Source organism: Pristiophorus japonicus, chromosome 20 (assembly GCF_044704955.1).
Source record: "Pristiophorus japonicus isolate sPriJap1 chromosome 20, sPriJap1.hap1, whole genome shotgun sequence".
NCBI classification, from domain to species: Eukaryota; Metazoa; Chordata; class Chondrichthyes; family Pristiophoridae; genus Pristiophorus; species Pristiophorus japonicus.
Window position 1 is genome coordinate 55,637,818 of NC_091996.1, and position 72,089 is coordinate 55,709,906.

A 72,089-nucleotide genomic window follows, 5' to 3' on the forward strand; every position below is an offset into this window, starting at 1 on the left:
ACATTATCATACAACAGTTCCCCTTCGTTGTACATTACAATCCCATTCTCTGGTCCCTTAGTAGTTATGGGACAAGGCAGTTCCTCGGGCAATGTAGTGGTTCTTATGGGGTGCGGTGTTGGAGGGGGTGAGAAACATACATACAATGATATTGCAGCCACCCCCGCCTCCTCGTAATACCCACAGAGCCCCATTCCCTTCTTGCGGATGACCGATTGCTGGGATTGTCCCGGAGGCGCGCAAATTATGCCGAAAGTACATTCATCGGGCCCTTTGACATCCCTCCATTTAATGCACCTGCTCCTTATACCCATGGAGCACTGTACACATACTCTTATTCTTATTAGGATTCTTATTAGGATTCACTTGTAACCATGCATTAAAATAAGTCCTGTCCTTGCTCCAGTCCTTGGCTGCTGGGATGCACATTCCGTCCGTTAAATTAAACAAGACTCCATAGTTCATGTAGTTGTTTATTTCCAGCGTGATCTGCTGTCCGTCGGTGTTGCCCAGGGTACGTGCATGTCGCAGGGCTATCCATATTACGAGTAGCGCCGTTCGTATTCCCATTCCGGTAAGTATTATCTGTAATTTTAAACAGACGGCCTGGTCGTCACCAGGGGTTAAGTTTTTTGCTCTATGAGTGTCCCTGTCACCCTGCAAAATCAGAAGCACAAGGTTATAATCGAACCACTTAAATATTACCCAAACTCCTATTATGACCAAGGCCAAAGCTATTCCTCCAAACATCGCTGTCTGCTTTACCGTTAGGTTGGGTTTGTGGACTACACCTACCCACCATGGGGTACATTGGCTCTATTGCCATAGGTGATGGTGCTATGGCTGCGCACTGCACTATCCGTCTAGTCCTGTTATCTCTTCCAGCCTGTTTATCTTAGCTTTTAACTCTTCAATTTGTTTTATTGAGTATCTATTTCTTTATTGTATCAGGCAAGTATTATTACATAAGCTAGTTCTGTTTTTATTTTTGTTTCCTCTGTTAGGTGAGTCTTTTTTTTTCTATTAAGAAATCCAAATTAATAAGTTCAGTATAAAACGGCTGTCAATGGAAAGGGTTAACTCCTTTCCAGGTTTGTAAGAAGACCTGATGTCATTACGTGACTTCACGTAATCATCTGAAAAAAAAAGTCTTTGTGCCTTCAAAACTGGCTTCGAAATTAGGAATCCGTTAAACAGCATAAATCATTAGAGTAAACTCCAATGTTTTCTTAACTTCTAAATTCAAGTACTTGCCAAAGAATTTTTTTTTAAAATTGTTTTAAAACGAGACCACACATACAATAGCAATTTTGTTTACTGAAATTCAATTCTGTTTTTTTTTATTTCTCTCTTTCTCCTCGTTATCTTCAAAACCCTCCTGCTTGTTTAGACTGTTCGGGACATTTTTGATAAACACTGTCCATTTTGGAAATCTTTTCAAACTGCATTGAAACTTTTTCATAATTTAAAATTCGAATCCATGTAGAGTGTTTTTTACCTATTCCAATTTTTTTTTTCTTCTAATTAAACCAATATCTTTTTCACAGCAAACATCAACTAGTATTTAGTAAGTTATGTCTTTTTCCATTTAGTCCGTTACATCTTTTTTTTTCTTTCTTCAAATTAGGTTTTGTATTTTACACGGAGGGTTCGTAACTCCATAAAGTTGTTAATTTAAAATCATTTGTTTACTTTCAAAGTGGCGTCTTTATCTTTTTCTTTTTCTCCATAACTGGAATGGAGTCTAGCTTTGAGAGTTTGAGGGCTGCCTTTCGTTATCTCAAAATGCTCCAGTTTCAAAGTCGTTACTAAAGCTTGCTGTTTTTAACATTTTCCAAAAGTCCCTTTTACACCTTCGCAGATAGCTCGCCACTCGCCCAGAAGTTTGACCTGATCAGATTTAATTTAATAATTTTTTTTTGAATCCACCTCAGTATTTTCTGTGCCTTCTCTGAATATCTCAAAATCCCAATTCAAACTTTGTAATTTCAATCTTTATTTAAAATTTTTTTTTTTGCTAGAAGCTCTTTTTTTTTTAAAGCATTCTTTATCTCATTCCGAGACTAAATTTATGTCTTTCAACCCAATCAATCATTGCATGTTTTCTTTCGGCAAGTAAGTGAGCGTGTCAAATAAATCTTTTGCTCAACAAACCTATCCTTTATACATTTGTTTACTTTCCTAGCTCCGTAACTTATCATCCGAATAAATCCACGCCTGCGTTTCTAACTTAAATGCCTTACAACTTAAACATACAGGACAGCACTACAAAGGGTTAAAAAAAGACTTTCACTCTGTTTCTAAAATAAACAGACACTTGCATTCCTCTTCCAACCAGGCTTTCGGAACATGAAAACATAAAAAAATTCATTCCGCAGTCAAAAATCACACAGGCACTTCTCACTCAACGATCAGACATTTACAACAGTCTCTCTTCTTGTTTTGGCCGGATCTGTTTTTGGATCCATGACCTTTCAGGGAATTCGTAGTTTTATCTAAATAATTCCTCAAATAACTTTTGTAGTGGACTACCGGTATTGGTTTTTCCGTTCCTTCACCCACCATTCCCTTTGCTTTGCTGGTAGTTCCTGAGGATTCCACTCTGCTTTAATCATTTTTTCGATGAGCTTCTTTTGTTTTTCCGCCAGGTGGCGGGTAAGCGACCCTTCTGGTCCCCACTCGAGGTTACTTGTTTTCATGGCCATTCCTGGGTAGGACTAGTACCGTTAGGAATCTACTCTCAGAGGTCCGCTTTCTTTCTAGCGCGACTTGTAGTAAACTGTCTCTTGGCTACTGTCAGGTCACAAGTTCTGCTGTTACACAAACTTATACAATTCTTAAAAACGCGTTTAAGCAATTCCCGCAGTGCTTACGTTAACCTTAACGACTACCTACCACCGCTCGGCCCGTTGGTCCGACCCTGTTCACAGGTTTGGATTCCGTTAGCCGCTGTACACCACTTGGTTCTACCCTGGGGTATTTCAAATTACACTACTGGGTCCGGAAGATGTCTCTCGGAATCACGATCCCACGGTCTAAGTGTGTTCCCTACGCCTACTTGGTTCCTGGCCGTCACGTGGGACAAAAGTCCTCTTAATTCAGGCTCAGGCTAGGCGTTTGAGATATTAGACCATCTCCTCATGTCGATCAACCAGCTTCCACCTTCCGCACCCTTTATACTGAAAAATCGTTTTTTTTTTATACTCACCCGGGTTTTTCCAAGGGCGTCCAGCAACTCCGGGAAATCCCGTCGACTACGCCACTGTTAGCGTTAGTGTTTTCTCTGAAGAATCACTCAACACTCAGAGTCGGTTTCAACACCTGGCGGCCTTTATTACGCTCAGCGGGGAGGAAAACTCAGGACCGTATCCAGGTTTCTCTCCACAGAACAAAGGGTTACATGCACCTTTATATGTTTCACAACGGTTACAAACAGTTTACTACAGCTACACAGCCCATCACGGCTGGACACAAGCCAATCACAATGATTATAGATTACATATAGGTTCTTTTAACCCAATAGAATTCCCCTAGTGTCTCGGGAACCATATGTTCGATTATTGTCAGCTTGGGCTGATTGATGACTTTACTATAGGAGATAGGTTCTCTCCCTAGTTCTTTCATCTGGGAGAAATAATTGGTTTATAACCTTGTTTACAGGAGATGGTTTCCCTCTTATCTTTCTTCCTGGGGAATTAATTGATTTATGGCCTTGTTCACAGGGGATGGTTTTCCTCTTATCTCTTTCTTCCTGCATCCAAGGCATTCCTATTGTGGGCCTCACAGGGTTATTGCTCGGTCATTGAACATTCAACAGTTCACAGCTTGACTACCTGATTTCCCATCATGCCTGGGCAGCCATTTTATGTGTGGCCACTTTAAACTTATATGCGTTTAGATATATCTAGCAGGTGCCGAATGCCTAGTGTTCTGGTATATTCTAAAGGTGCTTACCTCCTACAACAGCCACATTGGCTGGAGGTAAACTTTTCTCAAAATTTGACCTCACATCTGCGTATATGACGCAAGAATTGACCGAGGAATCCAAGCTACTCACCACCATCAACACACATCGAGGTCTTTTCATGTACAATCGATGCCCATTCAGCATCAGGTTGGCAGCTGCCATATTCCAGCGCAACATGGAGAGTCGTCTCAAGTCCATCCCGGGGACGGTTGTATTTCAAGACAACATACTTATCACGGGCAGAGACACCGACTCCCATCTCCGTGATTTGGAGGAAGTACTAAAGCGGTTGGATCGGGTAGGCCTGCGAGTCAAGAAATCCAAGTGCCTGTTTCTCGCACCCGAGGTTGAAGTTTTGGGCAGAAGGATTGCCGCTGATGGAATCCGCCCAACAGACTCCAAAACAGAAGCAATTCGCCTGGCACCCAGGCCCCGGAATGTCTCAGAACTGCACGCCTTTCTCGGGCTACTCAATTACTTTGGGAACTTTATGCAGAACTTAAGCACGCTGCTGGAACCTCTCCACGTGCTACTCAGGAAGGGGTGCGATTGGTTTTGGGGAGACGCCCAGGAACGCGCCATCAATAAGGCATGCAACCTTCTGTGTTCCAACAGTGTTTTGACTTTCTTTGACCCAGGTAAAAAGCTAGTTCTCACATGCGATGCGTCAGCGTATGGGGTCGGGTGCGTTTTGCAACATGTCAATAGTGCGGGCAAATTACAACCCATAGCTTATGCCACCAGGTCACTTTCGCGGGCGGAGCGCAGGTACAGAATGGTGGAGAAGGAGGTGCTCGCGTGCGTGTACGGTGTCAAAAAGATACACCAATACCTTTTTGGGGTCAAGTTCGCATTGGAAACCGACCACAAGCCCCTCACGTCCCTCCTATCCGAGAGCAAGGCAATAAATGCCAACGCCTCGGCGCGAATTCAACGGTGGGCACTCATGCTGGCGTCCTACGACTATACCATAAGGCACAGACCAGGCACAGACAACTGTGCCGACGCGCTCAGCAGACTACCCCTGGCGACCACGGAAGGGTCTGACGAACAGGACTGTGAGATAGTCATGGCAATCAATGCCTTTGAGTCCACAGGTTCACCCATGACAGCTCGCCAAATCAGAGCCTGGACGGCCAGCGACCCCACGTTATCCTTAGTAAAAAGATGTGTCCTAACCGGTGACTGGGCAGAGGCTCGCGATGCCTGCCCCGAGGAATTAAAACCTTTTCACAGGCACATGCATGAGCTATCACTACAAGCAGACTGTCTGAAATGGGGCAGCTGAGTAGTCATGCCTCTGCGAGGCAGAGAGGCATTTGTCCGGGAGCTCCAGCGCGAGCACCCGGGAATCGTTCTCATGAAGGCCATAGCCAGATCCCACGCCTGGTGGCCTGGTATTGACGTGGACTTGGAGCTCTGCGTCCGAAGGTGCACCATTTGTGCCCAACTCAGCAATGCCCGCAGGGAGGCTGCACTGAGCCCCTGGCCTTGGCCTACCAAACCATGGTCGCGGGTGCACATAGACTATGCGGGCCCATTCATGGGCAAAATGTTCCTCGTATTTGTAGATGCATTTTCAAAATGGACCGAATGCACCATTTTAAACTCGAGCACAACCTCCACCACTGTGGAGAGCCTCGCAACCATGTTTGCAACGCACGGACTCCCTGACAAATTAGTCAGTGACAATGGTCCGTGCTTCACCAGCGCAGAATTCCAAGACTTTATAGTTGACCACGGCATAAATCACATCAAGACGGCACCGTTCAAGCTGGCCTCCAACGGCCAGGCAGAGAGAGCAGTGCAAATCATTAAACAAGGCATGCTTAAAATCCAAGGTCCCTCGCTGCAGGGTCGCCTGTCGCAACTGCTATTGGCATACAGATCTTGTCCGCACTCACTGACTGGGATCCCTCCCGCGCAACTGTTGATGAAAAGGACTTTAAAAACAAGGCTCTCATTAATCCTCCCAGACATGCACGAAATCGTTGAGGCAAAGTGCCGTAAGCTGACTGAGTACCATGACAGAAATTCGAGGGGGGAGATGGAATGAGATAGGGGACAAAGTGTTTGTACTAAACTATGGCAGGGGTCCCAAATGGCTTGCAGGGACAGTAACGGGCAAGGAAGGAAACAGGCTACTGGTAGTACAAAGGGACAATGGCAAAACCTGCCGGAGGCATGTAGACCAAGTCAAAAGCAGATTTACCAACAACGCTCGGAACCAGAGACAGACTACAATGTGGAACTCGCACCACACCTGGTGGACAGACAGAGGGAACAACCTGATCAAAGGGCAATCCCAACGGACAGCCCAGGCGAGTCAACAATAATAATACCAATCGAAACAGACAGCCCAGACGAGATACCAGCAACCACACCCAAAGAAAAACAGACACTGAGGCAAACAACTGAACCACAACTCAGACGCTCCACGCAAGAGCGTAGATCACCTGAGAGACTGAACCTATAAAGACAATAAGACCTTGGAGGAGGGTGATGTCATGTATCTTACATTATTATATATAACTGTATCCTAACATGCTATACATGACTGTAATAAGATATGACCTGTAACCACTAGCATACCTTACCACCATGGGTGCACTTGCAAGAGACAGGTGTATAAGGACAGGTCTCAGGCAAGTGCAGCATTCCAGAGCTGCAGGTCCAGAGTGACCTTGACTTCACTATATGCCTCGTGTGAATCTGTACTGAGGGGACAGGACTTTACACTTATGTAATTAGGTTGTGTGAAACTATAATTATTTATTCAGGGAGCAATATGTATGCACAGTCTAAGTTTTCAGATTGTGCACTTTTCCCTTGCATCACTGACTGTTTTTTTGCCAGAGAGTTATATGGGGCCGGATTTTCGGCTTTCGAGGTTTTTTGGCGAAAACGGGAGCGATACGTAAAACTTACTATTTTCGTTGCGCTACCGTTTTTAGGCCGAATATTACTCCGTGGCCGGGAGCTCTGCAAGAGAGGACTTTGGAGGGGGGTGAAAAAAATAATAATTCCAAAACACATTCCAAAAACATTTCAAAAGCATTTACAAGACTCTTAACTATTTAACTGCTGCAAAAAAGTTAAAAAAATAAAAACTTTTAACATTCCTTTTTTGTAGGTTTTCATACTTACCGCTGCTGGCGGGGCTTCACCGATAGGTTTGACCTGTCGCTATTCTGGGCGCGGCGTATGGGTCGGGGAAGCGCTGCCACAAACAGGTACCGAGGATCCTGCCCGGGCTTTGTGACCAGGTTTTCGCTGCGGAGGGTCAAATCGCGGCGAAAACCCAATCGCAAACCTGTCGAAAATCTGGCCCCGTGTAGTGCTTATTCAGCTAACATTGCCACATTGTAAAGCAGGTTCAGGTGTAAAACTGGTACTCATAACTTTGGAGTTCAGCTTGTGATCTGACTCACAAGTCAGATCTAGTAGCAACCTCACATTGCTTTGCACCAGGTACAACATGTGCAAAGCCACATATTAAAAATTGCCCAGGCTTTTCAGTATGTTCCTGGGAAATTTATACATTTTTCACCAATCCTTTTAACCTCACGAGAATTCCGACGCAACCACCTGCACTGTCCTAACATGAACAGTTATGAAGCAGAGCTCCTTCATCACTGAGCTTAATGAAAAGCACAGTTGGCAATATATCTTAGCTCTGCTGGCTGAGCATTGCATTCTGGAGATTGCATCCCTTTGGATGTAGTAATACTAACTGGCTCAGAAAGTGACATTACCTATTCTACTATAAGCCCACTGACACTCACAGCTACCTTGATTAAACTTTCTCCCACTCTGCTTCCTGTAAGGACTCTATTCTATTCTCCCAGTTTCTCCGTCTCTTGTCGCATCTGTTCTGACAATGCCACTTTCCACACAAGTGTTTCTGATATTTTTTCATCCAGAGGATGGTGGGGCTCTGGAACGCACTGCCTAAAAGGGTGGTAGAGGCAGAAACCCTCTGTCGTGTATTCCACTGTCATTGTAACCCATATATAAACTGACCTAAGTTGTTCACTGTGAGAACATTGACCACTAGGTGTTGAACTTGTGGGAGATACTCCTAACCTGGACTTTCAGGTATAAAAGGGGAAGCTCCACCCACCTTCATCACTTCAGTGCTGGCTAATAAAGGTTACTGGTCACAGAGTGACCTTCTCTCAAGTATGGGCCTCATGTGCATTTATACTGTATAGTAAGGACATATTATTGGCGACAAGAAACTGGGATTTAAACCACGTGAACATGGCCACTAGCAGCACAGATGAGAGGTACTGTGTTGGTGATGATTGGGACGATTTTATTGAGAGACTACAGCAAAGTTTCATCACTAAGGAATGGCTGGGACAGGATTCGGTCGACAAATGCAGGGCTCATCTCCTGATGGTTTGTGGATCCAGGACGTACTCCCTGATGAAGGACCTTCTAGCGCCAGAGAAGCTAGTGGACAAGACTTTTGAAGAGCTCAGCAAGTTGATCGGGGAACACTTTAAACCGACGAGCAGCATGCACATGGCGAGACACCGGTTTTACACGCACCGGCGGCGAGAAGGGCAAAGCGTTCCAGACTTCATGGCAGATCTCCAGCGACTGGCGAGGCTATGTAAGTTCCCAGATTTCATGCAGAGCGGAGATGCTGCGAGACTTTTTTATTGAGGGCATCGGGCACATTGGGGTCTTCAGGAAACTGATTGAGACCAAAGACTTGACTCTGGATATGGCGGCTTTGATGGCCCAGACATTTATCTCAGGGGAGGAAGAGACTAGAATGATGTTTGACAAAAATCATGGTTTAAATACAGCAAATGGACAGGGAGTCAACATTGTTAATGCGGCACACAGTTCTCCAGGTAGACAGGGGCAATCGGACATGCCTGAGCATGTAGTCGAACCCAAAGGGGGAATTCAACAGACAATGGCTAGCTGAACGGCGATTCATGCCATCGCAAGGGACAATACGGCCAATAATGGGGCCATCAACACCTGTCAAAGGTGTGCTTAAGGGCAGTTACAGAGACAGTCAGAGACAGTTACAGAGACAGTGGCTCATGTTGGAGGTGTGGAGGCAAACACACAGCCAGAGCTTGCAGGTATCAGCAATACACCTGCAGAAACTGCAACATCAGCGGTCACTTGGCGCATATGTGCAAGAAGCCTGCAGCCAGGTTGATGTACAAGGAAGACGGGGACGATGTAAGCCCTACGAGGCCAAATGGACACTGGGGGAAATCGCTGGAAGCTGAAGTTCAGCGAGTTCATGTCAAGCACATGTACAGTTCATACACCAGGAGGCCACCGATAATGATGAAAGTGCTCTTCAATGACATCCCAGCATCAATGGAGCTAGACACAGGGGCCAACCAGTCCCTGATGACTATCAAACAGTTCGACATGTTGTGGGAGTCCAAGGGCAGGAGGCCAAAATTATTGCCAATTGACTTACAGCTACGGACATACACAAAGGAGATCATTCCGGTGCTAGGCAGCGCCACGGTAGTCGTGACCCACAAAGATTCGGAGAACAGGTTGCCACTCTGGATTGTCCCGGGGGACGGTCTCGCACTGCTGGGGAGGAGTTGGCTGGCTGTCATGAACTGGAAATGGGGCGATGTCAATGCAATTTCTTCTGTGGAGCGAGTATCATGCTCACAGGTCCTGGACAAATTTGACTCACTATTTCAACCCGGCATTGGCACTTTCATGGGGACCAAGGTAGTGATTCACATAAACCCGGACGCCAGGCCAGTACACCACAAGGCCAGAGTGGTGCTGTACGTAATGCGGAAAAAGATAGAAGGCGAATTTGACCGCCTGCTGAGGGAAGGCATTATCTCACCAGTCGAATTCAGTGACTGGGCGAGCCCGATTGTGCCAATGCTCAAGGCGGATGGGTCGGTCAGGATATGTGGTGATTACAAGGCCACCATCAATCGGGTGTCACTCCAAGACCAGTACCCGCTACCGAGAGCGGAGGACCTCTTTGTGATGCTATCCAGTGGCAAACATTTTTCCAAATTGGAGCTGACCTCAGCTTATATGATCCAGGAGCTGGCGAGTGAGTCGAAGAAGCTGACCACCATCATGACACACAAGGGTTTTTTTGAGTACAACAGATGTCTGTTTGTGATTCGCTCGGCCGCCGCGATCTTTCAACAAAATATGGAAAGCCTCCTCAAGTCGATTCCAAGGACAGTGGTTTTTCAAGACGACATCCTCATCACGGGTTGTGATACTGAAGAACACCTCCACAACCTGGAGGAGGTGCTACGCAGACTGGATCGGGTAGGTCTGCGACTGAAAAAGACGAAGTGCGTCTTCCTAGCTCCAGAGGTAGAATTTCTGGGGATGAGGGTAGCTGCAGACGGGATCTGACCTACTGCGTCCAAAACAGACGCAATCCAGAGAGCACCCAGACCCCATAACACAACGGAGCTGCGTTCGTTCCTGGTGCTCCTGAACTATTTTGATAACTTTCTTCCCAAATTGAGCACGCTGTTCGAGCCGCTACACGTGCTCCAACACAAAGGTCGCGAATGGGTCTGGGGGGACAGCCAGGAAAGGGCTTTTGATAGAGCACGAAATTTGTTATGCTCCAACAATCTGTTAACGCAAATGACCCATGTAAGAAACTTGTTTTAATGTGCAACGCGTCGTTCTATGGGGTCGGGTATGCGTTGCAGCATGTTAATGCCAAGGGTCAGTTATAGCCGGTAGCTTATGCCTCCAGAAGTCTGTCCCAGGCAGAAAGGGGCTACGGGATGGTAGAAAAGGAGGCGCTTGCATGTGTATATGGCCTTGTAATCACCACATATCCTGTAAAAAAAATGCACCAGTACCTGTTTGGCAGGAAATTTGAGCTGGAGACAGATCACAAACCCCGAACATCCCTTTTGGCCGACAACAAGGCCATAAATGAAAATGCATCAGCCCGCATACAGAGGTGGGCACTCACGTTAGCCGCTTATGACTATACAATTCGGCACAGGCCGGGCACTGAAAACTGCGCTGATGCACTCAGCAGGCTCCCACTAGCCACCACCGATGGGGCAACCGAGCATGCTGCTGAGATGGTTATGGCTGTTGAAGCTTTCGAAAGCGAAGGTTCACCCGTGATAGCTCGTCAGATTAAAGTCTGGACAAATAGAGACCCGCTACTGTCTTTAGTCAAGAAATGTGTCCTGACTGGGGACTGGGCAGCCACATACGGGGCATGCCCTGAGGAATTCAAACCATTTCACGGGCGCAAGGATGAACTCTCGATTCAGGCCGATTGCCTACTATGCGGAAACCGAGTAGTCATGCCCCAGATGGGCAGAGAGGCGTTCATCAGAGAACTCCACAATGAGCAACCAGGCATTGTCATGATGAAAGCAATTGCCAAGTCACACGTTTGGTGGCCAGGGATAGATGCAGACCTGGAACTTTGTGTTCGCAGGTGCAAAACATGTGCCTAGCTGGGCAATGCGCCCAGGGAAGCCCCCCTTAGTCCCTGGTCCTTGCCCGCCAAGCCATGGTCACGCATCCATGTCGACTACGCAGGTCCTTTCATGGGAAAAATGTTTTTGGTTGTAGTAGACGCCTACTCCAAATGGATCGATTGTGACATTCTCAATTCAAGCACATCCTCTGCCATGATAGAAAGTCTACGGGCAATGTTCGCCGCCCATGGTCTACCGGACATTTTGGTCAGCGACAATGGCCCGTGCTTTACAAGTATTGAATTCCAGGACTTCATGGCAGGAAATGGTATCAACCATGTCAGAACGGCACCATTCAAGCTGGCCTCAAACGGCCAGGCGGAATGAGCAGTGCAGATAATCAAACAGGGGATGCTCAGAATCCAAGGGGGTTCCCTACAAAGCCGCTTATCACGCCTCCTGTTGGCCAATAAATCCCGACCACACTCACTCACAGGGGTCTCACCTACACATCTGCTAATGAAAAGGACGTGCAAAACCAGGTTATCCCTTAGACACCCCACCATGAAAGAAATTGTTGAGAGCAGGCACCAGTCACAATGTGACTACCATGACGGGAATGCGAGGGCGCGATGTATTGATGTCAATGACCTTGTCTTTGTCCTCAACTACTCTGCAGGACCTAAATGGCTCGCAGGCACTGTGATTGCCAAAGAGAGGAATAGGATTCTGGTAGTTAAACTGATCAATGGATAAATCTGCCGCAAATACGTGGATCAAACAAAAAGGAGGTTCAGCAACCCCATAGAAGAAACAGAAGAAGAACACATTGTTGAGTTCACTCCACCACAGGTGATCGAACACCTGAACCAAGCAGAGGAGAGCCCAGACACTGTGGGCAGTCCGGACAGGCCTGAGGCAGCGCAAACAGCAAACACTCAGGCCAGCGCCCAACAACCGGAGCCCCAACTCAGGCGCTCTACAAGGGAGCGTAAACCACCAGACTTAACCTGTGATCCCAATAAGACTTTGGTGGGGAGGTGATGTCATGTATTCCACTGTCATTGTAACTCATGTATAAACTGACCTAAGTTGTACACCATGAGAACATTGACCACTAGGTGGCGAACTTGTGGGAGACACTCCTAACCTGGACTTTCAGGTATAAAAGAGGAAGCTCCACCCACCTTCATCACTTCAGTGCTGGCTAATAAAGGTTACTGGTCACAGAGTGACCACCTCTCAAGTATGGGCCTCGTGTGCATTTATACTGTATCATAAAGACATATTACCCTCATCACATTTTAACAGTACATGAACATGCATTTGAAGTGCCGCAACTTACAAAGCTACAGACTAAGAGATGGAAAGTGGGATTAGGCTGGAGAGCTCTTTATCAGCCAGCGTGGACATGATGAATCAAAATGGCCTCCTTCCGTACTATAAATTTCCATGATTCTATGATTCTATATCTTCCTTTTTCCTCAACCAAGGATTCCCCTCCACCATGGTTGACAGGGCACTCACCCTTCCCCTCTCTCACCGAACCAGGATAGCATTGTCCCCTTGTCCTTACCTTCCACTTATTGATATTATTTAAATGGAGAAAAATTCAAAGAGCTGCAGTACAGCGGGACCTGGGGGTGCTTGTGCATACAACAGAAAAGGATAGTATGCAGGTACAGCAAGTGATCAGGAAGGCCAATGGAATCTTGGCCTTTATTGCAAAGCGATGGAGTATAAAAGCAGGGAAGTCTTGTTACAGCTCTACAGGGTATTGGTGAGTCCACACTTGGAATACTGCATGCAGTTTTAGTTTCCATATTTACGAAAAGATATACTTGCTATGGAGGCAGTTCAGAGAAGGTTCACTAGGTTGATCCCGGGGATGAGTGTGTTGACTTATGAGGAAAGGTTGAGTAGATTGGGCCTCTACTCATTGGAATTCAGAAGAATGCGAGGTGATCTTATCGAAACATATAAGATTATGAGGGGGCTTGACAAGGTGGATGCAGAGAGGATGTTTCCACTGGTGGGGGAGACTAGAACTAGAGGGCACGATCTTAGGATAAGGGGCCGCCCATTTAGAACTGAGATGAGGAGAAATTTCTTCTGTCAGAGGGTTGTAAATCTGTGGAATTCGCTGTTCAGAGAGCTGTAGAAGCTGGGACATTAAATAAATTTAAGACAGAAATAGATTGTTTCTTAAACGATAAGGGGATAAGGGGTTTTGGGGAGCAGGCAGGGAAGTGGAGCTGAGTCCATGATCAGATCAGCCATGATCTTATTGAATGGAGCAGCAGGCTCGAGGGGCCTTATGGCCTTCTCCTGTTCCTATTTCTTATGTTCTTATGTTCTTATCCAATCAGCTTCCACATTCAACGGATCATCCTCCGCCATTTCGGCCACCTCCAGCACGATGCCTCCACAAACACACCTTCCCCTCCCCTCCTCTTTCAGCATTCTGAAGGGACCATTCCTCCGCGACACCCTGGTCCACCCTTTCATCACCACCAACACCGACTCCCCTTCCCATGCAAGTGCAGGAGTTGCAACACCTGCCCTTTCACCACCTCCCTTCTCACTGTTCCGGACCCCAAACACTCCTTCCAGGTGAAACAGCGATGCACTTGCACTTCATTCAAATTACGATCCTATATTCATTGCTCACGACACAGTCTCCTCTACATTGGGCACCTCATCTTTCTTTCTTTTGATTAGGCACTTTACACCCTTTCCAGATTCAACATCAAGTTCAACAATTTCTGATCATAACCATTGCTCCCATTTTATCAGACAGCAGGTGCTTGTAATGATTATGCTGTTGCTGTTTACATCACCTCTAGACCTAGCTTTTGTTTCTTTACTTGTCACATTAACACCCGCTTTGAGAAAGGGCAAGATCAGCAAATGGAGATTAAGCAGTTGCCACTATGCCTGCTTCACACAACAATTTTTCAAAAGCTAACAACTTTTGTTGGAACAGTGCCAAATCATCCACAGGTGGAAAGAAAGAGAGGAAAGGGAAGGGAGAAAGGGGAAGGTTGGTGAGGGGGCGGTGGGAGGGGGGGGGGGGGTGGGGAGAGAGGGGAAAGGGAAGAGGAAGGGAAGAGGAATAGAAACATAGAAAATAGGTGCAGGAGTAGGTCATTCGGCCCTTAGAGCCTGCACCACCATTCAATAAGATCATGGCTGATCATTCACCTCAGTACCCCTTTCTTGCTTTCTCTCCATACCCCTTGATCACTTTAGCCGTAAGGGCCATATTTAACTCCCTCTTGAGTATATCTAATGAACTGGCATCAACAACTCTCTGCGGTAGGGAATTCCACAGGTTCACAATTCTGTGATGTAAGAGATTCCTCCTCATCTCGGTCCTAAATGGCTTACCCCTTATCCTTAAACTGTGACCCCTGGTTCTGGACTTCACCAACATCGGGAACATTCTTCCTGCATCTAACCTGTCCAGTCCCATCAGAATTGTATATACTTTTATGAGATCCCCTCTCATTCTTCTCAATTCCAGTGAATACAGGCCTAATCGATCCAGTCTCTCCTCAAATGTCAGTCCTGCCATCCTGGGAATCAGTCTGGTGAATCTTTGCTGCACTCCCTCAATAGCAAGAATGTCCTTCCTCAGATTAGGAGACCAAAACTGAACACAATATTCCAGGTGAGGCCTCACCAAGGCCCTGTACAACTGCAGTAAGACCTCCCTGCACCTATGCTCAAATCCCCTAGCTATGAAGGCCAACATGCTATTTGCCTTCTTCACTGCCTGCTGCACCTGCATGCTAACCTTCAATGACTGATGTACCATGACACCCAGGTCTTGTTGCACCATCCCTTTTCGTAATCTGCCACCATTCAGATAATATTCTGCCTTCATGTTTTTGCCCCCAAAGTGGATAACCTCACATTTATCCACATCTGCCATGCATTTACCCACTCATCTAACCTGTCCAAGTCACCCTGCAGCCTCTTAGCATCCTGCTCACAGCTCACACCGCCATCCAGCTTAGTGTCATGTGCAAACTTGGAGATATTACACTCAATTCCTTCATCTAAATCATTGATGTATATTGTAAATAGCTGGGGTCCCAGCACTGAGCCCTGCGGCACCCCATTGGTCACAGCTGCCATTCTGAAAAGGACCCATTCATCCCGACTCTCTGCTTCCTGTCTGTCAACCAGTTCTCTATCCATGTCAATACATTACCCCCAATACCATGTGCTTTAATTTTGCACACCAAACCCTTGTGTGGGACCATCTCAAAAGCCTTTTGAAAGTCCAAATACACCACGTCCACTGGTTCTCCCTTGTCCACTCTACTAGTTACATCCTCAAAAAATTCTAAAAGATTTGTCAAGCATGATTTCCCTTTCATAAACCCATGTTGACTTGGACCGATCCTGTCACTGCTTTCCAAATGCACTGCTATTTCATCTTTAATAATTGATTCCAACATTTTCCCCACTACTGATCTATAATTCCATGTTTTCTCTCTCCCTCCTTACACTAACTATCCTCCAGTCCATCGGAACTGATCCAGAATCGATAGACTGTTGGAAAATGATCACCAATACATCCACTATTTCTAGGGCCACTTCCTTAAATACTCTGGGATGCAGACTATCAGGTCCTGGGGATTTATCGGCCTTCAATCCCATCAATTACCCTAACACAATTTTCTGACTAATAAGGATTTCCTTCAGTTCCTCCTTCTCGCTAGACCCTCGATCCCCTAGAATTTCCGGAAGGTTATTTGTGTCTTCCTTCGTGAAGACAGAACCAAAGTATTTGTTCAATTAGTCTGTCATTTCTTTGTTCCCCATTATAAATTCACCTGATTCTGACTACAAGGGAACTACGTTTGTCTTCACTAATCTTTTTCTCTTCACATATCTATGGAAGGTTTTGCAGTCAGTTTTTATATTCCCAGCAAAATTCCTCTCATACTCTATTTTCCCCCTCCTAATTAAACCCTTTGTCCTCCTCTGCTGAATTCTAACTTTCTCCCAGTCCTCAGGTTTGTTGCTTTTTCTGGCCAATTTATATGCCTCTTCCTTGGATTTAACACTATCCCTAATTTTCCTGGTTACCTACAGTTGAGCCACCTTCCCCATTTTATTTTTACTCCAGACAGGGATGTACAATTGTTGAAGTTCATTCATGTGATCTTTAAATGTTTGCCATTGCCTATCCACCGTCAACCCTTTAAGTATCATTCGCCAGTCTATTCTAGCCAATTCACATCTCATACCATCGAATGAAGGGAATGGGAAGAGAAGGAAGGGGAAGGAGAAGGAGAATGAGAAGGGGAACGGGGAGGAAGGAAGGAAGGCAGGTCCCAAAGCGCTTTGCAGCCAATGAAGAACTTTTTGAAATGTAATCACTGTTGTAATGTAGGAAACATGGCAGCCAATTAGCATATAGCAAGCTCTCACAAAAAGCAATGTGATAATGTCCAGATTATCTGTTTTAGTGATGTTGATTGAAAAATAAATATTGACCAGAACACCGGAGATAACTCCCCTGATCTTCTTTGATATATTGGCATGGGATCTTTTATGTCCTTCTGAGAGAGCAAATGGTGAATCAGTTTACTGTCTCATCCAAATAAACGGCATCTCCAACAGTGCGGCACTCCCTCAGTACTGCACTGGAATGTCAGCTGAGAATTTGTGCTCATGTTTCTGGACTGGGACTTGAATGCACTACCTTCTGATTCAGAAACGAGGGTGCTACTAACTGAACCAAGGTTGAAAATTGGGCAGGGATGTATAACAGGCAGCCAATCTGATACAAACTGTTTTCCGCCACAACCGAAAGTTGAAATCAGCCCCAAGTTTAAAATGAAGTTCTACAGCACATAACTGACTGCAGTCAAAATTAGAACAAGAACCAAACTATATAATAGAACTCTTTGCTTCATTCCACATCATTAAGAACCTTTTCAAATAGAGTAAAGTAGGTAATCCTCCTTAATTAAAAGAACAGACTGATTTATAATTTAAATTTATTACTCAGCGGATAAATGAATCTAGCTGGTATGGCTCTGAGCAGCACTCGTCTTGAAGGTTCCAGGCTTCATCTCAACACTGTGCCAAGGTAGCTGCCCTCAGTCAGGGCTAGAAAAGTCATCAGTGCCCTGGGCTATAGAAGGGAAAACAAATTCAGAGGTTTCATCTTCTGATAGTTCACCAGTGTGCTGTGCTGGAATATGTGCAGATATTGAGCAGGAAAAGATCGGGTTCAGCTATGATGCTCCTTATCCTGCCACACATAGACCATAGAGTGCAGGTTGTAGCCTAAGAAAGCATGCCCAGCTTACAACCCGCACTAGAAACTCAAGCGATTATAAGCAAAACACATAACTACTAACACCAGTGAGTGGTCGGTTCGGTGGTGACTAGTAATAATCTTTAACTGGCAACTGACCAAGTTGCCTGATTGCAGCCCTGAGTGTTTTTTAACAGAATCTTTTATACCCCAAAACTTGGCAGCCCACCCACTCCATACGTGCCCCAAACTGTATTAATAATGGTAAGTAGTTATTTTTCTATCTTTTCCCTGATCTGTTTTGTCAGGGGCCTCAAGTCTGGTTAAACTAGTGTCTGAAGCAGTTCCTTGTCCTGTAACGGCTCAAAAGGTTTGTTTTTCAAAACTCTTAAGGTCCATTTTCTTATCTGTGCAAAGCTTGCAACTGCAGCAGTTCTATTGTAACAGAGTTCGTTCAGCAACAATCCCTTGGCCTTGCAAAGCATACGGGTGTATTAAATTTGGTCAACTTTTAAGTTTGGTCAAGTTGCAGCAAACTTTTACAATGAATGATGTATTCTTACACTATGGTACTCTGAACATTCAAATCACCGGCCAACATCACTGTCAAGGGGTCAGACATGATGAATGGTCACTTAGCTGAGGCATTGCAGGCCGGTCACCAGCTGTGGATTTGACACCCGAGTCGGGGCGGGGGGCGGCGGGGGGGCTAGTGGGGGGAGGGGGTAGAAGTTCCTCATGGGCGGTAACATGTAACGGGTGATAGTGAACCGGCAGTCTGACTCAGAAAATGGGCTGCTGATTCGCAATTGCCTGTTTTGCAACCCAGCTGAGACGAATTTCTACAGCAATATCTCTGTAACGATATAATGTATAGCGCCCTCTAGCTGGATCTGTAGTTAAGAAACTGTCTGTGTGAGGAACACTATTTTAACTGCACATGGCTGATTGAGATCTCCAGAATAAATAGAGTTCAATTGAACTAAGAAGTGTTCAAAAGACAATAAATGCAATCTCCAGGAGAGGAATACAGGATAAAAAATTGGGGAGGGGGATATTAATTGGCTTACCTCACATCCCCAGATGAATAAAGTGGCATCATTGAAATTCTACTAGCAGAACAGGCTCGAGGGGCTGAATGGCCTACTGTTCTATGTACTGTGTCATGTGAAGCACCAGACCCACTGTAGAATAACCACGTGGACAGTGGTAAGTTTGCAACTTATAAGCATATGGAATCATTGGTCAGACAAAAAATGTATTCCCCCTGAGCAATAAATCCTCGAAACATCAAGACCAAAGGATGCCTTGTCTAATTGTTCTTCTTGTAATTGCTATAAAGCTTTACAAAGTGGAATTATTTTTCTCTTTGCGCAGCTCCAAGCATGGAATTTGCAGCAGCTCTGTGGTAAATGTGTTTTAAAATGTCAGGATACTGTCATAACCCTGTCAACGTTAGACTTATAGCATTCTAAAGGGGTTGCCAATGGATTATTGTGCTGCTAGACTGAACTGCAAATTGCAGTTGAAGTATCAGGGACCCTGAGTCACTCTGGAGAGCCCTTCGAACAATATGTTAAGATTCCACAACATGATTGCAAAGTGTTCAGGCCATTATTGCTCTACACAAAGCAACACTTGCCAGTACAAATATCACATAGCCTTCACGGTGAAGTGGCACCACACAGCCTCCAACCGTCTCACTAAGCCCAACCCCACCAGCCCAGTCCACAAAACAGTCCCTCAATGTTCCACACAAATTGTTCACACAGGCAAAGGTTTCAGAACTAGGGATGTCGTCTACAAATTAGGAATAGAGAGAGAGAGTACAGGCAAAGGAGTAAAATAAATCGCTCGAACAGATGAGATGATTAGTTCAAATAATGAGCCAGGGAGAGAGTTACAGTTTTTAGACTCTAATTTATGTTCGTTCCAGCTAACTATTATTAGTTCTTAGGATGTGGGTCTGGGTGATTCTGTCAACACTATGTTTATTGCCCACCCCTGTTTGAACCATTGCGATTGTTTTACATTTGTTAGGCTTTCTGGGCCATTTCAGAGGACAAGTCTCATGCAGTCAGTCCGAGCCACAAACTCTCATGCTTACATAAAATATTCCCATTTAGTTTAGACATCATGGTAATCAGACATCATTACACTCTTATCAATCTCTCCATTTGTCCAAGTTGAACGAGGCAGCAACAAAATGGTGGTGATTGGGACTCAAGTCTTTGTAGGCACAACATGGACAATCCTGGGTCTGCCAACCCTCCAGGATTGTCCTAGAGTTTCCAGGCATTAAAGATTAATCTTGTGGACACAGTTGCGAGCAACCCGGGTAAAAAAAATCATAGGGGCATTAAAAAGAAAATGTTTCTTTTTCATTTTCTTTGAACTCTATCATTTATTAGTCAAAAGGTTTTTGGAGATGGAAGCAAAGGCTGTTTGCCTGACATTCAAGAATCATCCAATTCGGTATAGAGGATTCGGTTCACTTTCCAATTGGTGTGTTGCATCGCGAGAATTGACGTATAAGGCGACCAATCGCGGGAGGGAGAGGACGGGGCTGTTAGAGGTGGGAGGCCATGTGGTGAAACCTGCAGGAATTATTCCAACCAGCGTTTGCAACCCTCGAGAACCCTAAGCATGGCACTGGATCCTCAGCCCAAGACCTGAAAAGCCAATCATAAAATAACATATAACCAAGACACAAGATAGTGAGCCAGGGGCTGCAGAGCCTGACTTCCTCTCTTACTAAGACACAGAATGCTGGTAATACATTTAATCTGTTAAATCATACATGCTTTATCCCAGGGCAGTTGAATAGACTAGCTGCTGTGGACTAGCTCTTGGCAGCTGTTACTGCATCAGGAGAATCTGGTGTCTTCTGCCCACGTCGTACTGGTAAATCTCACGTCTGGCACTCATCAATACTTGGCATGTCTGGAAAGGTAGGGACATAGGAACATGAGTCGGCTATTTCAGCTCCTCGAGCCTATCTGTACCTTAACTCCATTTACCTGCCTTGGTTCTGTATCCCTTAATACCCTTACTTAACAAAACTGTACCGATGTCAGTTTTGAAATTTTTGGTTGACCTAGCCTCAATAGCTTCTTTTTGGTGGGGGTGGGATTGGTGGTGGGGTGGGTGGGGGTAAAGATTCCAGATTCCACCTACCTTTGTGTGCAGAAGTGCTTCCGGACATCGCCCCTGAATGGCCTAGTTTTAATTTAATTTCACGCCCCCTTTTTATACTGTAGCACATCAACAGCCAGCCCCCATTTGGATCCAGTAACCCGGAAAAAAGTTGGAATTGTATCTGGCATCTTCTCGTTGTGTATGGCTCAGTTCCACGCCTGGCAGCGCACTTACCCACTGAAAGCTGAGTGAGCTGGCGCTGTCTGTGGGTTACAGCAGCGCATCAATTGGAACGCGAGGTTTAGCATATCGTTAAAATCTGGATGAATGCGGGGCATGCAACCAGATCTGAAGTGGGTACCATTGCCTGAGGCTGCAGCACGCATTTTCTGATCAATTATAATTGTATTCAGCGAAAGCGCCCCTGCACTTATTACATCTGCCCTTTTCCACAAACGTTATCTTTGTAGATTTTGCTGCTTTTCAGTTGCTCAGGGAATCAAGAGCTGGGTGAACGCCAAGATGCTTTGTGTGGTGTAAACAGCAACTTGGGAGGATTTGTTTAGTACACAGATCAATGCCCCATAATTTCAAATTGTGATTAGAAGATATTCACGGAGTTGCTCTTTCTGTAAGCTAATTAGTTTTTTCTTAATTTCAACTCATTATCTTCCAAAGCGCAGTACAAAACCATCTGCTATAGGAACAAGGAAGGACATCTGATTTTCAGGTACATGAATGTTTGTTTTTGAACATAGAAATCTAGTGTACCAGAACTGTGGGTGCCTGAAGAATTGCAATAAGCTACACTATAATAAAAGCGGCATGTTTCGCAGACTATTTCTGTCCTGAAAAACAAACAAAGGGAGTCTTTTGAAATGTACCACGACTCCCAGTAAATTAAAAATATCTCAGCGACCACTGGAGCCAAAATATCTATAGCCACTTACTGTCCTAACCTTAAACCAAGAAAACCAGGGTTCCCAAACTACAGCCTGAAGACCACTTAAGCTCAGACCTGACTAGACTTCTTCAGCAGCCTTTACCAAACCCACGGCATCCATCACCTAGAAAGACAAGAGCATGGGAACATGGGAACGCCACCATTTACAAGTTCCCCTCCAAGTCACACTCCATCCTGACTTGGAAATATAAGGCCTTTCCTTCATCGACACTGGGTCAAAATTATGGAACACCATCCCTAACAGCACTGTAGGAGCACCTTCATCACATGGACTGCAGCGGTCGAAGAAGGTGGCCCACCACCACCTTCTGAAGGGCATCTAAGGATGGGCAATAAATGCTGATCTTGTCAGCGATGCCCACATCTCAAAATATTAAAAAAATAAGCGTCCTGCAGCAGCAAAGCAATCTCCAAATTCAAGCACTGATCACACTCTCTGCACCACCTGGTTTTGGATGTCAAAATATGACACCCTTCATCACCATAGGCATTAGACCCACTGTCAATCACACAGATGACAGAAGAGCACAAATGTGAAGAAGCATCATAATTGGCTGCAAAAGTCACATGCTCCCACATGCTCTAATAAAATCACATCATTATTATTGGCAATAACTCTTCATCAGGCTAAGAATTCCACTCAGCGGCTAACTTCAAGTTAATTACTTTCAGGCTTAGACAAGCTGAAGAACAAGACAACTTGTGAGCTTACAATGAACATCAATGGGCTATTTAGGCCATTGGGGCCTTAATTGCTTATTATGAGGCAATAAGTGCACTTACTGTTCAGCCATGAATGCTTCAAATGCCAACACACAGAATGTAGCCTACTGACAGCTACAAGATGTCATCCAATTAGATTTGAAATTATTCAAATTAGGAATGAGATCATTGAACTTGGCTGGTGAATACATCTTTATACAGTGGTGGCAGTAAAAGACAGAAAAAGGAGACTGATGTGCAAAGTAACATTTTTTGGAAGCTTGAATTGTTTACACTCATTAAGCAGTTGAACAAACAGGTAGGTGCCCTTGCTTGGCACACATGCTGTTCTTCCAACCACAGGAAGCTAGAACCATGGCAGCGTATCAAGTCAACGAAGCTTATACAGCTCCCCAAAGTGCAAAGGATTTCCATAAATATCACAGTGTATGAGATAAAAGCTGATTAACAAGAAACGGTCTATATCACAGGAAAGTAGACACAGTAGTAGCTCTGGAAAAAAAGTTGACCTAACAAGCAATGCAATCAATTTGACCTTCTTATGAGTATGAGCAGTGTCAAGTACAGTTTTTAACAATTGTCCCATGCAGTAGCTGTGTAAACCTAGCCTGAGGTCCCAGTTTCTCTCTGGCAGCAAATTAACAGCGAAAAATAACGATCAGAAAATAACCCCACTGGGTTTATCCCTTCACATCCCATCTTTTGTACCTCCTTCAGATTTCCTAATGTCTTCGATCCTTTGTAGCACATCGCACCTCTGCCTAAATGCACTGACCGAATTAATGGCTGAATCAAAGAGATGTTGCCCGCCTTTCTTGGACTTAGCGACTTTCAAACTGGTTTTTGGTCAATGAAAAGTTAACTGATGGATGAATTACAAAAACAAAAGCGAACTCATGACGCTAAAGAACAATTCCTCTCACCTACAAACAATGCTTAGTGACCGGCAAGCTCTGAAAGGAACTGAGATTAGTATGGAAGAATTAAAACATAATGATGAAGAAATGATACAACAGACACTTCTCCTGCCACCTGTTAGCAGGAAACACGTGATTCCCGGGAGGCCTAGATCAGGAAAAATAGGCAGAGACCCATTTCACCGGGTACTGCCCATTTTAGGTTGCTGGGGATGTCTGGGCCTTTTCTGGGGAAATGGAGCTTTGCCTGCACCTGCAGTAAGCCCAGGCCCATCTGAGTTATTTGGGAAGGTGGGAAGGCTCGGTCCCGGCTTCCCTCCTCATTCATTTTTGGCAAATCCTGCTGCCCCAATACATGGGCATCTGGAAAAGATCCTGAACCCCCACTGACCAGATCTGTGGGGATAACAATAAACCTAAAGAGAATTGCATCCTTGACAGTTCCATTTACCTTGATTTTAGTCTAAACCAGACTTTTGTCGGGCAGATGGTTCTGATCTCCGAGGCCCTATCAGGGTGCCAGGGTTATGGTGGAGTGTCTCTTGGCCAGACAAATGGTCTGATACAGGAAATCCCAGGAATTCTAAGCCTGTCCGATGTGTGGGTAGGAGCAGAGGGCAGAGACAGGAAAATCTACCTTGACAATTTCTATCCATTTCTAATCATACCGTGTTTGAATTCATTCTTCCGTCGTAAGGAACCTCAGTTCCAATGTTAATCCTGAAAAGTATTAAATCATTGAAAAATGAATTAAAACTCATCATGACTTTGAAGAAAAAAGCCCTTTAATTATGAATTAACCAGGTTGTGCATGCAGTAACATCACTTTAAATAAAACAAGTCTCACTGGCAATCCGGCTCCTAAGATTGATTTGTTTGTGGAGGGTGATTGTATTCATCCGTCTTAGGTCTTACCTGTGGGACAACACAGAACTACTCATACCTATTTGGTTCATATATAAATTACATGATTGTGTAAGCAGAAACCCATGGCAATCCTTACTCATCTTATGAGGGACAGAGTGACTGATCATTTGGACAAAGATGAGCTGATGAGAGTCAGCATAGATTTGTAACGAGTAAGTCATGGCGAAAAAACCTAGCTGATTACTTTGAGGAGGTAACTAATGTAGTAGATAAGGGCATGCCTATGGATGTTATTTATATGGACCCAGAAGGCGTTTAGCAAGGATCCACAGAAGAGACGTTTAGCTAAAATGAGAACGCATGACATTGGAGGCAACCGACTGGGTTGGATAGGGAATTGGTTACGAAGTAGGAGACGGAGAGTAGGGGAAATGGGCATGTACTCAAATTGGCAGGTTGTGACTAGTAGTGTCCACTAGAGGTCTGTAATAAGGCAGCAGCTTTTCACTATAGTTATAAATGACTTAAATGAAGGAATAGAGAGACTTATATCTAAGTTTGCGACACTATGTTAAGTGGCACAGTAAAGAGTGTAGGTGGGAGCAGAAAGTTACAAAGGGACATTGATAGATTAAGTAAGTGGGCTAAGCTGTGTCAGTTAGAGTTAAATGTGAGGTTATCCACTTTGATAGGCCAGAGTATTTTCTAAAGAGTGAGAAGCTCTCTCCCAAAAACTGTTGATGCTAGGTCAATTGAAAATTTCAAGATTGAGATTGCTAGATCTATTTTAGGCAAAGGTTCTGGGGTTACGGAACCAAAGCAGGTAAATGGAGTTAAGATACAGATCAGCCATGATCTAATTGAATTGTGGAACCGGCTCAAGGGGATGAATGGCCTACTCCTGTTCCTATATTCCTATTAAATTCCTTCTTATACTAAAGCAATGAATAAACTATTAGTCTAGCGTTTGAATCTTACTTTATAGTTGCTTTCTCATTAATTACGTTGCTGTGAACTAGGCATGTCTTATTGTTCAATTCAGATGACTCACCAGAGCCTATAAATTACTGTTACCGTGCTGTTAAGGAAATATCTTAGCATTGCTTAAGGTTCTTGGGGGGAGAAATTCAGTTGGAAAGTGCCCGTCACGAAGGGCGTTACAGGGGCGCTAAAGGGTTTACAGTCACCAGCACTGGTATTAGTGCCGTTTGGCAAATTGAGTGTGGACACCGGCGGTGCTGAGGAGTATCGCCCAGGAGCGTAGTGCCGGTGTGTAACCCCCCCCCCACCGCCCCCCACTGGTATTGGCATGGGAGCAAAATTTGATTTGTGTTGCACCGGTAGTGCCCCATAGTGACACCGCCAGAGAAAGCTGGCATTTAGAACTGTCCCGGGGCACTAAGGGAAGGAATGACTGCATGAGGTAAGTGTGATTGATATATATTTTTTTTGCGATTTGACTTTATTTGGGGTGAGTAATGTATCGGGAATGTTTTTTGTGTTTTTTGTTCCGATTATTTTTTGCCGAGAGTCCTCCCTTCGGGCACTATAAAGCCGGCTCTTTGGCAGGGGATATTCAGTTGCGCACCTGGCCTAGTGGCCTAAGAGAAGTGTGGAATGCTTCCCTTAGCATCTCACTCCACTGTCAGGGTGCAACAACTGAATTTGCTGTTCCCGTCGGTAAAACGTTTCCGGCGCTAAATTTAGCGGCTGCCCGATATTAGCACTTTAGAAAACCTCCAAACAAATTTCTAGCCTTTGATCTTTATAAAGAACATAAGAACATAAGAACTAGGAACAGGAGTAGGCCATACGGCCCCTCGAGCCTGCTCCACCATTTAATAAGATCATGACTGATCTGATCATGGACTCAGCTCCACTTCCCTGCCCGCTCCCCATAAACCCTTTATCCCCTTATCGTTTAAGAAACTGTCTATTTCTGTCTTAAATTTATTCAATGTCCCAGCTTCCACAGCTCTCTGAGGCAGCGAATTCCACAGATTTACAACCCTCTGAGAGAAGAAATTTCTCCTCATCTCTGTTGTAAATGTGCGTCCCCTTATTCTAAGATCATGCCCTCGAGTTCTAGTCTCCCCCATCTGTGGAAACATCTTCTCTGCATCCACCTTGTCAAGCCTCCTCATAATCTTATACGTTTCGATAAGATTACCTCTCATTCTTCTGAATTCCAACCTACTCCACCTTTTCTCATAAGTCAACCCCCTCATCCCCAGAATTAACCTAATGAACCTTCCCTGAACTGCCTCCAAAGCAAGTATATCCTTTTGTAAATATGGAAACCAAAACTGCATGCAATATTCCAGGTGTGGCCTCACCAATGCTTTGTATAGCTGTAGAAAGACTTCCCTGCTTTTATACCCCATCCCCTTTGCAATAAATGCCAAGATTCCATTGGCCTTCCTGATCATTCGTTGTACCTGCATACTATCCTTTTGTGTTTCATGCACAAAGGTCCTGCTGTACTGCAGCACTTTGCAATCTTTCTCCATTTAAATAACTTGCTCTTTGATTTTTTTTTGCCGAAGTACATGACCTCACAGTTTCCAACATTATACTCCATCTGCCAAATTTTTGCCCACTCACTAATGAGCATAAGCATGCTTATTAAGCCCCCATCTTACCATTTTCTGGAGCTACGCTAACACATGCTTATTGCCTGTGCAATGCACCAATGAAGTGGCAGAATCAATCAAAAATAGCACCCACCAAAAACAATAATGAGTCATTTAAACGCCACAAATAATACAAGGGAGCCCGGGAAAGCTGCCATTTTCCTCATCACCAATGCTCTGCGACAGAGGGCAGGAGGTGCTGGAAGACTGAGAAAGGAGACAGATAGAATCTAAGAGGACAAGTGACCAACACACACCCCTTCCCAGAAGTGCCTAAAGCAAAGTTGCATGGGAAGGGGGTTGCAAAAAGGGTCAATGGTGCATCCAGAGGCAACAAGGAATGCAGTTTTACATGGTGAATACCTACCACAATAAGGCATGCAAAAAATGCATTCCTGCCTTCATTTATTCTGTATAAAATATACTGAAAGGCCTGGAGAGTCTTAGTAGCTGGATCTATGCATGGCAACTCCTATGGAATCTGCAGCACAGCCCTCAGTGGCACGGATCGTAGGGCCCAAATTTCCAATATCCGCCAGAACACTGCACCTCTCAGAGGCTTGCCTATTTTGTAGAATGAAAAGCGCTCCAAAAACGTAACTCGCGATTCTCCGAGTGCAGCAGGTCTGTTCAGCAGTCAGCGCGATGCAGCACAACAGCGGGGGGGGTGGAGCTACAGCCCTGCGCCGAAAAGAATGCTGGCAGCTGCACGCGTGTACAGTGGAGTCTGTGCACACGTGCAGTAGCTCCTGGCCCGTCCAACGCGTCCTGTCTCCGGGCGATCCTAGCCCTGGCCGAAGGACGTCTCGATGTTCGCTGCCCTATCCCTGGTCGAGTGGCCTGCCTGACTTACCGTCCCTCGCCTCACCTCATCGCCACTGCCCTTACCTCCTCGGCAACGGGGCCCACCCGACCACCACCTCTTCGGCGGTGGGGCCCGCCCGAACTCCTCTCCGGTGGCGGGCCCCGCCCGAACATCTCCTCGGCAGCGGGGCCCGCTCGACCAGCTCTTCAGCAGGCTGTTGGAGGGCTCCCGGTGTTCCCGAACGGATAGGTGCTGCAGTAGGTGAGTAAATCTTTTTTAATTTTTTATTTATTGATTGATTTTTTTATTTTTTTATTTGTTATTTTTTTATTTTTTTATTTTTTACTTTTTTATTTTTTGATTGATTGATTTATTGGTTGATTTATTGATTTATTTATCTTTTATTATTGCTGATGGCTCTTTATTGGGAAAAGTGAAGTGTTTAATGCTTTAGAAAATCCCCTAACTTCCCTCCCCCCCCCCCACCCACCCACGCCCCCGCCATCTCTGGCTACCTGCGCCTAATTCTAAAGTGTACGCAAGGTTTTTCTGAGCGTACAAAAGTTGACATTTACTCCATTCTAAGTTAGTTTGGAGTAACGTTTCGCTGCCTAAACTTGCAAAACAGATGTAAGTGAACTAAAACTAAACTAATCTAACTCACTCGAACTGGAGCAAACTAAATGCCGAGAATTGCAATTTCTAAGATATTCCAAACTAAACCAGTTGCTCCAAAAAAATAGGAGCAACTCCAGCCGAAACTTGGGGCCATAGAGTGGGAGCATTCTCATGAATACGAATGCTGCTGCGAGAGAGACCTTGACCTCAAATCTTAAGAGATGAACTATTTGCAGCTTCAACATGCTGGGAAGTAGTACAGAGACAATCTGAGGCTGAGACTCACAGAACTCATAGCTGCCCAAGGTTCTGCTCTCAAGATAAATATGCTGAAAGAATGCCCTGCAGCCCTGTAGCATGTCTGCAGTCATCATGGATCAGACAACTGGCTCTCATGCTGGCAGCAGATCTGAGCCGTCAAGTGATCCTGATCAAGTGTCCTGTCGTATTTATGAGGGATCATTTTTGCCAGGCCTATTTCTGATTTTCCACGGTTGACTGTCAATTTACTTCGAAAGAAAATATCTTAGGACTTGAGGAATATGTCACCAAAGCAAATAGTTCAGCCACAGTAAAACTGAGCCACCTTTGCCCTCAGTATCTCATTTTACATGCTTTACCATCACCACATGTGATGCCATATTCATTAGGACAACTCAAGTAACTCATTCTCTCTGCTTGAGGCAGCTATTTGGAGAAGTCAGGTTAACATCTGACTGAATTATTAATTTAGTGCTGTTCACAAATAAAAATATTGCATGTCACAATATTCAGCATTCCTACCTGGGAGGTTAGTGAACACATTTGCCACCACATGTCTGTTTAAAGACCTGTAATGCTAATGACTCAAGGCACTGCAATCATTTCTCTGCTTGTACTACCCCTTGGCATTGCGAAGAAATTCTGCACATCAAGAGGCCCAAGATCTCAGCCTTGAATCTGATGACAAAATTGAATGAGGGAGTCTCAGCCATGCAACATGGTAGGGCCGCTATGTACCAGTACATATCAGTCAAACTCAGAAAATGGTGGATTCATTTCAGTTAGCCCACACAGTTTCGTCCTCTACCCTAGTTAAGAGTGCTGGAAGATTCTGTTACTACTTGCTTAATTGAGACAGCAGTTAGGGAACATTGAAATGTCAGAGGTGCTGTCTTTCTGATGATAGCCCTTTTCTGTTCTCTTGGGTAGACGGAAAAATCTCCCACAACACTTTGCATAAGAACAGGGGAGTTCTCACCAGTGTCCTGACCAATATTTATCCTTCAAACAACATCACTAAGCAGATTTCCTGGTCATTGTCATATTGCTGAATGTGGGACCATGCTGTGTACAAACTGGCTGCACTGTTTCCTATATTACAGCAGTGAATACATGTCAAAAGTATTTCATGGTTGCAAATCGCTATGGGACATCCTGGGGTCATGAAAGGAGCTATAGAAACGCAAGTCTTTCTTTCTATAACATACAAATGGAGATAATCCCACAGATAAATAACTCAAGCACAGAACAAGTGCCTCTATTTGAAGGGGTTCTGTAACATAAAAGGGATCATGAATTATGCTGTAGGTAGGCTGCAACAAGAGATACCCTCAGGCCATTCATGACAAAAAGAAAAATGGTGAGTATTTTTTTTGTCCAATATACGATATACGTTAATTTGGTAAATTATTATCAGTTGCATTGCAGTGTTAGATATTGCACTGCTAAAGGGCTTGCCTAAGGCACACTGCTCTTTAACAATTTTGCCCAACTGTTCCATAGATTAACATGGCAAATGCTGGGCAATGACACAGTCAGTGCAGAGTTTGGCTGTGTATATGCACAAGGAGAATGTAATATTTGGAACATTCGACTTCAGGTATACTGCTGCACTTCACACTGCAAAACACTGAAATAAGGCATTCAAATATAACAACTACTGCTGTGAAAAATGAAATCATCACTAATAAGCCAGTCATTAACAGTAACAAATGTCATCTTGAAAATTTCATAATTTATTAGGTGTCATCATTGTGTGTCAGCTGTGGCCTAGCACACTCGCATTTGAGTCAGAAGGTCCTGGGTTCAAGTCTCACTCCAAAGCCTTGAGCACAAAAAACTAGGCTCACATTCCAGTGCAGTCTTGAGGGAGTGCTGTACTATTGGAGTTGCCATCTTTTGGATGAGATGTTAAACTGAGGCCTCATCTGCTCTCTCAGATGGGCATAAAAGATCCCAGGGCACTATTTTGAAGAAGAGCAGGGGTGGTCCCTGCTGTCCTGGCCAATATTTATCCCACAGTCAACTTAACAAAAGCAGATCTTCAGGTCATTATCACATTGCTGTTTGTGGGAGCTTGCTGAGCACAAATTGGCTGCCACGTTTCCAACATTGCAATATTGACGACACTTCAAAAGTACTTAATTGGCTGTACAGAACTTTGGGATGTCCATTGGTCATGAAAGGCGCTATATAAATGCAAGTCTTTCTTTTTCTTTCATCTGTAACCCACATTGCCAGTTCACAATCATTTGCAGGCAGGGCTCAGCTCGAATTCTTTCCAGGAACAACTGGAATCTGCACTGTATCTGTTATATATGTGAACTTGTATTTACTCTGTACAGCCACCAGAGGGCTCATTCCCTGGAGTCCCAAAGGATCCCATAATCCCTTGGGAGCCCAGGTATTTAAGGAAGCCTCACAGGTTGGAGAGGCACGCTGGAGACCTGCAATAAAAGACTAAGGTCACACTTTACTTTGAGCTCACAGTGTTCAGTCTGACTTTTTCTCCATACATAACAACTGGCGATGAGATACAGATAGCGAACAGAAAGATGCAGAGCACAGTGGGCATCCTGGAGAAATTCTCAGAGGGAGATGATTGGGAAACTTTTGTGCACCGACTCACCCAGTACTTCATAGCCAATGAGCTAGATTGGGAAAAGAACGCTGCCAAACGAAGGGTGATCCTCCTCACCGTCTGTGGAGCACCAACTTATGGCCTCATGAAGAATCTGTTCACTCCAGCGAAACCCACGTAGAAATCATGTGAAGATTTGTGCACACTGGTCCGAGAGCATTTGAACACGAAGGAAAGTGTTCTGATGGCGAGGTACTGGTACTAAACCGACAAAAGGTCTGAAGGCCAAGAAGTGGCGAGTTATGTCGCCGAGCTAAGACGCCCTGTCGGACATTGCAAATTTGAAGGACATTTGGAGCACATGCTCAGAGACTTTTTCGTACTTGGCATTGGCCACAAAACCATACTTCGCAAACTTTTGATTGTAGGGACCCCAATCTTGTATAAGGCCATAGCAATAGCCCAGGCGTTTATTGCCATCAGTGACAATATGAAGCAAATCTCTCAGCACACACATGCTGCTAAATGTACTGTGAACAAAGTGATGTTGTTTTCGAATCATAACGTACAGGGCAGGTCATACATACCTGCAGCTGCACATCCGCAGATGTCTCAGAGTCCACCATCAAGGGCGATGAATGCAAGGCCATTAACACCTTGTGGGTGCTGCGGGGGTGATCATTGTTTCCATTCATGCCGATTCAAAAGGTATGTTTGCAAGGGCTGTGGAACAATGGGACATCTCCAACGAGTGTGCAGGCAAGCTGCAAATCCTGTTAAACCTGCAAACCACCATGTTGCAAAGGAGGACAGATCCATGGAGGATCACGACGAACCAGAGTCTCAGACTGAGGAGGCAGAGGTACATGGGGTGTGCAGATTCACCACAAATTGTCCCCCGTTAATGCTGAGGGTTGAACTAAATGGACTCCCGGTGTCAATGGAGCTGGTACAAACGGGCGAGCCAATCCATCATGGGCAAAAAGACTTTTGAAAGATTGTGGTGCAACAAGGCCTCAAGGCCAGTCTTAACTCCAATTCGCACAAAACTAAGAACTTATACAAAAGAACTGATTCCTATAATCAGCAGTGCTACCTAAAGGTCTCCTACGACGGAGCGGTGCACAGGCTACCACTCTGGGTGGTACCGGGCGATGGTCCCACGCTGCTCGACAGGAGCTGGCTGGGAAAGATACACTGGAACTGGAACGACGTCCGAGCGCTGCCGCCCGCTGACGAAACCTCGTGTGCCCAGATCTTAAACAGATTTCCTTCACTGTTTGAACCAGGCATCTGGAAATTCTAAGGAGCAAAAGTGCAGATCCACCTAATTCCGGGGGCGCGATCCATCCATCACAAGACGAGAGCAGTACCGTACATGCTGAGAGAAAGGGTAGAGATCGAGCTTGACCGGCTTCAAAGAGAGGGCATCATTTCACCGATCGAGTTCAACGAGTGGGTCAGTCCGATCATTCCTGTCCTCAAGGGAGACGGCACCATGAGAATCTGTGGCGATCACAAAGTAACTATCAATCCCTGCAGGACCAGTACCCACTACCAAAGGCCGACGACCTCTTTGCAACACTGGCGGGAGGAAAGACGTTCACGAAGCTGGATCTGACTTCAGCCTACATGACGCAGGAAGTGGAGGAATCATCGAAGGCCCTCACCTACATCAACATGCACAAAGGCCTTTTTGTTTATAACAGATGCCCATTTGGAATCTAATCAGCGGCGGCGATATTCCAGAGAAACATGGAAAGTTTATTGAAGTCGGTCCCGCACACCGTGGTCTTCCAGGACGACACCTTGATCACAGGTCGGAACACAGTCGAGCATCTGCAGCACCTGGAGGAGGTGCTCAATCCACTCAGTCGCTTGGGGCTCAGGTTAAAACACTTGAAGTGCATTTTCCTGGCGCCTGAAGTGCGTTCTTGGGAAGGAGGATTGCAGCAGATGACATCAGGCCCACCAACGCGAAGACGAAGGCAATCGAGAATGCACCGATGCCACAGAACGTAACGGAGTTGTGGTTGTTTCTGGGACTCCTGAACTACTTTGGTAACTTCTTACTGGGTCTCAGCACCCTGCTAGAACCACTACATGTCTTACTATGAAAAGGGGATGAATGTGTTTGAGGCAAAATCCAAGAAAATGCCTTTGTAAAAGCAAGAAAATGTTATGCTCAAACAAATTGTTTGTGTTGTATGATCCATGTAAGCGTTTCGTACTAGCATGTGATGCGTTGTCATATGGCATCGGGTATGTATTGCAACAAGCTAATGATTTTAAGAAACTGCAACTGGTTGCTTATGCATCCAGGAGTCTGTCTAAGGCTGAGAGAGCCTACAGCATGATTGAGAAAGAAGCGTTAGCGTGTGTCTATGGGGTAAAGAAAATGCATCCATACCTGTTTAGGCTAAAATTCGAATTGGAAACTGACCATAAGTCACTTATATCCCTAATTTCCAAGAGTAAAGGGATAAATATCAACTCATCAGCCCACATCCAGACATGGGATCTCACGTTGTCCGCATACAACTATGCCATCCACCACAGGCCAGGCACAGAAAACTGCGCTGATGCTCTCAGTAGGCTGTCATTGCCCACCACGGGGGTGGAAATGGCGCAGCCCACAGATCTAGCCATGGTTATGGAAGCATTTGAGAGTGAGCTATCACCTGTCACTGCCCGGCAGATCAAAACCTGGACAAGCCAGGGCCCCTTATTATCTCTAGTCAAAAGCTGTGTGCTTCACGGGAACTGGTCCACTTGCAGGAAGAGATTAAGCCGTTCCAACGGCACAAAGATGAAATGTCTACACAAGCAGACTGCCTTCTATGCGGCAATCGAGTAGTGGTCCCCAAGAAGGGCAGAGACACCTTGATCAATGACCTCCACAGCATCCACCCAGGCATCGTAATGATGAAAGCGATAGCCAGATCCCACGTGTAGTGGCCTGGTATCGATGCGGACTTAGAGTCCTGCGTTCACAGATAAAAATACATGTTCGCAGTTAAGCAATGTACCCAGTGAGGTGCTATGTTTATGGTCTTGGCCCTACAAACTGTGGTCTAGAGTACACGTCGACTATGCAGGCCCATTCTTGGGTAAAATGTTCCTTGTGGTTTAGACGAGTATTCCAAGTGGATTGAATGTGAGATAATGTCGGCTAGAACGTCCGCTGCCACTACTGAAAGCCTGCGGGCCATGTTTGCCATCACGGTTTATCAAATGTCCTGGTGAGCGACAATGGTCCATGCTTTACCAGTGCTGAGTTCAAAGAATTCATGACCCATAACTGGATCAAACATGTCACATCTGCCCCGTTTAAACCAGTGTCCAATGGTCAGGCAGAGAGAGCAGTGCAAATCATCAAGCAAGGCTTGAAGAGGGTAACTGAAGACTCACTGCAGACTCGCCTGTCCCGAGTCCTGCTTAGCTGCTGCATGAGACCCCACTCACTCACTGGGATCCCACTTGCTGAACTGCTCATGAAAAGAGCACTTAAGACAAGGTGGCTTCAATAAAGTGCATACCATGAGATCAAATGTGTCACGTGAGATTGAAATCAATGCTCCTGTATTTGTAGTGAATTATGGACAAGTTCCCAAGTGGCTTCCCGGCACTGTTGTGGCCAAAGAGGGGAGCACAGTGTTTCGGGTCAAACTTTCAAATGGACTCATTCACTGGAAACACTTGGACCAAATCAAACTCAGATTTTCGGACTATCCTGAGCAACCCACCTTGGACCTTACCTTTTTTGATCCCCCAACATACACACCAGTGGCAACTGGCACCACGGTTGACCACGAAACAGAACCCATCATCCACAGCAGCCAGCAGGACCCAACACACCAGGCAGCCCAGCAAGGCCAGCTGCACAGCAGCCCAGTGACGTCCCAACAAATGATTCAACAATATCCAGCTTTCACACCGAGACGATCAACGAGGGCAAGAAGGGCCATAGATCGACTCACATTGTAAATAGTTACTCTCTTGACTTTAGAGGAGAGTGTTGTTATATATGTGAACTTATATTTACTCTGTACAGCCACCAGAGAGCTAATCGCCTGGAGTCTCAAGGATCCCATAATCGCTTGGGAGCACAGGTATTTAAGGAGGCCTCACAGGTTGGAGGGGCATTCTGGAGACCTGCAATAAAAGATCAAGGTCACACTTTACTTTGAGCTCACAGTGTTCAGTCTGACTCTTTCTCCATACATAACAGTATCCAAAGTTCCAAAACACTGCTTGATGTCTTGAATGAGAATAGATAGTCATATACAGGTTGAACCTCCCTTATCCGGAGCCCTCAGGACCTGGCCTGTTCCGAATGAGGAATATTTCCAGAGAAGGAGTGGTCACGTGTTTTCAGTGTGTGTGTTTGCGCCGATTGACTGGAACGACTGTTAGTCAAACAGTCAGTCAGTTTCAGCTCACAATGGAGACGAAACTATTGTAGAGTTCTTGAGTTAGGATATTCTCAAAATCTATGGAATGGTTAGCTGATCCAAAATATTAAAACGGTAAGTATTTTGAAAACATTTTCTGAACTATTTTTATTGGAATTTCCATCAGTGTGGTGATGACGGGCCGTCGGGCCCCAATGTGTTGGCAGGCCGTGAGGTGTCGGCTCCGAAGTTGGTTAATTTATTTTTCATTGATATTTTTTGAGAATTTTGGATAAATTTATTGTGTAAATGGGCAAGTTTTTTTCATTGATATTTTTCATGTGCCACCCAGCAGCTGGGAATGGTTCTGGACGAGAGGTGTTTCCGGATCAGGGGGTTCTGGATAAGGGAGGTTCAACCTGTACTTGCATTGGAGGCAGTTCAGAGAAGGTTCACCAGGTTGATTCCTGAGATGAAGGGGTTGTTTTATGAGGATAGGTTGAGAGGTTGGACCTGTACACATTGGAGTTTAGAAGAATGAGAGGTGATCTCTTTGAAACATATAAGATTCTGAGGGGGCTGGATAGGATAGACGCAGAGAGGTTGTTTCCCCTCATGGGAGACTCTAGAACTAGGGGGCATAGTTTCAGAATAAAGGGTCACCCAGGGGTACTGAAGTTGCATGTTCAGCCATGAACTCATTGAATGGCGGTGCAGGCTAGAAGGGCCGAATGGCCTACTCCTGCACCTATTTTCTATGTTTCTATGTTTCTATATTAAGACGGCGATGAGGAGGAATTTCTTCTCTCAGAGGGCCATGACTCTTTGACATTCTCTACCCCAGAGAGCTGTGGAGGCTGAATATTGAATATATTCAAGGCGGAGATAGACAGATTTTTGAATGATAGGGGAGTCAAGGGTGATGCGGAACAGGCAGGAAAGTGGAGTTGAGGCCAAGATCAGATCAGCCATGATCTTATTGAATAGCAGAGCAGGCTTGAGGGGCCGAATGGCCTATCTCTGCTTCTATTTCTTATGTTCTTATTTGTATTTAATCAAAGAGACTATAGTAGTGTGATAGTTATGGTACTGTACTAGCTATCAAGAGTCCTCGTCTAAAAATCCAGAGAAGGTGACTTTAAATCCCACCATCGCACACAGTTTGAGAATTTAAATTCAGTTCAGAAAATCTGGAAATAAAAAGATGCTACAAGTAAAAGTGACCATGAAGCCGTCAGATTGCTGTAAAAACCCAACTAGTTCACCAATGTTCTTTACGGAAGAACCTGCTGTCGTTATCCACTCTGGCCTATATGTGACTCCAGCCCCATACCCAACATAGTTGGCTCTTAACTACCCTCTGAAGTGGCCGAGCAAAATACTCAGCTGAATCACTACAAAGAATAATTGCAGCAGTTCAAGAAGGCAGCCCACCAACATCTTCTCAAGGGCAACTAGGGATGGGCAATAAATGCTGGCCCAGCCTGCAACACCCACATCCCAAAAATCAATAAAAATAAAGTAACATAAGCAAAGTCTTGCTGAGCTTCTATTTGACTGAACTCATTTGGCATTTTTTAATGCCATTTATTTCAGTTTTTGCTCAGTTTAACACAACACCAATAAGGAGTGGGCTGTTGCAGTGATAAGTATGAGCTGTTTGCCTTTAGCATTAAACTCCAGCAGCAGTTTCCACTTCACTCATGTGTGGTTGAACCTGCTGCAAACTCAGGAACCCCGATGCACAATTTGTTTGAGTTGCCAAACTGGGTGGAAAGTATAGCCCATCATGCGTTGAAAACTTGACGATGGGTATGAAGACACAGTAAATGTGGAAGTCTGCATACAAAGGAAATTAGATAGGTTAATTGTTGGTTAGAATTAAATCAGTCATAATCTCATGACTCATAGAACAGTGTGAACATTGACTCGAACAACTGGGAACTCTGAGATCCAGCCTGAACTAGATCTGCACTTTTAAGGCAAACTTAAATTCTGATCCTCAGACAGTGCTGTCCCATTTAACTTGACTGCAGCTGCTTTAAAATATTTGGCGACTAATTTTAAAAAGGCCAAGCAGGTATAAATATGAACTGTAGATGATCCCACTGTAATTTTTTTGTCATAATTAGTCATTAACAGGCGTTGTCATGAAACAAATGCTGTGTCTGAAACACCGTCATAACCCCAGGGACTAGGCAGAGGAAAAACATGTCACCTTCCAAAAAAATTATACATGGAAGCATTGATCCTTGTAAGCTGTCCTTTGTTCTATGTAGCCTGTTTCTTTTAATGCGTGGTCCCTTTATATTTCTGCACATTAGTGGTATATACAATGTAAAAGCTGGTGAGCGGCCTTCACCGGACTTTGCAGATTACTGCGCAGCCACGTGATCGTGCACCTTAGCAGGAACATTGCATGGAGATTTCAAGGCAGCTATTAAAGGTTGAACCTCTCTTATCCGGCACCCTCAGGACCTACCCTGTACCGAATAAGGGATTTTGCCGGATAAGGAGAGGTCAGCGGCCCAAGGTTGGGAGGGGAGGGGTGGAGTGGGGGAGGAGGTCGGCGTCCCGAGCAGACCCGAAGTGTTGCCGGGCCCTCGGCGGACCAAGTGTTGGTGTGGCCCCAGTGGGCTGAGTGTCAGCACGGCCCCAGCGGACCAAGTGTCAGAGCGGCCCCAAAGTCGGGTTGGAGTTCAGCCGCATTCTGCGCATGCACCCCCAGCCGCCAGAATCATGCCGGACGAGGGGTGGTGCCGGATAAAGGAGTCCCGGAGAAGGGAGGTCCAACCTGTACCATCTTTGGTATATTCCACAGATTTTATTAAGACAGCACTCTATGGGAGAGTGCCATGGGTGTTTTAGTGGAAACATTAATACGCACTTTGCCCTCAGTAAGGAATAGGCATTTTAAAGAACGTTATAATGTATTTGCTTCATAGATCATTTACTTAAGAATTCATAGCAACACATTGCTATTAAGAACTAGTTGGTTTATTAATCGTACTACACATTACCAGTTAATCCACTAGGCGCACAAATGCATACCTCATCGTGGATGACCTGGGGTTTTATTGAGTCTTGTGAATGTCACGTGACTGGCTAAGCCACTCACAATGCAACAGCTCTGCAAACCTGTGAGCATCCTCACAGGTACATACATTATAAACGTGGTTCTTGTAAATCAACAGGAAGACTCAGAAAAGGTACATAAATGACTTTTTACACGCATCATGCTCTGAGTGCTAACCCATGCAAGACGAGATGTGGATGCCTGGCCATCAGACTATGCAGAAAAGGTAACTTCACTTCAACTGATTGAAGAGCAGTAAGCACAATGACAAAGCTAGAGAAAAGCAGCATTATGGGAACATAATCACCACCAATTTCCCCTCCAACTCATGCTCTTTCCTGACTTGGACATATATTGCCACTCCTTCATCTTCTCTGGATCAAAGTCTGAGGGCTCAATTTTCTCCAGTTATCTGCGCCATTTTTTTGACATGCGCCACTTTTTTGGCGTAAATTAAAATATCCAAGTTTCCGCAAAGTTTCTGCTCCAGCATAACTCAGTTAGTTACGAGTGTTTTAGGTTAGTATTTCGTTGTATCATAGGGGGCGTAACCTGATGTCTGCACCAGTTTTTCACATTTAAGCAAGTTTGGCCAACTTGCATTTTACCTAGGACGGCTTATGTGACCACTTCCAAAAAACCTTCTGGGCACGTAAGAAAAGCCAGCGCACATTAAAAAATCGGCGCAGAAAGACGCCATTGTTTTTAGGCGAAGTTTTTGAGGGAGTCAAGAAGGCAAAGATTATGCACCATGACGCTTAATTTTTTTCAAAGTCAAAAGGGAGAAAATGCAATTCTTTAATTTTTGATTTTTTTCGAAGTACGACGCCACCGTCGAATGTCTCCTCACCGGGCTCGAGGGTTGGAGCGTCGGCCAGCAGAATCGCTCCCTCACCTGGACAAAGGGGCTCGGCTTCAAAAGAAGCCCAGTGTGGGGGGAGGGAGGGTTGGGGTGGGGTGTTAGCCGAACTGAAAGGATGAGAACACTTAGGCCATACAACAGCTTCAAAAGAAGCCTGAGGGTGGTGAGGGGGGCGGCAGGGGGGTTGCAGGGAGCAATTCTGTTGGCTGACCCTCGAGCCCAGTGAGGAGACGTTTGGTCGGTAGTGGGGTGGTACTGTGAAAAAAATCTAAAATTAAAGAATTGCATTACAGTTTGTTTCTTTATTGAATGCCTAGCTTCCCATTTTAAGCAAGCATATTTTGCATTCGCAGACTAGGGTGTGGTTCATACTAGAGCGTCAACCTTGGGGGGAGAGAGGGGAAAGAAGTGTGAGTGCTTTCTTTTCTCTTGCTGTTTTGAGCTTCTTGCAAATTAAATTATGGGGGAAATATTGACAATGCCATATCTCATGCAAGGATTCTGCATGATGGTGTTCTGGAGGAGAAGGTTGATTAGACATCATCACCTGAGGAACCTCAGAGCATGTAGGATGATGGGCAGGAGGCCTTACCCACATCAGGTATATCGAGACAGGTGCTCATACGTGCACCTGAGAGAGGCAGACTGTGTGAGAAGGCCGCAATGCGTGACAGGGCTGTGGGCTTCTCCAGGATTGCTGGCTTTCCAAAGGTACAGGGCTGCATTGATTATACCCACATCACCTTGTGAGCATCTTTGGAGGATTCCGAGATGTACAGGAACAAAAAAGGCTTCCACTCCGTGAATAAGCAGCTCATCTGTGATGACATGCATCGTATCATGGCAGTTGATGTGAGATACTTTGGGAGCACCCATTGTGCGTTCATCCTACGCGAGAGCACTATATCTGCCATGTTTCAGCGGCAGCCAGAAGGGCAGAGCTGGCAGCTGGGAGACAAAGGATACGGCCTCGCCACCTGGCTCATGACGCCCCTACGTGTAATCCAAACAGAAGCTGACCGGGAATACAACATGTCGCACATTGCGACATGCAGCATAATAGAGAGGACCATTGGTATCTTGAAACAGTGCTTCTGATGCCTGGACCATTCCGGAGGCTACTTGCAATACTCCCCTGAGATTGTCGGTCAGTTCACTGTTGTGTGCTGCATGCTGCATAATTAGCCATCATGAGGCAGCAGCAGCTGGTAGTAGAAAACCCACCTGAGGTGAGAGTGGTTGATGATGAGGAGGAAGATGCAGATGATGAGGTGGAGGAGAAGGACGAGGAAGCCATGCAACTACCCGAACCTGGAGCACGACGGCGGAGGAGGGCGGGCCGTCGTGCCCCATTAACGATTGCTCAAGCCTTGATCCCACAGCTCATCTGTGAACGCGTTGCTGCCTGAAGGCTCAATGGCAACAATTTCAAATAAACCATGTTTACTGTTTGGACCTGTTCCGTAATGTTGCGTTGTGTAAATGGAACAAATAATGGAAATGATTCTTCTTTAGTTCAAAAAGTTGTGTTAATAATGGAACAAATAATGGAAATTATTCAGTTATAATTTAAAATATATTTTATTCAAAAGTTTAACACGTGTTTGTACTTAACTTAACTTTAAAGTTTGATACAAGAATATTTTTATTAAAGTTTTCAGTTAAGATTACTTACAAACTTTTAAACTTGTAAATTTACATCACTTACAAAAAACTTTTAATTTGAGAACAGTGACAACAGTAACAACAATAATAATAACAACAAAAACAACAATAGCAGCAAAGAAAGGCTGCACCCACCTCTCCTCCATCTTATTCTAAGACTGCCCACTGCGCTTTGTCTTGGTGACTCCACCCCTGCCCGCAGGCGGCGGTACAGCTTTCCTCGGGTTGGTACCAAGCTTATTCTTTCGAACGTCTTGGGTAATGCGCACTTCTGGATGGGGCGTGGGCAGGCAGTAATGTGGAAGGCCAGGCTTGGGCCTCATCAGAGTCTGGTCTGGAGATTGGAATGGGAGTGGCAGTTGATTCCGTCAATGGCCGCGGGGTCTGTGCGTGTTCCCTTATTGCAGCAGCTACCTACGACATTCCCTATCTCATGTGCCGTGACAGTGTCTGAACTACCTGCAACATTCCCTCCCTCATGTTCGCCGACAGTGTATCAGCTACCTGCGATATTCCCTCCCTTATGTGCCTGAACAGTGTTCCCATTTCCCGTGAGAGCATTGTTACTTCTCTTGATAGTTCCGATACCTCATCACCCACCCCACTGATAGTGTCCAGGAGTGATCGCGTAAGATCAATGCTCTCCCGACTCATTGCCATCATCTGAACCACATCTGTAACAGCCTGCACCTCAGGAGAATATTGTTGAGCTCTCCTTCCCTTCCTCACCCTGGGTATGGCTCGCTGCACCCCAGTGGGACCCGCAGTCTCGAACTGTGAAAAACCATGGAATGTCCCAACACTCGTACCACTCAGGAAAGGGGCTGGCACCTCAATGGGCGGCACCTGCACCTCCTCCAGAGTGAGTACAATAGTGGGGGCTTTATCCTCCCTCTCCCTCTGCCCCTCACCCTCATCCTCAGCCCCATGCTTTTGGTCTGGTAGGTGGGATTGGAAGATGTTCTCCTCTTCAGGCTCGTCCGCATCTGAATATTCTTTTGCATCGGCTTCAGCCTCGTCAGGGTTGGCCTCAAGTTCTGCAAAATATAACAGAACAAGCAAATGGTTAGCAGCAGAGGGGGGGTGGGGGGGCAGGGTTGCATGAGTAGGCTCACACAGCGCAGGCAGCAGGCTCATTTAAAGGACCATGATGAATGATAGCACATTGCATCAACCGAAGCATAGCTGACGGAGACATCACCATGAACTGAAGCATGGCTAGCTCGCACAGTACTTGACTTTTAGCAAAGCTAGCATGTGGAATTTGTAGGATTTACCCTCTCCCTCAAGTGTGGACCCAGCTTGTGCTTTTCTCTAGGCAAGACCATCAAAGCAGTGACCCTCTCTTCTAAGGGTGTCAGTGGGTGTAGATTAGCCGCACTTCCCCCTGTTCGAGTTCTCTCTCTTTTGTTGTGTGCCACCTTCTTCTGCAAAGATGAAAATATAACTTTTTAGAGAGGGTGTCTTTCTGCTGGGTGGGACATACAGATGGTCACATTTACAATTGCAATTCCAGTGAATAAATGAAAATATTACTTACACTAACTTCTTGTCCAAGGTCCTGCCACTTCTTTTTGTACTGGCCTCCAGACCTCGGCGTGGTCACCATTGCACAGTAATCTTCTGCAAGTTGATTCCAACGTTTCTTCATTTCTTTTGGTGAAACTTTTATGTGACCTCTGCTGATGTCGAACTCATGCCATCATGCCTCAATTACAGTAACTAGTGCCTTCACTTCCTCTTGTGAGAAACTCTTGGTCCATGAGCCATGTTACATATTGCAGCTCCAATTTTTTCCACTCAGAATTAAAGTTCTCACACACAACTGGCTCTTTAAAAATAGCCGAATACAGACCGGGAGGTGTACTGGGCATGCGTGCCCATAGCAGTCACGTAAAAAACAGCATTTTTTTTTTGTGGATGCGCACAAGGAGGGGAGGGATGTTCTTTTTTTGGCGTAGACATTAGGCTTCACACTCCAAAGTTAAAGGTCAGACTGCATGGCGCCAATTTTAAAAATTAGAACGGGGAAACTTTAAAGTTTTTTTTTGGAATAGTTGGGGCCAAAAAGAATGGGCGTAACTCTTGAAATATGCAAAAACACAGCATTGGGGAAAATTGAGCCCTTAGAATTTCTGACATAATACCAATGTGGAAGCATCACCACCGCACGAACTGCAACAGTTCAAGGACAAGGCTCACCACATCTTCTCCAGGCAACTAGGGATGGGTCATAAATGTGGCTTTGCTAGTGTCATCTGCATCCTGAGAATATATCAAAAACAGGGATACCAAAACTGCGACAGGTATAATGGAGTAGCAAATTAACAACAGCAGTACCCATTTATAAAGTGATTTTACTATCTCATTGCTTGTAACAAATTTCTTTCGATTTTCCTACAACTTCAATGTGGCAGAAAACCCAACTGATAATCACAATAACCTACCTTTTTATAAAGTCATCAAACATGAATCGTATGTACACTGAAGTAGTTGTCAATTCTACATCAGAACAACACTGTGCATCCCATTGACAATGGCTGTTTACAACCACCAAAGCAAATATTTGGATCAGTGCACAAATCTCTGATAATATAAAAAGGCAGTGAAAAATGGTTAGAAAGACATTATGCTGCACTGTTTAAGCTCTCTAATGGCCTTCTCAATGTTTTAAGCCTGTGGACATCAAGTAAGGCAAGCAACGAAAATTAACATTTTGAAAAAGTCTTGTGGGCGATAGCTGGCTCCTTGTTGGTGTCTCCATTGCTTTTGTTCGATCAGGACAATAAAGAATAACGATTCCAATGAATTTTTATAAAAAGGAAATCCTGCCCAAGTACAAACAGCTATTTATGTTCAAAACTTATGATTCAAAATAGCACTTATTTCCACAGTTTTTTTTTGGGGGGGAACATTAACTCAGATATTGATTTTGTTTTACATCGATTTTGTAATGGTTGAGGAATAGGAACTGGTCATACCCCAGGCATGCTTTCTTGCTAAAAAAAATGGTATTGCCATTGCATAGACAGTACTTGTACTTTTAAAAGGATTTTTGAATCGTAAGTACAGCTAATTGCAACTGCGTGATAATTCCCAAACTTGGACGAGTGCCTTATTAACTTTATATGAAAAAAATGCTCTATTTTACCCCTGAAGGTGCTATGGGAGAAATTATATTCTTCACTTCATGCAGTTGCAGAGGGGAGGGGGAACACGAGATGCTTTTACTCACTAAGCCATCAGAGAACAGGCTGGTATATCCCACTTGGTGAAGTGGGAGGTGGGGGTGTTGAAATTTGATTTATGGTGGGAATGGATAACAAGTGGTATTGTATTGGCCACCTGTAATATGCAGCGCTCAATATACAGTTCCATTGAAGTGAATGGAACTAAATATCGGGCTGGGCGTATAAAGGGCAGCAGATACAAGACCATCCTTTGCATGCACGGCCAAGTCAAATTTTAATACCCCCAGCAGAGTTGTTTATATAGGACTGAGACATGAAAAATAGCAACTAATCTTGAAGCCAGTCACAATTTACTATGAACTTCTTCCACCTACAATGCCCCAAATTAATACCACATCGACTGCTCCCCCTCAAGCTATGGATGCTTCCACCTTCCATAAACAGACATAAATTTTTTGTTCCCACTTTATTTGCCACGGGTCCACTTTGAAAGATAAATGAATACAAAAATGCATGGTTTTCAACAACTACGACCCATGAGCATTATATTCGCTTTATCTATCGTTCCTCATTTCATCGAATCTTTCCATAGCTCCGAGCATTTCTCTTTTGGGGTTATGAAAATATGTTGAAAGATAAATATGTTTGATACTTACAAGATGGTAGGTACATTTAAAGATGCTATAAGCAAAACCATTGGCTTTGCGACTGTCACAGAGAAATTAGTGGAATGGCAGACTACAATCCCCAAAACAGTGGTAAAACACGCAGAATCCCAAGTAATTAAATTGATGTATTATTTACTCAAACCCTGTAATTCAGCAGCTCTGGTTTGAAGAGTCAACGTGCGATTGAGCCCTGTTTACTGTAAGAAAGAATTATTGGAATGCTTTCTAGTCGTAGGATCAACTATTAAAGACACGATAGAATTTTTATCTATTTGTTTTTAAGTCACTTCTGTGCCAAACTAAAAGAATGATGGGACTGCTCAACAAACAGGAGTCCTGATTTCAAAATGGCCGACCGGGCGATGCCATTGGATGAATAATTTGCCTTTGTTGTTTCATAAAGTTACACCGACCCTGAAGAATTAAAATTAAAAAGTTCAATACAGATCGTTCAGGCAATCTTTCAATCAAGCTTATTGTAATTGTGCTGTGTGGCTCGTGTCATTTGTACGTTTTGCCATTTGGATTTATTTTTAACAGGGTGTTTCAATCACCTTGCAGAAATTCTGAGTTGTCTAATTTCCTGAAACAATCCATTTGCTACCTGTCCCATTATAGAGATGAGAAAATCTTATTTCTGAGTCAGGAATCCAGAGATTTCTAAAATATATGCTGGATACCAAATGGCTGAGTCTGATTTTGTTTTTGGAGGGGTGGGGTTTAAAGTCCATTAATTCCCCCATCCCACCATTTACTCACATAAGAACATAAGAAATAGGAACAGGAGTAGGCCTCGAGCCTGCTCCACCATTCAATAAGATCATGGCTGATCTGATCATGGACTCAGCTTCACTTCCCCGCCAGCTCCCCATAATCCCTTATCTCCTTATTGTTTACTTCTGGAATTAGTAATAATAATAATGAGATGTTCAATTAAATTTCATCATCAGTAAATCAAGTATCAGAACTCAAAGCCTAAACCTTCCTGTGGGTCCTTTGGGCTGGATTTTCGGCTTTTAAGATTTAAGGGCGTTAATGATGGCAGGGAGATCCTGATTCCGTCTGGAAAAGGTTTGCACCTCAGTCAGCAAAATTCGAGGTCTGGACACTGATTGTGGGGCGGAGCACTAAGGGAGGTGTTGCACACTTCTCTTAGGGTGCCAACAGCTGGGATGGTACGGAGTCCCTTCGGCCAGGGACAGAAGGGGCGGATAGGGGGTTTCTTCGGCAAGGGACAGAAGCAGCGGGAAGCGGGTCCTTTGGGCCAGGGACAGAAGCGGCCGGTACCAGGTCCTTTCGGCAAGGGACAGAAGCAGCCGGTACGGGGTCTCTTTGGCCAGCGACAGAAGCGGCCGGTACGGAGTCCCTTCAGCCAGGGACAGAAGCTGGTGAATGTCCAGACCTCTCCCCAGCGGTGTCTAGGCATTCGGGCCCCCTTCGGAGATGACTGGGCCTCACAGTTGGTATCACACTAGGATTCCCAGGGCAGGACACAGGGGCTGGACCCCGTACCGGTCGCTTCTGTCCCTGGCTGAAGGGACCACTTACCGGCTGCTTCTATCCCGGGCCGCCCGGGCCAAAGGGACTCTGCACCGGATTCGGGGGACGTCTAACCGGCCGGAGGGACTCCAGGAGCACCTGCCAAAGGGACTCAAGGATGTGGAACCGGCTGAAGGGACTCCGAGCCGGCATTAAATCCGCCGAAGGGACTCTGAGGCCGGCATTAAATCCGCCGAAGGGGCTCTGAGGCCGGCGCTGAACCATCTAAAGGGACCGAGGCGTGGCGTCGTCTTATACTCCAACCAACTTTTAATTCATTTTTAAACTTTTAACCAACTTTTAAACTTATCAAACAATTTGGGAGAACTTTTAAAACTTACATTTTAGACTCTCAATCTGTCATGTATGTAACCATCATGCAATGGTAATCTTCATGTAACTGTAACCTTCATGCAACTCCTGCACACTGTACTTATACCCTAGAAATGCATACCCTGACCACAGGGGTGAACTTGTGGGAGACACTCCTCATCTGGGTTTCCAGGTATAAAAGGGGAGGTCCCACCCAGGGTCATGGCTCCTTGGTCCTGGGAATAAAGGTTAAGGTCACGTAGTGACTGTGTCTACAGTACATGCCTCGTGTGAATTTGTAGTAAGGTGCAGGGACACCACATTTGGCGACAAGAAATGGAAATCACCGCACCACGAGGATGGCCACCGGTAGCACAAAGGACCGTTACTGTGTAGGTGAGGACTGGGATGACTTCATGGAGAGAATCCAGCAGAGCTTTGTCACGAAGGACTGGCTGGGAGCGACAGCGGCTGACAAGCGGAGGGTGCATCTACTGACCAGCTGCAGACCACAGACGTATGCGCTGATGAAAGACCTGCTCGCACCCCAAAAGCCAGCGGACAAGTCCTTTGAAGAGCTCAGCCAGCTGATCAGTGAGCATCTCAAGCCAGCGAGTAGCGTACACATGGCCCGGCACCGGTTCTACATACACCGGCATCAGGAGGGAAGAAACATCTTGGACTTCGTTGCGGACCTGCGGCGCTTGGCCAGTCTCTGTAAGTTCACAGACGCCTGCTGGGGGGAGATGTTAAGGGATTTCTTCATTGGGCGCATTAAGCATGCCGGGATTTTCAGGAAGCTCATAGAGACCAAGGACTTGACTTTAGAAGGGGCGGAGTTGATAACTCAGACCTTCGTGGCAGGGGAAGAGGAGATAAGCTAATTTACACGCGCAGCCCTGGTCCCAACGTGGCGATGGACCAGGGAATTAACATGGTGAACACGGCTCGGGAACCCACAGGCAGGCAAGGGCATTTTGAAACCGCCCAGGCAGCAACAGGTTCTAGGGTGGGCCCGCAACAGGGACAATGGAAAGAGGATTGACAATTCATGCCATCACGAGGAATAATGCATCCCGCGATGGGACCATTAACACCCACCATCAGAGTGCTTAGAAACAACCAAATGGGTAATCAGAGAGGAATGCCTGGTTACAGTCCTTTTGTTAACAACAATCTCAGCTCATGCTGGAGGTGCAGGGGTAGACATACTGCGAAAAGCTGCAGGTTTCAGCAATATACCTGTAGGATTTGTAACATCAGTGGACACTTGGCCAGGATGTGCAAAAAGGCTGTAGCGAGGCTAATCTGCAAGACAGAGGAACCAGACGAGGGGTCTGCAATGCAGGATGATGACTGGGGAAAAGCCATGGATGCTGAAGTTCAGTGGTGTTAGATCTCTTAATTTCTAATGAAATACGAACTCCGATGGTAGTTTTAACTTTTTAATCTTGGTAGAGAGTAACAAGCTGCTGGCTGATTGCCAGTTTCTTTGTCTTACTGAAACCACATGGCCAAAATGGCTGTATTTATACCTGGATCAATTTACAGAAAAGAACTCACCTTCTTTGACCTTATTGACTCAATTGAAAGTCTTTTAACGTTTTAATTGGCTCGCTACCCAAGGTCCGAAAATGTCAAGTTGATTGATGACTTAATGCAATGTGGCCTGTGTTTTTTCACAGCCTGTCTAAATGCAGCCTGTTTGAATTCTCTATCAATCCCTCCTTTGATTATTTCACAAACTGAATCATAAAACATCAGGTACCACTGGTTAAACATTCTACAAAATAATTTCATACATGTTAATAGAGTTTCCTTCTAAAATTTGTTGATGTGTTTCGCCACATGTCCGGACTAGTAGCTTCCACACAAATTTACACCAACCCCCGAGTTCCATCGTGGCCACAATGGAAGTCTGGTTTTAGTAGGTTAATTAACCTGATTCCAATTTAATCCAAATCAATATCTTAATTCAACCAGTGAACAACCTTTCCTTAAGCATAACGTACCCCTGTGCCACGTACAGATGGTCTGCTGGGACCTGCAAGGTGTCTCACCTGCGGGACAGCAGCTACAGCCGCCTGGTCGCAACAACATTTAATCAACATAAACAAACAATATAAAAGTAAAAACAATTACAACAAATAGAATTAAACCTTCCACCAATGAAGTTCCTATTGAACCTAGCCATTCAGTGGCTCCACTCCACAAAGTGAATGATGGGGGTTGCTTAAGTTTTTCTACCTCCTTTTGGATATGCTCCGCTAAGTGGGTAATTTCTTCGGAGCTATCTGGGATATATGTGCAACACTCAGTTCCGAGTCGGCGCAAGTACCTCCCTTTTCAGCCAGGATGTAATCAAGGGCCAGTCTATTCTGTAGGGCTACTGTGCAGATTGCTACCATTTCTGCATTGATTTTAACTAGGGCCTCTGAGGTATCATTGGCTACCCATTCCACAACGGATGCCATGTTAATGGATTCCCTTGCCAGTTTGGCGGTCCCATACCCAGGGATCAGAATGGCAAAAAACCTCTCTGTTTCTGTGATAGCTCTCTTAGGACGGTGTAAATGTTCCGACAGTGACTTTATATGATACATATAAGGCACAATGTAGGCTAAATAGCAGGATCCCATCCAATTCTGGGGCAGCCAAGGGTAGGCCTTGTGGCTACACACCCAATAGGTGCCATTATATGCAATGAATGTTAGCTGTTTCTTTGTCAGCAACACTCCGGGGACTGTCCAGGCTTTTCCATCTGTTTTATTCAGAATCCCCGTTACGTTAAAAATTCCCACATCGGCCCAGTTTGGACGGTTCCGTGGCTTGATTATATTATAATTCCGGGAGCAGTTACTATACCCCATATTTTGGCCTCCTTTGATGTTTCTAATCAGACAGACCGATTCCCCCGGTCTTCCTATTCCCGTTGTATTAGTGATAACAAAAAATGGGGGCCGTTTGGAATTATTGTAGCACGGTTGGTATCCCCCTTCAAAGGTAGTCAGATTGTAACCTGCTGACTTCCATTTACGTGCCCAGTTTTCCATATCCTGAAACGCATTGCCTGTTTTGTTTTGATTAATTATCCACTCAGCCATTTCCGAGATATTCAAGGGAACTGGCCTCAAGGGAATCCCTCCCTTTGAGTGAATAGGAATATGCGTACACACCCAACAACTAGAAATGTTACCTTGTTCAGCATAAATGTATGACATATATAAAAAGATATTTACATGTAATTCCCTTGCTACCCTACTATTTCCCTTTGGTGCAGAAGGTCGGCTAGTAAGAAGTAGGCCTATGCCTTTAATACCTATAATCAATAATACAGTAAATTTATCCATTTTCGCAAAAAGTAATTGTCCTTATTAGATTTCAGCTTCAGTTATGGGTGCTCGTTTAACATGTGAAGCGTGGATCCAGGCTTTCTTTCCTTGGACTTTAACAGCTGCCTGGGTAGTCAATAACACTTGATAAGGTCCCTCCCACTTGGCACCCAAAGGTTCTTTATGCAACTTTTTCACATACACCCAGACTCCCGGGATGATGTTGTGTCCTCCTTCGGGTGGATTACCCCAAGCTGCCGATACCGGTCGGGAAACAGAACGAATAGCATTGGTTAAGTTCTGACAGTATGATAACAAAGTGTCACTCATTAAGTGAACATCAGCTTTCCGTAAATCGATAGTTCCTGGCAGCGACATGGGTTTTCCTGTTATACTTTCAAATGGGCTTAGACCTGTAGTTCTGTTCGGGGTTGCCCTAATGCTACATAGCACTATTGGTAGTGCCTGGGGCCATGGTGTTCCTTCAATTCTTCTTTCTTCAAAGTTCTAATTGACCATGTCACCCGACCATCCTCAAAATGCAACGATGAATCTACTTGGATTAGAACGTCCATTCCCAAAAGGGGTTGATCTACTGAGCCTATCCAGACTGGCGTGGTTAGTTCATGTGGACCCAGCCCTATAAGTACCGGTGTTGTTCTTTTAATTTCCATTTTATGGCCTCCAACTCCATAGGCTGTACATGCCCTACCATCCAATGGCAAAAAGTCTCTATATTGTAGGGGTAAGCATGTTAATTCCGCCCCTGTGTCTAAAAGACAGTCCACATCCTTATCGCCCACCCTCACAGTTATATATCGCCCATCTCCCCTTTGTTGTATTAGTGCGAGGAGGTGGGCCAGGGTGGGCTCTAATGGTTTTTTGCTATCCCAAGTAACTCCTTCTGTTGTTGTATTATCAGTCACTTAAATGCTTCTATGAGGTCGTTATCTTGTGACAAGCCTGGCTTGTTGGCTGAATTGTATCACTGGCTGCGTCCTCTTCTCCAGCCACGACCTTGCTGTTTTGCCCTGCACGTCTTGGCCCAGTGACCTTCTTTCCCACAATAATTACATTTTCCGGGTAATTTTCCTAATAACTGTTTATCGGAATCCTGGGATTTCCATCCCATAGCCTGTACAGCTCGGACTTTAGCTCCCATATCCCGATCTAATTGGTTACATCAATCCACCAATGCTGCAAAGGTAGTTCCTCTACCTTCCCAGTCCGGTAACACTACCTTAAGCATTTTGGACAGTTCTGGCTTTTGTCCTGCCACGAAAGCTGCTTTCAGGGGTCCAAACACTTGTTCATCCATTTCCTCATCCGTATGATTCATACCCGAATGTTCTAGCCACGTGCATCTAAACTGCTCGTCATACTCCAGGACCTCCTCTGTTCCTTTCTGTTGGCAGGCTGCAATTTTTCCCCAGTCTGTCTTAGCTGGACTGAAGGCTTGCAGCCAGTGTTTAATCGCCTCCCATCCTGCGTCTAATTCTTGCTCATTCTGCCCCAAAGCTTCATCTACCTTGTCGTGCAATTTTCTTCCCGGTGTTTTTGGCACCATTATGGTCAAAATTTGCACTCCGTCCCAGGGATGAAGTTGATATATATTTCTTAAGCGGTCCAATTGGTTCCACATTTTTACTCCTCCTTTCTTTGGATTGGGCAATTCCTTGGACCATTTATCAATTTTCTCTGGGTCTGCCGGAGCATGAACTAAGTATTCTTCGTACACCCTTCTCTTTGTTTTTTTGGTTCCGCCCTCATCCGCAGTCTCTTCTGATTTGACTTCAACTCATCTTTTTTTAAACGGGACAAAGCGCACCCCTAATTCGTCATCCTCCAACACTGTATTGTCGGAGGATTCAGAAACCGTATCTATTCCTCGGTCGTGTCTTCGGGTTTGCGCTTTTAATTTATCCAAACATGGGTACCCTGGGAATTGATCAATACATTTTCCTTTTTCTATTACTGTCTCTTGACCTAATGATTTTTTCCATTCTTTAATTTCACCTTTAAGATCTTTAACTTCCGCTTCCAGATTTTCAAGTTCAAGCTTTTTCTGTCGCAGCTGTGCACAAACAGCTTGCAATTGATCCTTTGTACTGGTCAGTTCTCGATCATGTTGGGAACGCATTATAATTTCATTCCGGTTTCAGATCTGGCCCATAACCGCTAGGGACCATCTGGTTCGCTCTTTATTTTTCATACGGGTCGTTTTTCCCCAGACCCTTTTAATCTCGTCCAAGGACCATTGTCCTTTGGAGGTTCCGTACTTTTGTTCAATCTTAATACAGGGTTTAGATAAGTTGAATTGTTGCTCTATGTATTCTTTCAACTGTTCGAGAATTAAATCTAGTGAAACTTCAGATGGTGCCTGCCCACCTTTAACAGTTGTAGACAATTCTTTGCCCTTATCTCCTGCTGCCTTTTCTTTACTGAGTTCTTGACTGGGGTCTCGAGTCATAGACTTGCTAGCCGATCAATAGGTCAGTGATTAATTAACTAACACACCGCCGAAGTTTAGACGTCTATGGGATCTCGAGCCGACTACCAACCGGAGGGTTCGCAAACCGGAGGTTTTCGGAATCGCGTAGAAGGAGAGGCGAATTTAGACTTTTGACCGAGGACTTTTTTTTAAAAAGAGGAGTCCTTACCTCAATATATAGGTCCGATGTCCAAAATTCAGTTTCTTTCCTCAGCGCCAAAATTGTTAGATCTCTTAATTTCCAATGAAATATGAACTCCGATGGTAGTTTTAACTTTTTAATCTTGGCAGAAAGTAACAAGCTGCTGGCTGATTGCCAGTTTCTTTGTCTTACTGAAACCACATGGCAAAAATGGCTGTATTTATACCTGGATCAATTTACAGAAAAGAACTCGCCTTCTTTGACCTTATTGGCTCAATTGAAAGTCTTTTAACGTTTTAATTGGCTCGCTACCCAAGGTCCGAAAATGTCAAGTTAATTGATGACTTAATGCAATGTGGCCTGTGTTTTTTCACAGCCTATCTAAATGCAGCCTATTTGAATTCCCTATCAGCGGGTTCATGTGGCTGACGTCCACAGCTCATACACTAAAACCCATGATAATGAAAGTTTTATTGAATGGCATCCCAATGCGCATGGAGCTGGATACGGGAGCGAGCCAGTCACTTATTAGCACCCAACAATATGAGAGACTATGGCCACACAGAACTAGCAGGCCCAAACTGGAACGCATTGACACGCAGCTACGGACGTACACCAAAGAGATCATCAGAGTGTTAGGCGGTGCAAACTTGGTGGTAACACATAATGGATCACCGAACTGGCTGCCACTCTGGATCGTCCCAGGAAATGGCCCCGCGCTCTTTGGGAGGTGTTGGCTAGCCGAGATGAATTGGAAATGGGGGGATGTGCACGCCATTTCATCTGTGGAGCGAAGTTCATGCTCACAGGTCCCACAAAAATTTGGGGCACTGTTTCAACCCGGTGTCTGAATGTTCAAGGGCACTAAAGTAGTGATACGCATCACTTCGGACGCCAGACCAGTGCACCACAAAGCCAGAATGGTGCCATATGTGATGCGTGAGAAAATTGAAAGTGAATTGGACAGGCTGCTCAGAGAGGGCATTATTTCGGCCGTTGAATTCAGCGACTGGGCAAGTCCCATCGTTCCTGTCCTTAAAGCAGATGGCTCGGTTGATGGTGGCGACTAAAAGGCCACCATCAACCGAGTGTCGCTGCAAGACCAATACCCACTCTCGAGAGCGTAGGACCTTTTTGCAATGCTGACAGGTGGCAAGCTGTTCACGAAGCTGGACCTCACTTCGGCCTACATGACTCAGGAACTGGCTGAAGAATCCAAGCTTCTGACCACCATCACGATGCACAAGGGGTTGTTTATTTACAACAGGTGTCCGTTTGGCATTCGTTCGGCGGCAGCTATCTTTCAGAGAAACATGGAAAGCTTGGTCAAATCCATTCCTGGAACAATTGTATTCCAAGACATCCTTATAACGGGTTGAGACACTGAGGAACACCGCCACAACCTGGAGGAGGTGCTACGCCAAATGGACCGGCTAGGCTTGCGGCTGAAACAGGCCAAGTGTGTGTTTTTGACCCCAGAGGTCAAGTTTTTGGGAGAGTTGCCGCAGACGGGATCCGGCCCACTGAATCAAAAATGGAGGCAATCCGCCGGGCACCCAGGCCCTCCAACACGTCGGAGTTGCGATCATTCCTGGGACTTTTGAACTATTTCGAGAACTTTCTGCCGAACTTAAGCACATTGTTGGAGCCGTTACACATGCTCCTGTGTAAAGGTTGTGAATGGCTTTGGGGGGACTGTTAAGAACGGGCTTTCAATAAGGCGAGGAACCTGCTGTGTTCTAACAAACTGTTGACTTTGTATGACCCCTGTAAAAACCTGGTTTTAACGTGTAATGCATCGTCCTACGGGGTTGGGTGTGTGTTGCAGCAGGGTAATGATGACGGCCGACTCCAACCGGTGGCTTATGCCTCCAGGTCACTCTCCCAGGCAGAGCGTGGATACGGCATGGTCAAAAATGAAGCACTCGCTTATGTTTACAGTGTGAAAAAGATGCACCAGTACCTTTTCGGTAGACGGTTCAAGCTAGAAACGGACCACAAGCTGTTAACATCCCTGTTGTCCGACAGCAAGGCTGTCAATGTCAATACGTCAGCTCGCATACAGTGAAGGGCTCTCACACTGGCTGCATATGACAACACCATACGGCCCCGGCCAGGCACCGGAAATTGCGCTGATGCGCTCAGCAGGCTCCCACTGGCCGCCACGGAGGGGGCGTCGGAGCAGAGCGCTGAGATGGTCATGGCCGTTGAGGCTTTTGACACCGCAGGCTCCCCCATCACAACCCGCCAGATCAAACTCTGGACCAACAGAGACCCCTTCCTATCCATGATAAAGAAATGTGTTCTGACTGGGGATTGGGCGCCCGCACACAGGGCGTGCCCCGAGGAGGTCAGACTGATTCAGAGACGGATGGATGAACTCTCCATCCAAGCCGATTGCCTGCTATGGGGCAGCCGGGTAGTCATGCCCCAGAAAGGAAGGGATGCGTTCATCAGGGAACTCCACAGCGAACACCCTGGCATCGTGTTAATGAAGGCCATTGCCCGGTCACATGCATGGTGGCCGGGGATTGACTCAGACCTGGAACACTGGGTTCGCAGGTGCACGACATGTGCCCAGCTGGGCAATGCCCCCAGGGAGGCCCCACTCAGCCCGTGGCCCTGGCCCACCAGGCCATGGTCACGTATTCACGTAGAATACGCGGGCCCGTTCATGGGGAAAATGTTCCTGATCGTTGTCGATGCATACTCGAAATGGATCGAGTGCATCACATCAAACTCGTGCACGACATCCATCACCGTGGAGAGTCTGCGTACGGTTTTCACGACCCACGGCTTGTCGGACATCCTGGTCAGCGACAATGGCCCGTGTTTCACCAGCCATGAATTCCAGGAGTTTATGTCGGGCAATGGTATCAAACACGTCCGGACAGCGCCGTTCAAGCCAGGCGGAACGTGCGGTCCAAGTCATAAAACAGGGAATGCTCCGCATCCAAGGACCATCCCTTCAGTATGCCTATCGCGCCTCCTGCTGGCCTACAGGTCCCGTCTGCACTCGCTCATGGGAGTCCCGCCAGCGGAACTCCTCATGAAACGCACGCTTAAAATGCGGCTGTCCCTTATTCACCCAGCCCTGGCAGACAATGTTGAGGGCAAGCGCCACTCCCAAACTGAGTTCCATGATCGAAACTCAAGGGGGAGGTGTATAGAAATGGATGACCCGCTATTTGTTCTTAAACATGCTTTGGGACCCAAGTGGCTTGAGGGCACAGTAATAGGCAAAGAAGGGAATAGGGTCATAGTGGTCAGACTGAACAATGGGCAGATATGCCGCAAACACTTGGACCAAGTAAAGAAAAGGTTCAGCATAGACACACAGGAACCTGAAGAAGAGCATGAGATGTCACCCACACCACTGCCAGTGGACAAGCAACAAGGAGAGTCGACAGCATGCACAGTCCCTGCGGCCAGCCCGGAGAGGCCAGAATCACTTCAGGTGACAGAGACGCGTGCCGAGGCTCAGCCACCAGAGCCACAACTGCGGCGCTCCACAAGAGAGCGTCGACCACCTGAAAGACTTAATCTTTGACACAAAAAGACGTAAGGGGGGAGGTGATGTCATGCATGTAACCATCATGCAATGGTAATCTTCATGTAACTGTAACCTTCATGCAACACCTGTACTCTGTTCTTATACCCTAGAAATGCACACCCTGACCACAGCGGGTGAACTTGTGGGAGACACTCCTCACCTGGGTTTCCAGTTATAAAAGGGGAGGTCCCACCCAGGGTCATGTCTCCTTAGTCCTGGGAATAAAGGTTAAGGTCACATAGTGACTGTGTCTGCAGTACATGCCTCGTGTGAATTTGTAGTAAGGTGCAGGGACACCACACAATCGAAATAATTTTAAATATCTTTTATTAATCTATATCTCTGACTTTTAACAACTTTTTGAAACTTTTTAAATTGGGGAAACTTTTATGACCTATTATTGATTTACATCTTAGACTTTTAACAACTCAGAAACTTAAAAAAAAACTTTTTAACCACTCTTAGAAACCTTTGAAATAAATTGGAAGTCTTTATCAACTTTAACTTTTAAAATAATGTTGGAAGTCACCTTCCTAATGCCTGCCCTCCAAACTAGCCTTGGGCCATTTACCATCAATGGCACTACCCTGTGCCGAGCCTGCAGCCAACACTTCGCCGTAGGCAATTAGGCTTATAGAACTGTGCCTGGTCTGCAGTTGTCTTGGATCCCCTTGCCACTGGACCAAGACATTGTTCAGTTAAGCCCATGTGGTTGCTGGTGTGCAACGGCCACCCCACATTAACAGAACTCACGCACAGGCATCTTCCACTTTGTCAGTATGAAGTTCGGGACCTGGAACATCAGGACCCTTATGGACAATCCCAACAGCAACAGGCCGGAACGATGCACCACCATAGTTGCGGTGGGAACTCAAGACGTTTTGACATTGACATCGCCGTCCTAAGCGAGACCCGGCGGGCAGGGGAAGACCCGTTGAAGGAACATGGTGGAGGTTACACCTTTTTCTGGGAAGGGAAACCAGAGGCAGAACGCCGCCTTCATGGAGTCGGCTTTGCCGTGAGCTGGTCGACTGCCTCAAAGACTCCCCCTGTGGGGTTAACGAATGCCTCATGACTCTCCGTATCACCCTATCTCGGAACCAATGTGCCACAGTCATCAGTGCATATGCCCCTACATTCGATGCAATGGATGAGGCTAAAGAGGGTTTTTATTCCAACCTTGAGACATCTTTGTCCCGCGTCCCCACGGGCGACAAATTGATCCTCCTGGGTGATTTTAATGCCAGGGTTGGCAAAGACACAGCCCTCTGGGGAGGCGTGATTGGCAGAGAGGGGGTAGGGAAAGCCAACTCCAGCGGTACCCTACACCTGACAAAATGTCTAGAACATGAACTCCTCATCACCAACATCCTGTTCCACCAGAGGGACAAATACAAGGCATCATGGCAACACCCTCGCTCCAAACACTGACACGTGCTCCACTATGTCATCGTCCGAGCCAGGGATCACAAGGATGTGCGCATCACCCGCGCCATGACAGGAGCTGATGACTGCTGGACGGACCACCGCCTAATCCAATCCCTCATTAACATTAACATTGCCCCAAAGCAGAGGGGACAGCAGAAGCAGTTCCGCAAAAAAGTTAATGCCGGGGCACTTAGAGGCCCAGCTAAGAAAGCCCTATACAGCCAGCGCCTCACAGCCAATCTGGTGTGCCTTGATGATCCTGAGATGCTGAATCTCCATAGCAATTTGTCTGCCCTCCAGGCCTCTATAACCAGTGCCTGTGAAGAGACACTTGGTCACTCAACCAGAAAACATCAGGACTGGTTTGATGAAAATGATCAGGAGATTGAAGAACTAATAGATCGCAAGCGCAAAGCATTTCTGAGCCTCAAGCAACAGCCCAACTCGGGAGCTGCAAAACAACATTACAGACGGCTCAAGGCTCAGGTCCAACAAAAAACTCGGGACCTAAAGAACAGGTGGCGGATGGAGAAAGCACAGGAGATACAACAACTGGTCGACAACCACGATATGCAAGTGTTCTTCGCTGCAGTCAAGGCCACCTATGGTCCAAACTCCCAAGGCCCCACCCCACTCCTGGCCAAGAACGGGGAAACACTCATCAAGGACACCGAGGCTGTCAGGGCCCGATGGAAGGAGCACTTTGAAGATCTCCTCAATCGAGACTCTGCCTTTGACTCGTGTGTTCTCGATTCCATCCCGCAGCATGCGACCCGCCACCAACTCAGTGAAACTCCAACGTTGCACGAGGTAGGCAAAGCCATAAAACAACTTAAGAATAACAAGGCTACGGGTGCGGATGGAATCCCTGATGAGGCGCTAAAATATGGCGGAGAGGCGCTGTCGGCGCGGATACATGACCTCATCTCTCTCATCTGGAGGGAGGAGAGCATGCCGGGAGATCTGAGAGATGCAGTGATTGTGACCATTTTTAAAAAGGGGGACAAGTCCGACTGCGGCAAATACAGCGGAATCTCCCTGCTTTCAACCACTGGGAAAGTTGTCACTTGACTTCTCCTCAATCGTCTTCTCCCTGTGGCCGAGGAGCTCCTCCAGGAATCACAATGCGGATTTCATCCCCTATGGGGTACAACAGATATGATCTTTGCAGCGCCAGTTGCAGGAAAAATGCAGGGAGTAGCGCCAGCCCATATACATGGCCTTTTTCGATCTTACAAAGGCCTTTGACACTGTCAACCATGAGTGTCTATGGAGCTTCCTCCTCCGTTTCGGATGTCCCCAAAAGTTTGTCAACATCCTTCGCCTGCTTCACGTTGAAATGCAGGCCGTGATCCTTACCAACGGATCCATTACAGACCCAATCCACGTCTGGACCGGGGTCAAACAGGGCTGCGTTATCGCTCCAACCCTCTTCTCAATCTTCCTCGCTGCCATGCTCCACCTCACAATTAACAAGCTCCCCGCTGGAGTGGAACTAAACTACAGAACCAGTGGGAAGCTGTTTAACCTACGCCGCCTCCAGGCCAGGTCCAAGATCACCCAAACTCTGTCGTTGAGCTACAGTATGTGGACAACAGCTGCTTATATGCACATTCAGAGACTGAACTCCAGGATATAGTCAATGTATTCACTGAGGCATATGAAATCATGGGTCCTACGTTTAACATCTGTAAGACAAAGGTCCTCCACCAGCCTGTCACCGCTGCACCGCACTGCCCTCCAATCATCAAGATCCACGGCGCGGCCCTGGACAACATGGGCCATTTCCCATATTTCGGGAGCCTCTTATCAACAAAGGCAGACTTTGATGCGGAGATCCAGCATCATCTCCAGTGCGCCAGCGCAGCCTTCGGCTGTCTGAGGAAAAGAGTGTTTGAAGACCAGGCCCTCAAATCTACCACTAAACTCATGATCTACAGGGCTGTAGTAATATCCACCCTCCTGTATGGACCTGAGGCATGGACGATGTATAAAAGGCACCTCAAGTCGCTGGAGATATATCACCAACGATGTCTCTGCAAGATCCTGCAAATCCCCTGGAAGGACAGGCACACCAACATCAGTGTCCTCGACCAGGCTAACATCCCCAGTATTGAAGCACTGACCACACTCGATCAGCTTCGCTAGGCAGGCCACAAAGTAAACATGCCAGATACAAGACTCCCTAAGCAAATGCTTTATGCCAAGCTCCTTCATGGTAAATGAGCCAAAGGAGGACAGCGGAAACGGTATAAGGACACCCTCAAAGACTCCCTGGTAAAGTGCGACATCACCACTGACACCTGGGAGACCCTGGCCGCAGACCGCCCAAGGTAGAGAAAGTCCATCCGGGAGGGCGTTGAGCTCTTTGAGTCTCAACGCAAAGAGCATGAAGAGGCCAAGCGCAGGCGGCGGAAGGAGCGCGCGGCAAACCAGCCCCACAGACAGCTTCCCTTGACTAATGTCTGTCCCACTTGTAACAGAGTCTGTGGCTCCCGTATCGGACTGTTCAGCCATCAAAGAACTCACTTTGGTAGTGGAAGCAAGTCCTCCTCGATTCCAAGGGACTGCCTATGATGATGATGATGATGGTGCCAGGCCGGCTGAGCATGCAAAAATCCCGAGCTAAACAGCCGGCCTCGGAGCGCTCAAAGGGAGGCCTGGGGAGAAAAAGAAACCTGAAAAAAAACCAACAGAAACATTTCCAATAAATAACTCACCACCACAACATAAGTCGCACAAAAGATTTAAATAAAAAACTATCACATTTACCCGAGGTCAACATTACTTCCCTCACTGCAGCTGCAACAGGCGTTCCCACCAAGGGCAGCGCTACGGGTCGGGCGGGAGCCAAAAATTGAGCCAGTGTCACAATCAGGCTCGCCTCTTCCGGGCAGTAATGCTTCCCGCCCCGCCGAGACTGACCCCGAAAATCCCGGCGGAGCACTGGAAGCTGTCCGCCTGCCCAGAAGAGCTTACCACCACCATTGCCGCCCCTCTGGGGCAAAAACAGAAGCAGCAACAAGCCAAAAATCCAGCCCACAGTGAGTTTAAAAAAAGGTCAACCTTAACTAGGAACAACTTGCTTCAAAAAATCAATTCTAACACCGTCATTGAGCCACTGTGGCTGCTTATGTTGCAGGAAGGTACATAGTTGATGCAGCACTAATTGCTGTACTGCAGTTTACAGATTCTCGTCTTAGTTGGTAATGACAATCAGCAATACGATGACCATATTGCATTGCTCTGTGTACAACATGATAACAGGTCTTCTGAGCCATGCTACCATGGAGACAACGGCCCCGATATTAATATGAAAGCAGCTTCGAAGCTGGGGGTGAGGGCTGTGGGACTTGGAAGTCAAGTGAGCGAGTCGGAGTTTGCAATCGCAACTGAATTATACCAATTCATTTTGACTTTTAGGTCCCACATCTCCAAGCTGCGCAGTGGATGTGATGCACACCCGCATGACGCAATCTCAGCTATATTTAAAGGGACAGTGCATAAATGGAAATTAGAGGTGTTTGGGATGAATGGTGGACACAAATCAAGGGCAACACCGAGATTCAATGATGCCCACTGGAATTAGGGATGGGTGCAGTCAGGAGGAGGAAGAGGAGGAACATACTTTTTGTCAGAAATGGGAGGAAGGAACCCACTGCCCTCAGCAAGAAGGTATGGTTGGGGGGAGGTAAGGAGTTGAGCAGCAGGAACGTTGTGCCCATGTCATATAATGTAATGTAGAAAGCGATTTAATGACCCAACTCGGTCAGGAAAAGTGAGTACATTTGCTGATTCTTATGGATCCTGTGCTTTAAGCCCGTACCCTTTGATTCTGTCTTGCTAAGTGTTCTCCATCACATCATTCCTCACACCCAGTCAGCTTTCAGGAGCACCCAGCCTTCATTTTCTTTGCATTTCATTACCTCCCTATTTATCCATCCAACCTTGACATTCACCCCAATCCTTATGCAATGCGATGCATGTGTCACATAGTCACCTTCACCAATGCACTGTGTCCATCAGGTGACTACCTCATCTTTACTCATAGTTCTGTTTCTTCATCCCCTTCGCTCACATGTCTGCTTTTTTGTCCTTGGAGGAGAAGAGAGTCCAAAATGCAAGGGAGAGGGAGAGGACAGGAGGTGAACTGCCACAAATAGTTCAGCTCATAGATGTTGAGAAGGGCACCCTAGAGGTAATTGACACATCTGCATCCCTCTCAGTCAGAGATGGAGAGACAGGGAGCTCACAGATCGCTGGTAACAGAAGTACACATTTATGCCGATTCAGTTTCATGAATAATTAAACTTTGATAAAACTGAGTATGGTGATTATCAAGATTAGTACTTTGCCACATCTAATTAGTATCCCTTTCTTCCCCCTTCCAGGGCCTTCATGCAGACAGCAAGTATCGCAGGACATCCCGGAGGACAGTGCCTCCGAGGACCTCATTCCTTCGGAGGGCGCACCATCACATGACGTGCAACCATCCACTAGCGCAAATATTCGCCCTTCAGTGGGTCCACTCAGACAGTCCGTTCGGTTTTCACGTGGTGATTCACAATTCACAAGTGAGCGTGAGCAGATACTGGTGGCGGGGACAGCAGTGGAGAATCTGTGTCGGGGGGCGCAATCCGCTGCAAGCTCTCCTCAGCTGGACACAGATGCTGAACCCTGGGGGCTATCGTTGGGAAGGAGAATGCTCGCGGGGTATACACAGTAAATGGTGGGATACTGAGAAATGTAGAGGAACCGAGGGCACTGGGAGTGCATGTCCACGGCTCCCTGAAGGTAGCAGGACAGATAGATAAGGTGGTTAACAGGGCATATGGGACACTTCCCTTTATTCGCTGAGACATAGAATATTGTAAATAAATGTTATATTACATATTCCACTGTTCTTAGTTTGTTTAGTAAAATTGCTTAATAGTTTAAAAGTGGAGCAAAATCTAGTGTGATGTTCTATTGCTCACCAAAGGCAGGAGCTAGATATTGTGGAAGCATCAGAATAATTCTTATGAGCTTAAAAGTAATTCATAGACAGGATTTTTTTGGTTCTTTGTCCAGCGCACGTTACTGAATATTTAGCTGGACAGTAAGGCTTGTGGAGACATACTTGAAGGCCTAGGGATTTGGGAGTCAACTAGAAGAGTGAGCTAAAATATGAGAGCTGAAAAATCTATGTTTTTAAAAAAAGGGTAGAGAAGACCCCGAAACAACCCTCTTCCACTCAAAATTACCTCATTCTGTTTCTTGTATTCAGACACGCTGACATTCCTGGACAGATTTTTGATGAACGCACTGCTGGGTGCCCTCCCACTTGTACCCTAAGCAAACTAAAGGTGATCCAAAATTCGGCAGCCTGTGTCCTATCTCGCACTAAGTCCCACTCACCCATCACCCCTGTGATCGCTGACCTACATTGGCTCTCAGTTAAGCAGCACCTCGATTTCAACATTCTCATCCTTTGTTTTCAAATCCCTTCTTGGCCTCGCCCCTCCCTATCTCTGTAATATCCTCCAGCCCCACAACCTCCCAAGATGTCTGCGTTCCTCTAATTTTGCCCTCTTGAGCATCCCTGATTATAATCACTCAACCATCGGTGGCCGTGCCTTAAGCTCTGTAACTCCCTGCTTAAACCTGACCACCTCTCTACCTCTCTTTCCTCCTTCAAGACACTCCTTAAAACCTGCCTCTTTGACCAAGCTTTTGGTCACCTGCCCTAATTTCTGTTATGCGGCTTGGTGTCAATTTATTTACCTCATGATACTCCTGTGAAACGCTTTGAGACGTTTCACTACGTTAAAGGCCCTATTAAAATACAAGTTGTTGTTGAATTAGCTTCACATGGCATGGCCATGTTTGACCTTCATTATACATGAGAATGTGTGTCTCCCAATAAGATGGCTTACTGCATGTTGGCAGAGGGGCCAATTATAAATCATCTTTCGTATAATGAGAAGTGTCAAGTTTCATACCTTTCTTAGTTGCTGTTGTTATCTATAATTATAGGTTCTGCTATTCAGTAGAATGAATCATTGTGTGCATATAATTACATTCTTAATTCTTTTGATAGCACCAAGTAAATCTGTCTTGTAAGAATTAATCATGTGGTCGCTAACACTGATTGGACAATGCTGCAAGAGTGAGGTAGGAACTATTACACAAATTACATTTGTGATTGTGCGAGTTCTTTCTTCACTCTGCTGAGGATATATATATATATATATTAATTAGCCTGAATGGGGCCAAATGCACAGATCACTAGGTCGTGACTGTACCGATTCCAGTTTAATTCTGCCTCTGTAATTGGCACCAAATTGAATTGCTATAAATGCTTGATTTTAGCAAAATAAACATAATGAGGTTTGAAACTTAAACTTCTATTCGATAAATGATCCAGTCACCCAGAATGATTAGTGGTTAAATAAACTTTTTTTGAGAGCATCACTCTATAGCACCTTTCATGACCTCTGGGCATCCCAAAGCGCTTCCTCGTCAATGGACTGCTAATGAAGTGTAGACACTGCTGTAATGTGAAGGATATATGCTTCCTTGGGCTGGAATACTTCGCATTTTCGCACCCAGTTTCAGCATCAAACATTCTCGGATTATATACAGCAAGTAAAAACAGCATCCCCAAGCCTAGAAATCGGAATGATATCCAGTGTTTCCTCGGGAAACTTTTCCAATTCCCAAACTCGGCAACCTACTGCCTTTCTAGGTGAGATGGCCAATTTTGTGCCACATAAATGGCTGTTGTGTGCAGTGGGCCTGTGCCCATGGATAGGACTGAGTCTGTCCAAACTCATCGCATTAGAAACCACAGTGCATTGTTGGTAAAATCTCATTCCTTTGCCAACAGGTATAATTAATTTGGTAGAGAATTAAACTGCAAATTTAAGGGTGACTTCTCTTTAACAATGTATACATGCCATTCAAACCAATGTGAAGGGACATTGATCCTTTATGATTACAGGATATAATCGATAATAGTAACACAGCAATATTACTCACACGGATAGGAAGTGCCACTGGTCACATTGCAAATTCAAGAGCATTACATCTGGAATCCTTACAAAACGTGAAACACAAATCTTGAAAATTAACTTTTTGAGGTTTCATAAATAAATAAGGTATCAGCTGTGGCTCAGTCTCACAGAGTAACACTCTCACCTCTGAGTCAGAAGGTTGTGGGTTCAATTCCCATGCCAGGGACTTGAGCACATAACCTGGGCTGACTGTGGACGTGCAGCACTGTGGGAGGTGTCGTCTTTTGGATGAGATGCTAAACCAAGGCCGTGCCGTGTCTGCCCTCTCAGGCGTAAAAGATCTCATAGCACTATTTCGAAGATGAGCAGGGGAGTTATCCCGGTGTTCTGGTCAATATTTATCCCTCAAACAACATAATAGATTATCTGGACATTATCACTTTGCTGTTTATGGGAGCTTGCTGTGCGCAAATTAGCTGCCGCTTTTCCTACATTACAACAGTGACTACACTTCAAAATGTACTTCAATGGCAGTAAAGTGATTTGGGATGTCCGGTGGTCATGAAAGGCGCTATAGCAATGCAAGTCTTTCTTTGTTTTTGTCTTCTCGAAACCGATTCAGCACAGTCAGCCAGAGGCAGTTCAGTGTTACTGTACATATATATTATTAAATTCACCAAACAAAATAGACTTACCTCAAACTTGACATGCACTGATCAACAGGAACCTATTCCCCTCAATTCTGACAGTGACAGCCGGTAGAGCAAAATGGGCTCTATTGATTAACTGCATTGGAACTGAATATGAGGCCTGGTGTATAACGGGCAGCCAATCCGACACCCCCCAATTTGCGCCACCACCCGAGATGAATTTCTAGGCCTTGGTCTCTATGGGCCCAAGTTTCGAGCCGCGCCTAGAACGGCGCAGTCCCAACCTGGACGCCCATTTTACGCGCCACAAAGTGCGCCTAAAAAAAACCTCCAGACTCTCCACCTCCCTGCAGGTCCTCTGGCCCTTGGCGCAGTGCAGCAGGAGCTGTAGGGGACGGAGCTAGGTCCCTGCGCCGAAAACAGTGCCGGGACCTCTGCACATGCGCGCTACAGTGGGCACGCAAGTGCAGTAGCTCCAGGCGCCCGAAACTGTGTGGGAGGGGCCCGAAGCATGCAGCCCCTAGCCCTGGCCGAATGGCCTCACTGGGGCTGCGTGAATAAGGCTCCTCACACGGCCAGCTCCTGCTTCCTCCCGACCCGACCCGACTCCCGTTTCCCGCCTCCGAACCGGACCCGACACCGACCTGACTCCCGCTTTCCCTCCCCCACCCCCCGCCCCCCGCCCCCGGACCCGACCCGACCCGACTCCCGGTCCCCCCTCCCCACCCCGGACTGGATCCGACCTGACCTCCCTCCCCCCGACCCGAACCGAACCGACCTCCCTCCCCCCGACCCGAACCGAACCGACCTCCCTCCCACCACCCCCCTGACCCGACCCAATGCCACCTATCTGTAAATCTGGTGCTGGGGACGGGCCCTGCCCGAAGTCTCGGGCCCGGCCCGTTCAGCCTCCCTCCCCCTTCTCCTTTCCCCCCCCAATCTCCTACCCCCGCATCTCCTCTCCCCCATCTCCTTCCCCCCCATCTCCTCCCCCCATCTCCTCCCCCCATCTCCTTCCCCCCCATCTCCTTCCCCCCCCAATCTCCTTTATCCCCTTCTCCTCCCCTTCCCCCTTCTCCCCCCCTCCCCCCTTCTCCCCATCCCCTCTTCTCCCCCATCCCTCTCCCTTCTCCCCCATCCCTCCCCCATCCCTCCCCCTTCCCTCCCTCTGCTTCCCCCTCCCTCCCTCTAACCCCCTCCTCCCGCTCCCCTCGCTGTCAGAAACACAGACACTGACAGACAGAGAATGAGAGACACACACAGACAGACAGAGAGATAGAGACACTGACAGAGACACACTGGGGGGGGGGGGGGCATCCCAGCACGCTGTTGGAGGGCTCCCGGTGCTGCAGTCGGTAAGTAGAAAATGTTTTATTTATTGATTTAAAAAAAAAAAATTATTTCTTATTAATTTTTTTTGATTGATTTATTGGTTGATTTATTGATGTATTTATCATTTATTCTTGATGATGGCTCTTTATTTGTAAAACTGAAGTGTTTAATGTTTGTAAACTTCCCTTTAACCCCCCCCCCCCCACCATTCCCTATGCCTGATTTGTAACCTACGCCTGATTTTCTAAAGTGTAGACAAACTAAATGACGAGAATTCCGATTTCTAAGATACTCCGTTCTACACCAGTTGCTCCTAAAAATCAGGAGCAAATCATGTGGAAACTTGGGGCCACACATTCCCTTGGCCTGTTTTCTTAACCAGGGAAACCTGTGACCACTTGGGAGCCCAGGTACTGCCGCCCTTCATTCCCCATGGTCCAAACACCATACAACTTCAAGAGTGGCTGTACACTGCATCATAATTTAAATGCAATAAAGATGGTGAGGTTTGAATTACAGATATTTAGATGATGCTGTGCTGGTTTGGGGTTGTTACAGGTGTTTATTTTAATAGAAAACCCTAGGTAAGAGGCTTCTGTGCAAGGCACCATCAGTGATGAATAAATGAAACAGAATACAAGACAAAACCAACAGCCAGGCTACATCAAAATGATCCAAGAGATATTTGCCCAAACCATCAAGATATACAGGCATCTCTGCAACCCATTCCTTGATCATCTCTTCCCATCACCTTGTCAAAATGGCCACCTTTAATCACAGAATCATAGAATGATACAGCACGGAAGGAGGTCCATTGGTCCATCGTGCCTGTGCTGGTTCTTTGATAGAGCTATCCGATTAGCCCCACTCGCCTGACCTTTCTCCATAGCCCTGCAAATTCTGCCCCCCGCCCCCCCACCCCCTTTCAAGTATTTATCCAATTCCCTTTTGAAAGTTATTTTTGAATCTGCTTCCACCACTTTTTCAGGCATTGCATTCCAGATCATAAAACCCCACTGCTTAACTTGTCGCAACTGGTGCTTTTGCCAATTATCTTAAATCAGTGTTCATAGAATCATAGAAAATTATGACACAGAAGGAGACTATTTGGCCCATTGTGTCTATGTAGGTCGAAAAAGAGCTACCCAACCTAATCCCACCTTCCAGCATGTAGCCCTGTAAGTAATGGCTCTTTAAGTGCACATCCAAATACTTTTTAAATGTGATGAGGATTTCTGCCTCCACCACCCTTTCAGGCAGTGAGCTCCAGACCCCCACCACCCTCTGGGTGAAAAATATTTTCTTCGTCTCCTCACTAATCCTTCTACCAACTATTTTAAATCTATGGTCCTTGGTTATTGGCCCCTCTGCTGAGGGAAATAGGTCCTTCCTATCCACTCTATCTTGGCCCCTCAAAATTTTATACATCTCAACTAAATCTCCCCTCCCCTCAGAAAAACAACCCCAGCCTATCCAATCTTTCCTCATAGCAAAAATTTTCCAGACCTGGCAACATCCTCATAAATCTGCTCTGTACCTTCTCCAATGCAATCACATCTTTCCTGTAATGTTGTGACCAGAACTGTATGCAGTACTCAAGCTGTGGCCTAACTAGTGTTGTTTACAATTCTAGTATAACTTCCCTGCTTTTGTATTCTATGCCTTGGCTAATAAAGGAAAGCATTCCGGATGCCTTTTTAACTACCTTATCGACCAGTTCTGCTACCTTTAAGGATCTGTGGACATACACTCCAAGGTCCCTCTGTTCCTCCACACCCCTCAGTATCCTTCCATTTATTATGTATTCCCTTGCCTTGTTGCCCATTCTTAACTACATCATCTTACATTTTTTCGGATTGAAATCCATTTTCCGCTTTTCTGCCCAACTGACCTGTTCATCGATATCTTATTTCAGTCTAGAGCTTTCCTCCTCACTTTCACCCACACGACCAATTTTTGTATCATCTGCAAATTTATTTATCATGCCCCCTACATTTAAGTCTAATTCATTAATATATACTACAAAAAGCAAGGTATTGAGTACTGAGCCTTGTGGAATCCCACTGGAAACAGCCTTCCGGTCACAAAACCTCCCCTCAACCATTACCCTTTGCTTCCTGCCACTGAGCCACTTTTGGATCCAATTTGCCACTCTCTCTTGGATCCCATGGGCTTTTACTTTTTTGATCACCCTATCTTGTCAAAAGCCTTGCAAAAATCCATGTAGACTACATCAAAAGCCCTCATCGACCCTTCTGGTTACCTCCTCAAAAAATTCAATCAAGTTGGTCAGATACGACCTTCCTGTAATAAATCCATGCTGACTGTCATTGATTAATCTGTCTCTTTCTAAATGAAGGTTTATACTGTCCCTCAGAATTGATTCCAATAATTTGCCTACCACTGAGGTTAAACTAACTGGCCTATAATTACTCGGTTTATCCCATTCTCCTTTTTAAATAATGGTACAACGTTAGCAATTCTCTAATCCTCTGGCACCACACCTGTAGCCAAGGAGGATTGGAAAATGATGGTCAAATCCTCCACAATTTCCTCCTTTGCTTCTTTTAATAGCCTACGATATATTTCATCCTGTCCTTGCGATTTATCTACTTTCAAAGATGCTAAACCCCTTAATACTTCCACTCTTACTACATTTATCCCATCCAATATTTCACTCTCTTCCTCCTTAATTTCAATGTCAGCATCGCCTGCCTCTTTTGTAAAGACAGTTGCAAAGTATTCATTAAGTATCTTACCCACATCCTCCACCTCCACACAGAGATCACCATTTTGTTCCCTTACAAGCCCTACTCTTTCCTTAATTATCTTCTTGCTCTTTATGTAATTATGAAACAGCTTTGAGTTTTCTTTGATTCTACTTGCCAATATTTTTTCATGCACTCTCTTTGCATTCCTAATTTTCTTTTTAATTTCACCCTATTCTTTCTATACTCTTCTCGGCTTTCTACAGTATTGAGCTCTCAATATCTGATAAAAGCTTCCCTTCTTTGGGTTATCTTACCCTATATGCACCTTGTCATCCAGGGGGCTCTACATTTGGCAGTTCTACCCTTTTTCATAGCTGGAACATGTTTACCCTGAATTCCATGTATCTCCCTCTTGAATGCTTCCCATTGCTCTGAGACTGATTTACCTTCAAATAGCTGTTTCCAGTCCACTTTGGCTAAATCACTTCTCAACCTAATAAAATTGACCTTCCCCTTCCCCCAATTTAGAACCTTTACTCCTGTTTTATCTTTGTCCTTATCCATAATTATGCTAAAACTAACTGAATTATGATCACTACCACAAAAAGTGCTCTCCTACTGATACTCCTTCCACCTGCCCAGCTTCATTTCCGAAAATTAAATCTAGAACTGCCCCACCTCTTGTTGGGCTTGCAACATATTGGCTAAAAAAGTTCTCCAGAATGCAATTTAGGAATTCTGTGCCTTCTATACCGTTTACATTGATAGTGTCCCAGTTAATATTAAGGTAATTGAATTGCCCCACTATTACTGCCCTATTATTTTTGCACTTGTGAGAAATTTGCCCACAAATTTGCTCTTCTATCTCCCTCGGACTGTTTGGGGGTCAATAGTAGACTCCAAGCAGTGTGATTGCCCCTTTTTTTGTTCTTTAGTTCAACCCATATAGCCTCATTTGATGATCCTTCTGGCATATCATTGCTTCTCACAGTTGTAATTGTTTCTTTAACCTGCCGCAAGGTTATTGGTTTGTTTACTGCCCCTTCTGCCACTGGAAACAGTTTCTCCTTATTTACTTCAAGATTTTGAACACTTCCATCAAATCTCCCCTTACGTCGTTGAGATGGCAATGGCAGAAGTTAGAAAAAGATGAGTCTTGATAGGGTGTGAATGGCGGAATAATTACCAGCTGCCATGGGAAACAGAGAAAAAAATTATATTAGATCGGGGGGTTTTAAAAAAAAGGGAAAGGAAGCGACATATAGGCAGAAGTTATACTGTGAAATTATTGAACTCAATGTTGAGTCCAGAAGGCTGTAAAGTGCCAAAATGAAAGATGAGGTGCTATTCGGCCCATCGTCCCTTTTGTCTCTCTAATCTCTCCTGTCTTCCACCCTATCACAGACCACCCTATCACACACCAACCTATCACAGACCTCCCCTCCCCCTTTCAGTGCTCCTTAAGAATCTGTTCATTTCGAACATTCGCCAGTTCTGACGAAGGATCATCGACCTGAAACGTTAACGATGCTGCCTGGCCCGCTGAGGTTTTCAGCATTTTCTGTTCCCTTCTCTACACCTATTTGAGAAGTGACTTGGGGCACTTTTTATGTTAAAGGCGCAGTATAAAAGTTGCTGTTACATTAAATGTTTATCAAAGTCTAGTCTCATTATTTGTTTCTGAACAATATTGTTACTGTGCAGAAAGAGACAATCAAATACAGGATTCTAATGTAAGGAAGATAATGCTGGAAACACTCAGCAGGTCAGACAGTATCTGTGAAACAGAAAGAGAGTTAACATTTCAGATCAGTGACTTTTCATCAGATTATTTCTGATAAATGGTCAATGACCAGAAATGTGGCCTTGATCTTTACTGGGGTGGGAATTCCATGCGGGGTGGGGGGAGTTCTGGTACTGTCCTGCAACACCATGGAGTTTTGACTGTACAGCGCGTGTAGGGTTTTTTCCAACATGATCTCCACCCGGAAGCCAGCCTGATTGACAGGCTCAGCTCTCTGTTGAGTGGGGAACGCTGCAGGAGAGGCCGCAGCCCGGGAGCAGGCAAGTGGGTGTTGCTGGAATAGAGATCTTGCGGGGTGGGAGGGGGAGGGTTGGTAGAGAGTGCCTTGTAGGCTTCGTGGGTGTAATATATATAGCGCCACCTGTGGACTCCTGTGGCACTGCAGCCAGTGCTGTTTATAATAAAGAAGGGAACAGGTCACCTGACTGAGTTCCGGTGTGTTCTGCCATCTTAACGCTGTGTGTGTGTTTGTGAGTTACTGAAGATATAATAATGGCGATGAAGATGGAATAAAGCGGGGGAAAAAAGCTGCAATTTCTGTTGGTGGAGGATTCGGCCAACCGACAGAGAGACTTTGAGAGCTTCTCTGTTTTGATTAACAGCTACAAATCCGAGGTAAATTACAAGCACACTTGTTTGAACTGCCAGAGTCCACATGGCTGTACCTATGGAAATAATAGGGTGTGGGGGAGTTTCAATGTGACAGTGAGAGTTTCAGAGCATATATGGAGGGGCTAGAAATGTTTTTCAC